The 60,948-nt window shown below is 39.1% G+C and overlaps 2 protein-coding genes across 2 annotated transcripts; both read right to left on the bottom strand.

The window, feature by feature from the left end:
* Positions 1–3,549: 3,549 nt before the first annotated feature.
* Positions 3,550–25,103, bottom strand: LOC114241540 (facilitated trehalose transporter Tret1). Its single transcript, XM_089738799.1, has 10 exons — positions 24,989–25,103; positions 20,248–20,403; positions 17,341–17,543; positions 16,386–16,572; positions 15,825–15,946; positions 11,865–12,041; positions 11,171–11,263; positions 10,648–10,874; positions 9,574–9,726; positions 3,550–5,470 (listed from the first exon to the last, which is right to left on the bottom strand). Exons 1-10 carry the CDS (start codon positions 25,101–25,103, stop codon positions 5,440–5,442), a joined length of 1,464 nt encoding a protein of 487 aa, XP_089594925.1. The 3' UTR covers positions 3,550–5,439.
* An 8,189-nt stretch (positions 25,104–33,292) lies between these two features.
* On the bottom strand, positions 33,293–57,740 carry LOC114241535 (facilitated trehalose transporter Tret1-like). The gene is made up of 10 exons (XM_028172392.2): positions 57,592–57,740; positions 43,771–43,926; positions 43,306–43,508; positions 42,488–42,674; positions 39,941–40,062; positions 39,073–39,249; positions 37,968–38,060; positions 37,521–37,747; positions 36,997–37,149; positions 33,293–35,721 (listed from the first exon to the last, which is right to left on the bottom strand). Exons 1-10 carry the CDS (start codon positions 57,704–57,706, stop codon positions 35,691–35,693), a joined length of 1,464 nt encoding a protein of 487 aa, XP_028028193.2. The 5' UTR covers positions 57,707–57,740; the 3' UTR covers positions 33,293–35,690.
* Between the last annotated feature and the right edge of the window lie 3,208 nt (positions 57,741–60,948).

Genomic DNA, 60,948 nt, shown 5'->3' on the forward strand with positions numbered 1-60,948 from the left:
ATAAGAATTTTATTCGCGGATACGAAATCCCAGAGGCGTTTACGAAGGAGCCGTTCGTATAATTTGCCTATCGCCGGGAGGAGACTGATGGGGCGGTAACTCGCGGTTTCGTTATTCGGTTTGCCCGGCTTGTGTATGCCGATAACGTCCGCTTCTTTCCACGCCGCGGGAAAGATGCAGTTCGTCATAGCAGCATTTAATATCGTGGCCAACATCGTTATCAGTTGGGCTGGTAACAGTTTTAGCGCGCGGTTGCGGATGCCGTCGGAGCCGGGAGCTTTCCGTGGTTGTAGGCTATCGATCGCCTCCTTAACCTCGGAAGTGGTAATGGGGGGTAACGCGTCCGAGGGCGGCAGGGAAGCTCTGCGCTCGACCTCCCTGTCGACGAACTCGGTGTGTTCGGGGTCCGCGTGTTGAGTGCTGGTGGTGCACTGTTCTTGCAGTGCATCGGCCAGCAACTCTGCCTTGTCATCGTCATCGTAAGCCGGTGGTTGGCCTGAGGGGCGTACGAGAGGCGGCATAGTGACGATAGTTTCGGACTTGAGGGTCCTAGCTAGTCGCCAGTATGCTTGGTGAGTGGGCGCGAGTTCTTCTAAATAACTATCCCAGTTTTCGTTTCGGGCGTCGCTTAAGCGGGATTTGACCTCCCGCTGTAAGCGACGCATCCGAGTCCGGTTTGGATCCGTGGGATATCGATCGTAGGCCCGGATTGCCGCGTTTCTGATTCTAACGAGGTCCCTAAGATCGGGGGAAAGTCTGATGCGGTGGAAGCAGTCCTCCACATCGACTTGTTTCGAGGATCTTATGATTGCCGTCGAGACGTGATCAGTGAAGATGTTTATGGATTCGACGGTATCCTCGGGGGATGGAGTTGAATCCGGGCCGCAAGGGAGGATTGGTGGAGCGGTGTCAGCTAAGCACGTGCCCAGCTTCTTCCAATCCACCATGGTCCTCGTATCTGGTTCGCGGTTGAGTGGGCGACCGAGCTGCATGACGACAGGTCGGTGGTCTGAGTCGAGTTCTGACATTGCCTCGATGGAGCGTAAGCGCAGAGTTACGTTCCTCAGCAGTGCCAGATCTATTGTGCTCGGACGACGCGCGGCGTTGTACGGATAGCACGTGGGGGTCGGGGGGTTGAATATTTCGAATGTGAGGTCGTCTATGAACGCGTCGAGACGCCTACCGTTCACATTCGTGCGATGGCAGTTCCACCTAGTGTGGTGGCAATTTAAATCGCCTGCCAGGATGACCGCGTCCCCCATACCGAGCAGTGTCTCGAGGTCACTGCTCAGGAGGGGTTTGTCAGGGGGGAGATAGACGGATGCGATGACGATCGGCTGGTGTCCCGTCAGCGCGATGCGGCACACTGACGCCTCGATATGTAAGAGCGAGGGAGTATCGAGAGGGACGCAGTGCAGGGCCCTCCTATAGTAAATGACAGTCCCGCCCTTGCGGGTGGAGAGTCTGTCATTCCTAACCATGACGTAATTCGCGACTTTGGGGTCGCGACGCGAGGGCTTTAGGAAGGTCTCCTGCACCAGAAGGATGTCGATGAGATTGTCACGGAGAAACTCATATACTTGGTCGCGCTGACGCGCGAGTCCGTTAGCATTATAAAATGCTAACTTTAAGGAACGCGGTTTAACCCTACCGTTGTTGGCCATTGATTACCGGTAATCAAGCCAGCGTACGCTGGACGGACTCGATGACGTCCATATGGTCGAACGTCGCGTATAGGCGGTCATCGGCCGTGACCGCCCTGCGCATGGCGTCGGCGAACGAGCGCATGCGATCTATATTTATCGCGGCGATATAATCCCGCACGATTGAAAAATCGTTTACGGCAGGCCGCGCGGGGCCGGGGCGAGGCGCGGGACCGGGCGCGAGGGCGGGGCGCGGCGCAAGCAGGGGCTGGGGTGCCGGTGGTTTCCCTGCCAACGTGAGCGGCAGCGGTTTTGCCCACGCGGAGACGGTGGGCACCGGTGCCGGCACGAAGGCAGGTTTCGGCGCGCGGGGCGCCGAAGTCTTTGGGCCGACGGTTTTCAGTGGCGCGTTGGCCAGACGCTTCCGCGGGGCCTTGGGGCATCCGCGGTAGTTGGCCGTGTGACCCTGCTTTTGGCAGAGCACACAGCTCGGCGGTTCGGTCGCGGTCTCCTTGACCCGCGAGCAGTCGGCTGTCGCGTGGTCACCGAGGCACTTTACGCACCGCGGACGCGCGTGGCAATTGCGCGCGGAGTGGCCATAAAGTTGGCACCTATGGCACTGCCCGGGAGTGCCTTTTTTGTGTGGGGCCTCGACGGTGACCCCTGATAAACCGCAAACGGTGCGGAGACTTGAGGCGATCCGTTTGCCTTCCGGAGTAGGTTCTAGCGCGACTAGAACCATGTTATACGGGAACTTGTCCCGACCGCTGTGCATACGGTGCACACTTACTATCGGGTACGCCTGCCCGATTAGGTTTTCCTTAATTAGCTCGACGTCGAGCTCCTTTGGTACTCCGCGTATTACTACGCGGAGCTCGCGGTCCTCCTGGAGTGCATAGGTGTGGTAACCTATGCTCTCTTTTCGGAGGTAAGATGTGAGGGCCCTATGGTCGCCCGGCGTTGCGACCTTAATTTGAATCCCGTGCGCGAGATTTCGCGCTTGGGAGTAATTTATTTTATTGGCCGTAAGGGCCTGGGATACCCGGTTCCACGCTGATTTTTCCCGTAGGATTACGGGCGGGGGCGCGGTAATTTTATTGACGGGCGCGGGTTTCGGCGACGGGGTTGCGCGGCGAGGGGAGTCGGGTGAGACCACGACTTTAGGTCGCGACGCGTTCGCGGCCTTGGGCTGTTTTGGCGCTGTGGACGGTTCCACGGCACGGGCGCGTTTTTTGCCGCGCGTGACGGTTTTGAACCCATCGGAGGTTCCGGGCTGCGGGCTCGTCGCGGACTCGAAGTCCATCTCCGATCCGGTATCGGAGTCTGAACCGGAGTTGGCGATTGACGACGCGACGGACGAGATCGGTGTAAACGTCGCGGGTGCGTTAGGCGCCTCGCTGGCGCTAGGCGCTTCATGAGTCGCTACGTGAATACGTGCGCTCGAAATGGATTTGGGGGCGGGGCATGTTTGTGCGGCTCTGAACGACGCGGCGAGGGACGCGGGCGGGGGGGAACTTGCGCGGGCGGCCCTGTAGGCCGCGAATTCGGCCGTGAGGTTAGATAGGGCCGGGTACTTCTCGGCAAGTAACCCGAGAAACCCTAATAACTCTTCTTCCATGGTTTCTTTTGCCCGGGGGGGGCGTCCCCGGGACTTAAGGCACACTCGCCGAAAGGCGAGTCCCCTGAGTAGGAGTTCACCCCCTGCGCTTTACCAGCTACAAGGGGGGGAGTGCCTATGCCGTGAGAACGGCAGTCAGCTGGGATTGGGGTGGAGAGTTGGGCAGGTGGGGCCCCACTGGGTTGTGAGTGCCACAACAAGCGGTGATCTCAGTGGGGGTTCAGTCTCAAGAGGTCGTACCACCAATAAAAAACAGGGTAGGGTAATAATGTCGAATAAAACAAGGTATTTGTAAAACAATATTTATTTTTTAAACAATAAACGTAATATACACAAATAAACGTGCAAAAACACTTTTAGTTACAATTAGCCTCGCCAAAAATACCAATCACATAATTTCATTCGTAAATTGCACTCTTCTCTGTTCTTATAACTTTGAGCTCAGACCTAAGAGAATGTACTGCCTTGGAGCTAATGTGTATTAAATTCTCTTTGGTCATTTATATCTACAAATCAAACTAAAACACAACCTATTTAAATCTACTAGTGGTCCCACAGTAGTCGAAATTCGACTATAATTAATTGGAATTGTAAGTTTGTACACTATTATGATTGTGTTTTATACTTTTATAATCACAAATTTCGCCAAGACTACACTATAAAAAAATATTAATAAAGATAAACAATGTTTAATCTATTCTCAATTTGACCACAGACGTCAAGAACAAAAGTTTGACAATAAATAGTATGCATGCGTGTGTGCGTCAAGTACATGGTATGTAGTGTGTGTAATGTTTTCTTTATTGATTTAATGTATCTTTTATGCATTATTTAAAAAAAAAATTAGCATTGTGCACCTCTTCTCTATATTCTCTAAAAGTGTGGAAAATTTCATACTCCTCCGTCCGCGCAATTTTCGTAAAAAGGGATATAAAGTTTTTGCTTCACGTATTAATATAAAGATAACTCAAATAAATAATTCAAAACAGTTTAAAAATAAGTTTTATCTATGTAAACTCTTTGAGCTCCCGCTTTTCTTAAATTGTCTTTTTTTTTTTTAAACAATGGAATGTTTCGACAGTTTTTTTTTTGTTTATAAAATTTTAAAACACATAACTAACATTAGTGTAAATCCTATTAAAAAATCACATCTCACTTATAACTATGGCTTGAGAATAAATAATGGGCACTTTTATAATGCTCTGGCTGCCATTATGTATTCAAACCATTTTTTTAAACGTCAGCCTCTCTGGTGCAGTCTGTATTAATTATTAATGAAGAACTGTCATGAATTATTACCTACTACTCGTAATTGCGCAGTCAAGAGGAACGAATTGAAATCGTGATTTTTCAACTTAAAATTAGAAAACAATATGCACATGTATAGAATTATTATTATTATTATTTTATTGCATATATGGGTGTACGAGCTCACAGCCCACCTGGTGTTAAGTGGTTACCGGAACCCATAGACATCTACAACGTAAATGCCGCCATCCACCTTGAGATATGAGTTCTAAAGCCTCAGTATAGTTACAACGGCTGCCCCGCCCTTCAAACCGAAACGCATTACTGCTTCACGAGAGAAATAGGCAGGGTGGTGGTACCTACCCGTGCGGACTCATAAGAGGTCCTACCACCAGTAAAGTTATAAAGTGATTTACGATTAATGTTTAATGATACATTCAAATGATAATTTTAATTAAACTAAATTACATATAACTTACTTATAATTACTAAAATTAATTAAATATTTCGCTTTGGTTTTGGGTGCTGGCAGCCCCACGTTTTTTTGTCGTGGGTTTTTTCGTTATGATATTTTTCAAGCTAAAGCATCAGTTATTTTTTTTAAAGGATTTTTAGTTTCTTCATAATCAGCGTTATAAATACTATCTTCATTAAGTATTAAAGAAAACTAATCAAAACTAAAAATCTTTGTCAGAACCCGTCAAATAATAGTTTTTATAAGGTTTTCTTCATGAAAGTTTTTAACAAATAAATTTTGGAAGACATTTTTTAATTGCAACTAGATATCAATAAAATTAGAGTGTAATGATAATTATTACACTATATCTGAGTTTTGATTACAAATATTTACTAAATTTTTGATCGAAACTTGGATAGATAGCATTGTCCCTGTGGAGTTTGAGGTAGATTTTAAAATACATATATTTCCGTTTACATTTTCTCCGATTTCGACGGCGGGGTTCTGTGAACAGAAATCATTGTTTTAAATTCTGTAAGCGACGCAACTTAGAGTAGTTAGTCCTAATCGCCTATGGCCAAAGGCAAAACTAGTTAGGTCGATAGTACCTTGGGCCTACCGGTCTACCGGGCTACCGGTGGGCCAAGCCAGAATCAGGCAATCAGTAATTTTTCTTAAGTTGAGATTTTCGTTCGAAAATTTATAAAATGCGTTAATTTGTACGGAAGATAAAAAATTGCGACTTTTACCGTCTAGTTTAAAAACTATTTTTTCAAGATTATAGCTTTTTAAAATATATTTTAAGATATAAAAACTACAACTTTCTATTGGATTTGAAAACCAAGGTGTTCGGTTCGGCTAAATGGCCACTCTTGAGATATGGAGTTTATAGTACTACGGCTTACCTAACAACCCTTCAAACCGAAACGTATAACTGCTTCACGGCAGAAAGAGGCAGAGTGACAGTACCTACCCGTGCGGACTCACGAGAAGTCAATTCTACCAGTAAAGCCTATGTTACCGACGAGGTATTTGAGCACAATACAATTTGTCCGCACTGATAGGTATCACCACCCTGCTCGTTTCTGCCGTGAAGCAGTAATGCGTTTCGGTTTGAAGGGTGGGGCAGCCGTAGTTAAAAGTGAGACCTTAGAACTCATGTTTCAAGGTGGCTGACGGTATTTACGTTGTACCCCCGTTGTATCTCGTTACGTTGTATCTCCCACCTTGAGATATAAGTTCTAAGGTCTCAAGTATAGTTACAACGGCTACCCCGCCCTTCAAACCGAAACGCATTACTGCTTCACGGCAGAAATAGGCGGGGTGGTGGTACCTACCCGTGCGGACTCACAAGAGGTCCTACCACCAGTAAACTACCACCTAAAAACCTACCACCAGTGTCTATGGGCTTCGGTAACGACTAAACATCAGGTGGGCCGCCAGCTCGTCCACCAGTCCAGTAATAAAAAAAGAACTCGCTCGCTATATTTTATTTTACTTTCACCAGATCGTCTTTGATTTGTGACACAAAATATTACGTAACGTCAAATTATTATCTACAACAAAAACATATGTAAGTACATAATTAGATATGTTTCTGAGATGATAATGTTATCAGTTACAAGTAAATGTTTATCGGTAGTTTTGATCCGTATCGCTCACGATCACAATGTTAAATTCATGTTACTTAATGTATTGTTATTATCTTTGACAATGATAATATCGTTTGATAGATGTTTCCTACTGTTTTTGTAGTAGGCACGTACCATCCGGCTATGGGCCACGTACCATCCGGCTATTGCCACGTACCATCCGACTATGGAATGAGCTCTCCTCCACGGTGTTTCCCGAGCGCTATGACACGTCCTTCTTCAAACGAGGCTTGTGGAGAGTATTAAGCGGTAGGCAGCGGCTTGGCTCTGTCCCTGGCATTGCTGAAGTCCATGGGCGACGGTAACCACTCACCATCAGGTGGGCCGTATGCACGTCTGCCTACAAAGGCAATAAATAAAAAAATAAAAATAAAAAAAGGCACTGTAGGTCGTTATTGGGAATTAATTTTCATAGTTTAGAAAGATTTTTCTCAATTTGTTTGTTCGTTTTTGATTTGAAATAAGAAATTGTTATTTTGAATGCGTCATCACCCAGTAATTGTAACAGTCGGCTAGTGTTAGCAATTTTTCTCAGGTTGAGCCCGTGAGCTCACTTACCAGTCCGGGCGTAGCTTGAATAGCTCTTAGGCTACCAGCGAATGGGTATGAAAAAAAAGGAACAGTCGCTGGTAAAGACTGGCAGAACATCGTCAAAGATAGCTCCTGGAAGATAGATCGCTCCTGACCTTTTCATTTTTCATTATTATTATTTTTTTAATTGTATTTTTTGACTTGTTTTTTCGTTTATTGTAAATGTTTTTATTTATTGAAAAAAAAATTGAGAAATAACAAAAAAAAACCCGCTGTGTTTGTTTCGGCGGTTCTTCTCAGGACTGTGACTTTTTTTGGAACCGGTGGTAGAGTTAACATTGTTATTTATATTTTGACATTCAACAAGTGTGTTATACTCACATCTAAGTTGAAATAAATGATTTTGAATTTGAATTTGAATAGAAAGAAGTGGTGTACCTCAGAGGAGGCTTTACCCGAAGGTGTTTCATACAGAAATAATGTTAATAATAATCAATAATAAATTAATATAAGAAATTAATTTTTAATCAATTAATGTATGTTCAAATTATGTTTATTGCATGTTAAATTCTAATTAAGTTGTCAATTAAGCTATATCTCTATTTATTTGTATAAGAAGATATTGTAATTAAGTGTTAATTATTTTTGTATGGAATAAAGAGAGCTTTATTATTATTATTATTATCAGCCTTTAATGAGATATGGATGCAATATTTATTTTATACTAGCTGACCCGGCAGACTTCGTAGTGCCTCAATCGATTAATAAACGACCTAAACTTTTGTAGAAAATAAACTTAAAACAAAAAAAAGACGGGGGACACATCAAAGGAAAAACAAAATTGGTCTTTTTATTTAATTCTGAGCATTTTCATATTTATCTACCTTTTAAACCTTCTCTGGACTTCCACAAATAATTCAAGACCAAAATTAGCCAAATCGGTCCAGCCGTTCTCGAGTTTTAACGAGACTAACGAACAGCAATTCATTTTTATATAACTAGTCAGGTGATAAGTATTGTCACACAGTAAAAACTTTTCTTTTAGAATGCTGGCCACAAAAAAGTTTATTGAATTCGAATTTCGAATTGTTCATGAAAATAAAAATGTTATACTTTTAGAATTTTACTCGTTTTTAAATATGGAGTGGACGCCTAAAGAAGACCGTGTTGCAGTTATTGCGTTGCATCGTTGCGGTTACGCGCCAATTAAAATTTTTAACATGCTGAAAAAAATTAATATAACCAAAAGATTCGTTTATCGTACCATCAAACGATATAATGAAGACTCTAGTGTAGATGACAGGTCAAGAAGTGGTCGCCCTCGGTCTGTTAGGACTCCAGCAGTGATAAAAGCTGTGAAGGCGCGAATTCAAAGAAATCCCAAACGTAAGCAGAAACTGTTGGCCCTTCAGATGGGGTTAAGCAGAACCACGGTGAAAAGGGTGTTAAATGAAGACTTAGGGCTTCGGACATATCGAAGAAAAACAGGACATCGTTTGAATGCTCGTCTAATGGACCTGAGACTGAAGAGATGCCGCGCTTTGTTGAAGCGGTACGCGGGAAAAAAATATCGGGAAATTCCTTTTCGGATGAAAAAATTTTTACCGTAGAAGAGAGCTACAACAAACAAAATGATAAGGTGTACGCACACAGTAGTGAAGAAGCGAGCAACCGTATTCCGCGTGTCCAACGAGGTCATTTTCCATCCTCGCTCATGGTATGGTTGGGAGTTTCTTATTGGGGCTTAACAGAGGTACATTTTTGTGAGAAAGGTGTAAAAACGAATGCAGTTGTGTATCAAAATACAGTCCTGACGAACCTTGTGGAACCTGTTTCTCATACCATGTTCAATAACAGGCACTGGGTATTCCAACAAGATTCGGCGCCAACTCATAGAGTGAAGAGCACACAAGACTGGCTGGCGGCGCGTGAAATCGACTTCATCCGGCACGAAGACTGGCCCTCCTCCAGTCCAGATTTGAATCCGTTAGATTACAAGATATGGCAACACTTGGAGGAAAAAGCGTGCTCAAAGCCTCATCCCAATTTGGAGTCACTCAAGACATCCTTGATTAAGGCAGCCGCCGATATTGACATGGACCTCGTTCGTGCTGCGATAGACGACTGGCCGCGCAGATTGAAGGCCTGTATTCAAAATCACGGAGGTTATTTTGAATAAACTTTAGCGTCATAAGAATCTATGTTTTGTTAAGTTCATTTTGGTATATAAATGGTTACATAATGAATAAACTTGTTTCAATTATTTTACATTAAACATGTGACAGAATTTATGACCTGACTAGGTATATAGATTGTCTTACGGTTGTCCTACGTCACTGCTTCGTGGCAGTAGTAGAGATAGCATCGGTTCCCAGCCAGATAAACTGACAGGCCTCCTAGTGATTAGGTTAACGATCTACTCACTTTCCCGCCAGCATTTCCTGGATCTCCTGGAAGCTCTTGCCCTTCGTCTCCGGCACCACGAAGAATGTGAAGAAGAACGCTATTATACAGCAAACTCCGAAGATGAGGAACGCCACGCCCATACCGACTGCATCAGCTATCGGGTTGAAATATCTGCGCAAAGAAACCATATCACACTGACAATGACACTGAGAATACCAAGTGTAGGTAGGAAGGACATGTCGAAACCTCCACTCCCTGCCTATTTCGGCCGCGAAGCAGTAATGCGTTTCGGTTTGAAGGGTAGAGCAGTTGTAACTATACTGATATCTTAGAACTTATATCTCAATGTGGGTGGCGCATTTACGTTGTAGACGTCTATGGGCTCCAGTAACCACTTAACACCAGGTGGTCTGTGAGCTCGTCCACCCATCTAAGCAATAAAAAAAATAAAAAAAAACAAGAAACAACGTGGAATCGAGCTTCTAACGGAGCCGGAGAAATCATCTCTGATAATACACTGCGATGTCTGATCACGGGCGAGGTGAGGTTGACTCTTTGTATGGTGCAGCGGCGGTCCTACCCTCCCGGCTCGAAACATGAATGCTTCGGAGCAGGAGTAGGCAGGTAGTGGGACTCACAAATACCCCCTGCCATGCGACTGATATTCTTACTCTGGTGTTTCGACACGCGCCCCCCTAACATGAACGTAATATAACGATAAGTATTTATGATTAGGTATCAATTGACTATTATTTTCCGTCGCCCATAGGGCGTTGATCCCATACGTCAGCTGATCCATAATTGTAATACGTATAATGCATTGCCAAAACATTTGTGTAATAATGTTTTTTGGCATCGAGAATTGCCATTTATGACTTCGTTCTCGAGAACGATTCAAATACAACGCTTAGGAATATCTGAATCTAATATTATGTATAGTTAGTAACTATACTTGAGACCTTAGAACTTATTTCTCAAGGTGCATTTACGTTGTGGATGTCTATGGGCTCCAGTAACCACTTAGCACCAGGTGGGCTGTGAGCTCGTCCACCCACCTAAGCAATAAAAAATAAAAAAAAGTTTGAAGCTCACCTAGTGACCAAGAAAGACACCATCCAGCAGAAGGCAGTAGCTATCGGAGAAGCCAACGCCTTCACCTCAATCGGCAAGAGTTCTCCCATGATAGCCCACGGCAGAGGACCTAGACCCACGCAGTACGTCACGATGAACAGCACTAGGGCTAGGATAGGCAAGAACCTCATGTTGTCGACTACTGGGCTGCCATTAGTGTCCAATATGAAGTAGACGCCAAGGAGTCCCTGAGAACAAAAATACCCATGCCAGACTAAGGGACCGTGCTGCGGACCTCGGGCCGAACTGTGTCATTAACCACCCGACCAATCGTTATTAAAACATATACGATTAATTACTGAAATTTAAGAGGAACTATCCCTCTGTTGAAGATCCAAATTATGGCAAATCTGAAATGGAAGATTCGCAGCGGATGACGTTAACGGCTTTCCCTGCAGCAACGAGCCTTATCGCCTCATCACCAGTACCATTAGTCGAGAGCTGTTACGATATATTTGACACAATACAGTCGTCCGATACTTACGAGTCCAACAGTTGTTCCGGTGCAGGAGATAAGGAGCAGCATCCTGCGGCCGAGTCGGTCCACCACCAGGGGTGTGATGGCTGAAGCACCGACCTGTGACATTTCTCGATTTAATCCACTTTAATCCAATTGAATCCACACCACAGATGGACCATCATTCAAAAGACTTCCTAGCCAGGTACACTGAAATCGCCACCGAGAATTATATCGCCAAATGCAAATTTGTATTGCTATCTGCTCATGCGTTTTGATAATGGTGGAAATATAACAGATTTTTTTTGAACCGATTTTTTCCCCTACCTAAACGCTGATAGCCTCGAGAAGATATTCCAGCTTCAGCGCACTGGTGCTACCAAACTGCTAACATCTGCCTTATGAAGGTCAGGGGCTTTACTAAGTTTACTACCTTATGGGAATCGCGACCCATTGAAGACAACCAGCGAGAAACTCAGTAGGTTGTGGGCTTTTACCTATGTTTAAAATATGGATTCGATGATTGTTTGTTTTCCAAATAAATTAATAAATACACTTGACCACTGATGCGGAATGTAATTTCGCGCACGAAAAGCAACGACACTTTTTTTTTTTTGACTCAGATTGTTGGTCGCGCTCAGCCCACCTTGTCTATAGTACAGTATCGTAATCGTATCGTAGCGTAATAAAATAAAATCTAACATCGTAATAGTTTACAGACCTGCACTGCGCCGATAATGATTGTCGCGATGGCGGAGTCCAGACTGGCCCCGGCTGCTTCAAAAATGGTCGCCATGTAGAACAGCACGACGTTGATGCCGGAGAACTGCTGCACGGCCACGAGGATGCACACGATGTAGAAGGCTTTGAAGTTGGCGCCGCGGAACACGTCCGATAACTGGACAATTGTAATCACACTATACTGGTGTCCCGAAGGACTTTCCAGTTTCACCAGGACAGGTGGGCGAGCAAAGGCTCAGCCAGGAGGGGTGGGATTTGCTAACAATTGCCCGAGAGCCTCCGAAGGAGACCTAACAACTCAAGAGCAATTGCTTCGCGAATGAATCTACTACCGGATCGGAATCGCGACCCGTTGAGATGATCCGGCGAGAAACTCAGTGGGCTGATGCATGGGTTAGGTTGCACGGCGAACTCTTTGTCGAGTTCGACGAGTACGGTTACCGGGGTCCCTAAGCCTGCTCCTAGTGTGTTGTAGGTAAACAGGTATGTGTTGTTTTAAGATCTGAAATTGATGTTTCGATTGGAAAATGAGCTTGTGAGACACAAAAAAGAAACTCAACATATACATTTAATTTTAATCGATCGACTTGTAGCTTCAGTATTGGCTTAATTTTCTTTATAGCACTCCTAAACTATGACGTCACTATACCAAATAGTGCCCTTTATCTAACATGGGATTTGAATGACTACCTTTCTGGTAAGCTAAGTAATTTTCATTCGGTTTTCGGTTGACCGAATTTACTACGCTACGCTTTAATTATGTTTATGTATTATCGCATAGCTTTTCATCAGAAACAAGCAGGTATAAATAAGTGCCTAGCCGCGTGGTCTTCCAGAGTGTCATCAGGTGCGCGAGCTTTAATGTGTACCGCATTAACTTTATCTATCTATCTTCTATCTTCTATACCTAGTCAGGTCATAAATTCTGTCACATGTTTAATGTAAAATAATTGAAACAAGTTTATTCATTATGTAACCATTCATATACCAAAATGAACTTACAAAACATAGATTCTTATGACACTAATAGTCTAGTCAACAAGTTCAAAAACGTGTTAAATAGACATAAAGCTCCTAAAAATATGTACGATAGCTCATTGGATGCGGAATGATGTCTACAAAAATGTTTTTTAAGGGCTTATTAGCACATAAAAAATTGCGATTGTTATAAACAAAATAAGATTTTAAAAAAAAGGAATTTGGTTTTTCCTTAATAATTTCTAAAATAATGATATTTAAGGAATTTTGAAAAAAGATCCTGAAAGAGGAGGAAATTTCCAATAAAAAAGTCCCAACTCCCGGAATTCTATCTCTATTATTTATAAAAAAAAAATAACGCTGAAAATAGCGCTCCGCGCGGTCGCTACCACATAGGCGCGCAGTCTAAAAAGCCGGTATATCGCCTAAAATAATTTTTTTATAGTATTAAATAACAATTTAAAAATTTGAATAATTTATGATGTAATCTAAACACTTGAAGGAAAAAAACCTCGGTGAAAAAAAAAGTTTACATCGATTTTTCAAAAATTTACACCATTGTTAATTAACTAACTTTTTTCCAATCTCTGTTTTTATAAATTACGGTATAAAAGTTACAATAATTCATCTATAAATTTTTCCCTTCGTGGAGCTCTTATCATTTAAGTACTTAATAAAGTTAAGCAAAAAAATTTTTTTAATCTTTATTATTTTGATAATTATAATTTTTTTTAATTAACAAAAAATTTAATTTCTAAAAAATGTTATGAAAAAAAATTTTTTCTCGTAATATCTTAATATTGCTGTTTTTGCATCTACCATAGGTTTTAATTAACATTAAAAAAAAAAAATTTACGCTATTTGTTAAGAAATTGTTTATAAATAAATAGACTATTTTGGGATTTAAAAAAAAAAAGAATTACCGTCTTATTGTATAGGTGAAATAAAGATTTAGAAAAAAAAAAAATTCTTAAATAAATGTTTTAATTGTTTAAAATCGTTTTTTTCATATTTCAATTGTTTAAATAATTAGTTAAGAAATTATTTTTTTCTTAAAAATCATCATTGACTCTTTTCAGCGGATTAACAAAGAAATACATTTTTTTATAAATAATTTCATTGTTTATTAACTTAACAATTTGTTATAAAAAATTAATATTAATCGTTATATTTTTTTTCGAAAACTACAAAAAATTATAAAAACAACCATATATATAAAATATAGAAAAAAAAATTGTATTTTTTACAGCATTTTTAGATATTATATGATAATGAAATTACAGCCGTTACATAATTTGTCAAGCTATAAATTGTTATAACTTTTAAACTATAAGAGATACGGTAAAGGACACTCAGGTCATTTTTATAAAGGATTTATTTATCTTTAAAATAAATTCAAAATCGATCCTGTAACTATTGTTTATCAGTTGTTATAAGCATAAATAAATGAAAACTGATCGATAGCAGAATGTAAATGAGGTAAGTATAAATTAAAACTAGTATATTATTTAAACAAAATTATATATTTCTATGATTTATACGTAATTAGAAAGATACTTTATCATAGAATATACTTTATCATAGAATAAATTTATAGAGAATTATTGTAACTTTTATACCGTAATTTATAAAAACAGAGATTGGAAAAAAGTTAGTTAATTAACAATGGTGTAAATTTTTGAAAAATCGATGTAAACTTTTTTTTTCACCGAGGTTTTTTTCCTTCAAGTGTTTAGATTACACCATAAATTATTCAAATTTTTAAATTGTTATTTAATACTATAAAAAAATTATTTTAGGCGATATACCGGCTTTTTAGACTGCGCGCCTATGCGGTAGCGACCGCGCGGAGCGCTATTTTCAGCGTTATTTTTTTTTTATAAATAATAGAGATAGAATTCCGGGAGTTGGGACTTTTTTATTGGAAATTTCCTCCTCTTTCAGGATCTTTTTTCAAAATTCCTTAAATATCATTATTTTAGAAATTATTAAGGAAAAACCAAATTCCTTTTTTTTAAAATCTTATTTTGTTTATAACAATCGCAATTTTTTATGTGCTAATAAGCCCTTAAAAAACATTTTTGTAGACATCATTCCGCATCCAATGAGCTATCGTACATATTTTTAGGAGCTTTATGTCTATTTAACACGTTTTTGAACTTGTTGACTAGACTATAAAGTTTATTCAAAATGACCTCCGTAATTATCACCGTGGTTCTGCTTAACCCCATCTGAAGGGCCAACAGTTTCTGCTTACGTTTGGGATTTCTTTGAATTCGCGCCTTCACAGCTTTTATCACTGCTGGATTCCTAACAGACCGAGGGCGACCACTTCTTGACCTGTCATCTACACTAGAGTCTTCATTGTATCGTTTGATGGTACGATAAACGAATCTTTTGGTTATATTCAAAATTTTCAGTATGTTAAAAATTTGAATTGGCGCGTAATCGCAACGATGCAACGCAATAACTGCAACACGGTCTTCTTTAAGCGTCCACTCCATATTTAAAAATGAGTAAAATTCTAAAAGTATACATTTTTATTTTCATGAACAATTCGAAATTCGAATTCAATAAACTTTTTTGTGGCCAGCATTCTAAAAGAAAAGTTTTTACTGTGTGACAATACTTATGACCTGACTATGTATATATAAAAATGAATTGCTGTTCGCTAGTCTCGCTAAAACTCGAGAACGGCTGGACCGATTTGGCTAATTTTGGTCTCGAATTATTCGTGGAAGTCTAGAGAAGGTTTTAAAGGTAGATAAATATGAAAATGCTCAGAATTGAATAAAAATAGCAATTTTGTTTTTCCTTTGATGTGTCTCCCGTCGGACGGATTCCTTTTATTTGTTTTAAGTTTATTTTATACAAAACTTTAGGTCTTTTCTTTATCGATTGAGGCACTACGAAGTCTGCCGGGTCAGCTAGTAATTATATAGAAAATTGTACAGAATCTTACGTTAGCGGTTTTCTCGTTCGCAGTAGTTACTTCGGCGGCCATCTTGTCTAGCTCAGCCTGCACTCCGGCTCGAGATTTTCCTCTGATGAACTGCAGACTTTTAGCAGCAGAGTCTATGTCATCTGAACAGAAAAAGTGTGCGACCTTTCCTTTATTGCTCGCGCCGAAAAGAAGTATGAATGCGGCCTATCTCAGAAAATGGAGTCATGCACACGCTGCATATCGTAGAATTCCATACTGGGATCCATTATCCATATCTATGGATATTTAGAAGATTTTATGAATATTCAACGGCTGCCCCACCCTTCAAACCGAAACGCATCACTGCTTCACGGCAGAAATAGGCGGGGTGGTGGTACCTACCCGTGCGGACTCACAAGAGGTCCTACCACCAGCAAAGTACCTACTTTGAGTCACGAGGTCTGGATCTTAGTTGTAAGGTATAACCGCTGTCCTTCGGTTTACAAGACGCCCTTCCAAGAGTAAACAAGATTTCGTGTGATCTCGAATCAATCATATTTTGTTTCGTTTTCGATTGGCGTTTTGAGGGGTTAAACTTACCTTTGTTCAAATAATACATCGGGGTTTCGGGCATGAAGAAGAACAGCACGCAGAAGACAGCGACTACAGCTATCCCGACATACTGCAGCGCGAAATAGGAGACGAATGGTCCCACTGCGTACACCAGCAGTAAGCCAAAAACCACGAACAGCTGAAGGAATGACCCCAGGGCGCCCCGCTTATCGTCCTATAAACATCATCATCAGTCTTTACGAGTTTCGAAGACATTGGTTTTTAATACGCTTTTCTTTATTCTTTATTGTACAGACAGTTAATAAAATACAATAATTGCGAAAAGTTATAAAATGGCGAGCTTAACTCAACAACTGAGCTATCTACCAGCTAACCCTTTTTTAAAGAGGGGGAGCTTTACGTAAGTGGGTAGAAGAGTACAATCATTGGGTAGAAGAGTACAATTATTAGTTTCAGATGTATGTATGTTAGTATGTATGTTTGTAACGGAATCTTTAAACATGATTTTGACCCCCTTCAAAACGTCAGATTAACTCGAAATTTGGTATATTTATTAAGGACCGATGACATTTAAAAAAAAATATTAAAAAAATATATTGAAAAAATTGTAATTCAACTAAAAAATGAAAAAGAAATTATAATACTTTAAAAAAACTAACAAAATACGCTTTTACCTATATAGAATATCCAACTAAAAAATAGCAAATAAATTTTAATAGATTTTAATCAAAAATAGTGTAAGAAAAAATGATTTTATTGTAAAAAAAAGCGTGGGGTGCATGATATCAGTAGTTATAAATATTTTATGAACAGATTTATTTTGATAATATCCTGAAAAGCACCCCACGCTTTTTTACAATAAAATATTTTTTTCTTACAATATTTTTAATTCAAATTTATTAAAATAAAAATATTGCTAAGATGGGTCAATCTTTCTTGGTGTATATTTTTTATGTATTTTTATTGCTTAGATTGAACATACCGTGGCGATCTCAGCGCAATACATCGGCGAGACCGTGTAAAGTATCCCGACTGCCAGACCCCAGAAAACTCTGCCAGCGTAAATCATTCCAACATTTTGAACGGCTATCATCAAAATAAAACCGACTATGAGTGGAACCGATGACAGAAGAATACCCCATCGACGACCGACTTTTGATGCCAGGAAACCTCCGATGAACGGACCTGAAAAAGGGATCTATGTTATCTGGTACGTATAGATTCAAAGGACACTGTACCAGGGTCTTTTAGAAGGGAGCTTTTGTTTCTAACGCTATGATAAAGACAGTTTTTTTTTTTTTTTATTGCTTGGATGGTTGGACGAGCTCACAGCCCACCTAGTGTTAAGTGGTTACTGGAGCCCATAGATATCCACAACGTAAATGCGCCACCCACATTGAGGTCCTACCACCAGTAATTACGCAAATTATAATTTTGCGGGCTTAATTTTTATTACACGATGTTATTCCTTCAACGTGGAAGTCAGTCGTGAACATTTGTTAAGTACGTATTTCATTAGAAAAATTGGTAGTAGTTAATGAGTTGGGAAATCCAAGTTTTGACGCTAGGAAACCTTCGATGAACCTGACGTTAAAAAGGAATTTCTGCGAGTTTTCTAGATGCTGCTACAAGCATGCCATCACGGCTTTTCAATGGCTTCAAAACCAGGAGCTCTCAAAAAGGAGCGTCTGTTTTTGCCACTTTAATGTAGCTGGTATTTGAAGACTCAGCAGTTTATGACTTTTTTTATTGCCCTTGTAAACAGAGGACCACACGGACCACCTGATGGTGACTGGTTACCATCGCTCATGGACTTCAACAATATCAGGGGCAAGCCGCTGCCTATCGTTTAATACTCCACCCACAAACCTCGTTTAAAGAATATAGCGTCATACATACGTCAACATGTCATAGTGCGATATAATATAACATGGCCTATATATTGCGCATCCCCCGTGCTGTCATTTGTATAGCAATATACGCCATTGTCGCGGTAGCTACAACACAAATTATTTGACAGATGCATGAATCTCGCTTACGCCATTTTCCATGCCATGCTTGTAGAGAAGTTCCGAATAACATTTGGACCGTCGGTCTATCAAACAATATCACTCGCTCGTGATATTACAGAGCACCACACTGCACCACTTGCAGAGTCCTTCGGGGTGGTAACTTCGACAGAAGTGCCCTATGCTAGACCCTATCGAAGGCTTTCTCGATATCCAGGCTTACAGCGAGAGCCTCGCCCTTGCTCTCCAAGACTTCAGCCCACCTGTGAGTGAGGTATCCAAGAAGATCGCTAGCTGAGCGACCAGTATACAAAAAGATCGCCAGCAGAGAAACCGTACTGTCGGTCACTGATCAGCTGATCCTCAAAATACTTCAGGAGCTCCGTATTTATCATTCGCTCCATTACGCAAAGCAAGGAATTTATCACGACAGGCCTATAGCTCGATGGGTTCGACCGCTCACCCTTCTTGGGGATAGCGTGGACAGTCTTCCATGAAGACGGAATCCTGTAGGTACTTTATGAAAGGCGATAAAAACGCATTAGCGCAGTTGTCAACTCAGGGTATGTTGTCAAAATCACTGTAGGGATGCATTCTGGCCCATTTGACCTATGGACGTCCAGGATCTGGAGATCTCGCCTGACTGCACACTGTGTGAAGCAGATCTCCGGCAAAGAGCTATCACACCGGGGGATGTTCGGTGGTGTGGAACCCCCGTCGTCCATAGTCGAGTTCGAGGCGAAGAGTTTGACCAGAAGGTCACCCTTTTTTTTCGCACTATGGGCCAGACTGTCTTGCATAGTGGTGGGAGACTAGACCGGGAAAAGTTTCCTTCTACAGCTTTGGCGAGCGACCAAGTAGCACGGCTCCCGGAGGGATAGCTCTTTAGTTGCTCGCCAAATCTGGAAACATGCTCCGACTTCGCTTTGGCAATAGCCTTCTAGTAGGACCTGGAAGCGGCGTTATATATAACGTATAATATATGAAGCAGTCAGCGCAAAAGCGTCCTATGCTTATCATAGTTAGTATGGTGATAATAAGGCTGGAATTTACTTGTACATTACTTCGTAGGCAAAAACAACACGCGCAAAAATAATCTTTACAAAGCCATCTGTTTGTCTATGGGTAAGACTAGGGATAGGCCGGTTTTGCATCAAAATTTATTATGTTTTAAATAAATTGCAATATATAAGCGCGAATGTGAAAATTTGTGGGTTAGGCCACTTTTGCACTGACGGTCTCATCTATATATATAGAAATGAATTGCTGTTCGTTAGTCTCGCTAAAACTCGAGAACGGCTGGACCGATTTGGCTAATTTTGGTCTTGAATTATTTGTGGAAGTTCAGAGAAGGTTTACAAGGTAGATAAATATGAAAATGCTCGGAATTAAATAAAAATAACAATTTGGTTTTCCCTTTGATGCATCTGACGGATTTATTTTGTTTCTTTTAAGTTTATTTTATACAAAAGCTTAGGTCTTTTATTTATCGGTTGAGGCACTACGAAGTAATACGAAGTCTGCCGGGTCAACTAGTATGTAAATAAATATTATCTATATTATCTCTCAGGCTTCTTCAAACGAGGCTTGCGGAGAGTATTTAGTGGTAGGCAGCGGCTTGGCTCTGCCCTTGGCATTGCTGATGTCCATGAGCGACGGTGACCACTCACCATCAGGTGGGCCGCATGTTCGTCTGCCCAAAAAGGCAATTAAAAAAAAAGTCTAAATCCTTATATACATCCATTAACGACAGAAAATACATATCTTTATGTATATGGCTTAAGCATCCATCGAGCGGAATCAGCAGCTCGTTGCGAGACCTATAAATGTCGTTTTCTATATCTACTCTCTGTTTCTAATATCCTTAAATGTATCCTCACCGAACATAGCTCCGATGGATATAAGGGATCCGATCCATGATATTTCGTCGTTGGTGACGGGTCGCGACAAGGGCGTGTCGTCAGGATGCAAGAGCTTTAAGTTCACCGGCGAAGTCCACCCCAAAGCGAAACCAGTAGCCGTAATACCGATGTTTGCTGTGAAATTGATTTCTGAATTAGTTCTCTCTGTGGAAGTACTGACAATAATAAGGGAAACGAAAGCCCTGTATTATAAATTAACTGCGCAAAGTCTGAAAGTCGTCGTGGCCTAAAGGATAAGACGTCGAGTCCTGCATGAGTTCCACGGTGAAGGAATAAATAACATCGTGCAATAAAAATCAAACCCGTAAAATTATAATTTGCGTAATTAAGTACTGGTGGTAAGACGTCTTGTGAGTCTGCACGGGTAGGTACCGCCGCCCTGCCTGTTAATGCCGTGATGCAGCAATGCGTTTCGGTTTGAAGGGTGGGGCACCCGTTGTACTGTACTGAGACCTTAGAACTCATACCTTAAGGTGGGAGGTCGCATTTACGTTGTAGATGGGCTCCGCTAACCACTTAACACCAGGTGGGACATGCTTTAACAAAAACCGACTTCAAATAGAAAAAAATAATTCCAAAACAAATTAATATACACTAAAAACAATAATCATCGAAATCGGTTGGCGTAATATTGAGTTATTGAGTTAATCATCTGTTTGTCGCGCACGAAGACTTATATGATTTTCTCATGGATACCATTATCAGAGCTGGACTAAATTGAAATACATACACGGGAAGCGTCAGCTGTCTAATAAAAAAATGTCTAATAATCATCAAAATCGATTCACCCAGTCAAAAGTTATGAGGTTTTATTAAAACAAAATTTTGACAAGCAAGAATTAAAAATTATAATCGTATAATCTATATATATAAAAATGAATTGCTGTTCGTTAGTCTCGCTAAAACTCGAGAACGGCTGGACCGTTTTGGCTAATTTTGGTCTTGAACTGTTTGTGGTAGTCCAGAGAAGGTTTAAAAGGTAAATAAATATGAAAATGCTCGGAATTGTTGTTTGTTTTAAGTTTAGTTTAGTATACAAAAGCTTAGGTCTTTTATTTATCGATTGAGGCACTACGAAGTCTGCCGGGTCAGCTAGTAAAAAATAAATAATAAAAATAATCGTATAATAATAGAAATCCTAATAATAGAAAATGAAAAACTCCACGTTTTATTTGAACGAGCTAATATTTAATCGGCGCGAATCTTCATATTTATATTTCACTGATAAAAAATGATCTTACGGAAACAAAATTTCTTAGATTTATATTGTCATGTAGTTTAAGGTATCAGCGTATCTTGTTTGTTTAAGGTCTTACGCTGAAGATGGATTAAACGGGGTTCGTATACGTGTATTTGACAGCTCTTTCATGCCGTAACTCAGCATGGGTGATGGCATTTGTATTTTTATACGTATAGATTCCGGATACCACACGTCCTTACGCAGGGCCGGATTTATAATTAAAGCCGCTCCTGAGCACCGGAAAAAAATCCGCCCCAATACTGGAACTTTACTTAAACTTACAGTTTATATATTTTCTTCTTCAACTTTACGAGAAACTTTATATATTCCAAATACATAAATAAATATATGTGTTTTTTTTAACAATTATAAATTTGGCACTAAGGCTGACTCATAATTATGCATGAAAAAAATTAAATTCCTTTAATTCCTAATAATAAAAAAATCGATTATTATTTTAAATCTCCAAGGAATTAAATTAATTTAATCTTTTTTTACTACAAATTTCACCAAAAGTGCGAAAATTATAATTCACAAATAATGGATGAATTGACTTTCTTGAATTATCAATTTTGTATAAATTCACCCCTGTCCTTACGGATCTATAAGATCCAATATCCCTTGCATTAGACGCCTTCCGCTGTAACATTAGGAGTAGGGACCCCGGTAACCGTACTCTTCGAACTCGGCAGAGTTCGACGTGCAACCTAACCTAAACATCAGCCTGTTGAGTTTCTCGCCGGATCGTCTCAGCGGGTCGCAATTCCGATCCGGTAGTAGATTCTTTCGCGAAGCAGCTACTCTATTATTATTTTTTATTGCTTAGATGGATGGACGAGCTCACAGCCCACCTGGTGTTAAGTGGTTACTGGAGCCCATAGACATCTACAACGTAAATGCGCCACACACCTTGAGATATAAGTTCTAAGGTCTCAGTATAGTCACAACGGCTGCCCCACCCTTCAAACCGAAACGCATTACTGCTTCACGGCAGAAATAAGCGGGGCGGTGGTACCTACCCGTGCGGACTCACAATAGGTCCTACCACCAGTAATTACGCAAATTATAATTTTGCGGGTGTAATTTTTATTACACGATGTTATTCCTTCACCGTGGAAGTCAATCGTGGACATTTGTTGAGTACGTATTTCATTAGAAAAATTGGTACCCGCCTGCGGGATTCGAACACCGGTGCATCGCTACATACGAATGCACCTCACGTTTTATCCTTTAGGCCACGACGACTTATACGAGATCGATGACCGGTGCTTGGGATACCTAAAAGCCCCGCTAGTGGATCGGGAGAATCCGAAATGACGTGTAATTCAATTTATCATCACTTTTCCACAGCGTAACATCCATCCGTCGCGAGCAATAAAAAAATCGTTTACGAAATATAGCGGACATTTCTATACACACACATAGCACATCCTTTAATACTCTTAATGAAGTAATTGTGATGAATCTCTTCCCGAGACTGACCTTACTCGTTCAAAGTTCGTAAACCTGTGCTGAGAGCCAAATAGTTATTTTCTGTATGCATGATGACTTGACTCGACTCTCATTTACGATTCATTAAAATGAGGATTTACGGACCAATCTATAATTACATATTATAACACGCTTCTATTGGCTTCACTTGCTATCTTGCTTATCTATGTATGTAACGGAATCATTCGATATAATTACCACCTTTTTTTTTCCTTTTTTTTTTTTTTTTCGGGCCTAAGCCGGACCTCCTACGAGGTCCCCGCGCCTAGGGGGCGCGCGGGGTATGTGAGACTCAACGATCTGCAGGTGTTGAGAGCAGACCGCGGGCCCAAGGAATTTTAAGGCCCACCCACTAAACGACTCCCCTGCACTCTTACACCCGACGTCCGATCTCCATCCGGGGTCAAAACCCGGTCAGAGTAGGGGGGTTCCCGCGGTCAACACTACAACCAGAGACGTGGCGCCACCCCGAGGACGCCCGACCGACGGGTCGTCGAGGCTATAGTCGACGACCAACGACGTCGGTCTCCGCGGTACGGCGGCCCTACCAGGCCGCCCGAGCGATACCGCTGGTGAACTGACCTAACCTAACTTAACTTAATGAGAAGATCCGGCGAGAAACTCAGTGGTTTGTCTCAATGAGGATCTATTCCAATTTATATATTCACTATTTGGGGAGATATAGGACAAAGGAGAGATCTTCCACCGAGCGGATGATATTGCTCGGTAGACCGACGGTCCGAATGTTGTTGTTCGGAACTTGTATATGTGCGAGCTTATCTTGAAAATGTCGTAAGAGAGATTCAGGCATCTGTCAAATATCTTGTGTTCTGTGATGGCTACCGCCACAGCGTGTGATATTATTTTTCGGTTTTCACGAATCTTAGCTTAAGTAATACTATTAGAGACATCGAAAATAATGTAATGTTAGCAAGAAAATACGACATTACATTGTAAAGGTTGAGACAATTAGGACTAACTACGTTATTGGAAAACGTGAATTGCTTGTATTTGAGTAATAAGATGTTTAATTTACTTTGTTTTATTGTTTACAAAAGCGACTGTGAACAGAAAGCAATGCATTACAATAAAATTTCTGGGAGTTTTTTTTTTTTTAAATTGCCTACACGGGTCGTCGTACTAACGTAAATGCCGACACCCACGTTGAGACATGCGTTCTAAGTCTCAGTTTCACAGTACGACGGCTGCCCCGTCCTTCGAACCGAAACGCATTACTGCTTCACGGCAGATATGAGTGATAATACCAATTAGTTAAATTTTTAATTAATTAAATTACACTAACGTTAATAGTTTACTATAATTTTTTGTTTATTAACAAAAAGTCAAATCAAAATAATTTAACATAACTAATACTTTACTTAGATGTTTATCTTGGTAAGATATATCAAATAATAATATGAAGACATAATAATAATCGAATCACCGCATCCTAAGAGTCTGCCTTCCGCAAACCACAGATAATGTTACATTTTACTTTTTTTCCCTGCCAATGCTGATGGCCTTTAGAGGCTATTTCAGCTTTTCAAACCGGAAGTGTTGCTAACACTGGTTCTAGCTAGAGCAGTGCTTCGCAGAATCCACCACCGGGTCGGAAACGCGACCCACTGAGAACAGTTGACTTCCACGGTGAAGGAATAACATCGTGTAATAAAAATCAAACCCGCAAAATTATAATTTGCGTAGTTACTGGTGGTGGGACCTCTTGTGAGTCCGCACGGGTGGATACCACCGCCCCGCCTATTTCTGCCGTGAAGCAGTAATGCGTTTCGGTTTGAAGGGTGGGGCAGCCCTTGTAACTATACTGAGACCTTAAAACTTATATCTCAAGGTGTGTGGCGCATTTACGTTGTAGATGTCTATGGGCTCCAGTAACCAGTTAACACCAGGTGGGCTGTGAGCTCGTCCACACACCTAAGCAGTAAAAAATAAAAAAAACAGTTTACTCACCCACGCCGGCTATGATGTACTGTCTCCATAATTGGCCCTGCTCCATGCTGTGCGCTTGCGTCTTAACTGGCGCTTCGATGGAGACCGGCTCGTACACGTAGCTTCTGTCAGCCATACGTCAGGCTACGTCACCAGTTGATCGTAGCAACTACGCGAGATTGTAGCGGAAGCGTAGATCTGTGGACGGAATTAACTTTTATTGGGCTGATTAAGGAAAAGGGTTAAGGTCGCTAGTGCCATGTGCTATTAATAGAATATTCGAGAAATTAAAAATTATTATATCTATTTAAACTCAATGCACAAGTTGCGTATGAAATTGATTTGTTATTGATTATTTACGCTTAATTTCTCGGCCATTTTGTTTCTTTAACAGAATATTGTTCCGTCATTTGCTTTTAGCGGATTTTAGGCACAGGCGGTAGGCTCCGTATACGTTAGCTGATGTATCAAGCTAGGCGACTATACCGGTGTTCTAATTCCGCAAGTTCTTTACACTTGTTCACTAGCATTTCACGTCGTGTGATATAAATCAAGTCCACGTAATTATGAGGCGTGTAAAGTGCATTTTCAGTCTGCGATTAGGTTCCAATCGTTTTTTTCATTTTGTGAAAATGGTGGATCACTCGTATTAAATTCGAGTTCTGATTTTATTTTTTCGCTTTTACGTAATTCGTTGAGACTTGTATCTATGTAGGTTTTATTTATCATAACAAGTATTCTTATTAATACTTTGTGATTAATGGCTTAATAAATATATATAATTTTATGTCGCGTTCAAGATTATTATCGTAAACTATTTTAGAGAGTGTATACCATAGACAGACTGGACATTGTATAGACAGGGCAAGCGAGGAACTTTTAAACTTCTTTTTTCAAATTCTGAAATTTCTTAAATTAGGACGCGGAAAAAAATTACTAAATTCACTGCTTACTTTAGATATTCGATGCTTATATACAAGTTCCGAACAACAACATTCGGAACCTCGGTCTACCGAGCAATTTCATCTGCTCAGTGGAAGAACTTCTCTTTGTATTTAACCCTCAAAAGCTCAACTTATATGGAGTGACTACCAGTGGATACTTAGCTAGTATTATCCCTTATATGATTGTCATATACCAATTTGTACCCTATTGTATTCTGAGCAGCCGGAACTACGGCAAAATATGACTTGAAAGAAACAAAAAAACGGGGTAAAGTTTATGTACGGATTTGTGATTTTTTTACTTTTTTTATTGCTTGGATAATTGGACGAGCTCACAGCCCACCTGGTGCTAAGTGGTTACTGGAGCCCATAGACATCTACAACGTAAATGTGCCACCCACCTTGAGATATAAGTTCTAAGGTCTCAGTATAGTTACAACGGCTGCCCCACCCTTCAAACCGGAACGCATTACAGCTTCAAGGCAGATATAGGTAGGGCGGTGGTGCCTACCCGTGCGGACTCACAAGACGTCCTACCACCAGTAAAAAGTGTGTGTAGTTTTGTCTTTAGTATTATATTTTAAATGGGTTTTATTACCTTGATCTGTTCCACGGAATATGTCAACGTTATTTCCACTAGCTTCCAGACGTCAGATTAACTTGAGCACAACACATTGATTTTATATATTTCTCATACAGTCCTGACCGATATCACCAGATTACGAAAATGATTATATGATTTTTTTTAATCGTGTTTTATTTTATCAAGATCAAGGCTGTTCCTTATGTTAATTACTATTTAAATTAAAAATATCAATATGTTGAATATAGAATTGTTAATGTTGAGAGCATAAATGTCTGGTTCTTATGTTTTTTATATGAAACTGTGCGTTATTCAACGGACTACTTTGTCAGGCGACGAAGGGCTCGACGAAATTAACCCATAGACACAGCCCACTGAGTTTCTCGCCGGATCTTCTCAGTGGGTCGCGTTTCCGATCCGGTGGTAGATTCTGCGAAGCACTGCTCTTGCTAGGGCCAGTGCCAGTAACATTCCGGTTTGAGCCCCGTGAGCTCACCTACACGTTAGGGTGAAACTGAAATAGCCTCTTAAGGCTATCAGCATAGATAGGAAAAAAAAAATCTCCAGGATTTTATTTCTAGTTTTGTCCGATGTGGATGTTCGTGGAGGATGAACGATTCATATTTAACCCATTAAGTTTCCCGCCGAATCTTCTCTAGCAGTCTGAAGTCTCCTGCGCGAGTCGTGCAGTCTATGGCGAGCCTTCAAGTTTGTTGAAGTAGAAATGATTACGGATATGATTATTGTATTAAGTCTATATGTGTGTGTATCACTGAATTTTGAAACTTAAAGAAAATAGGACTTATAAATAGAAAATAGGAAAAAAACCCATTAAAAAGCATGCATACGATTGCAAATGTAATATAGGTACATTTGCGATCGTATGGACTTTTTATTATTATTTATAACTAACACTACTTACACGATTTAACCACGCGTTTAATATTGTCATTACATTGTAATTTTTGTGTGTGGCCATGTGAGATCCGCAAGGGAGACTTTACTTAACAATCGTGCATGTCCACCAGAATGTATTTAGTTTTATTTATATTCGTATAGCTCTCAAAAACTGAAGTTTTTTTTTTATTGCATAGATGAGTGGAAGCTCACAGCCTATCTGTTGTTAAGTGGTTACTGGAGCCCATAGACATCTACAACGTAAATGCGCCATCCACCTTGAGATATAAGTTCTAAGATCTCAAGTATAGTTACAACGGCTGCCCCACCCTTCAAACCGAAACGCATTACTGCTTCACGGCAGAAATAGGCAGGGTGGTGGTACTTACCCGCGCAGACTCATAAGAAGTCCTACCTCCAATAATAATGTAAGTAATGTAATCTATACTAATATATAAAACAACAGTCGTTTTTACGGATGTTCCGTTATAACTACTGAACCGTGCATCCGATTGACTTGAAATTTGGTATCCATGTAGAGAATACTTAATGGATAGGCTATACTTAAAATAATGTACTTAATGGATAGGCTAATATTTATATGAGTGTTGGACTCTCTACACTAGTTGCGGGGCGTTAATGATGAGACTCTTTGTGGGGGTGAGAAATAATAATGTTAATTTTAAATGCTCAACGAAGCGAACGGGTACAGCTAGTTGTATATATGTAAGCTTATCTTGAAAATGTTGTAAGCGAGATTCAGGCATCTGTCAAATATCTTGGGTTCTGTGATGGCTTCTGCCACAAATTGTTTTAAATAAATTCGATGTATTTCTACTACAAGAGTGCGGGTATAATTTTAAATGCTCAGACAAAATTGGATCAAATTCAGCAAGAAACTGTAATGTTCCTAAAAAAATATGTACCATTACGAGGATCTCCGATTCGTTCTGAGTTTCCTCGAAATGGCAATCCTCTTATTGCTAGTGATGGTAGGACAATCATTACTGGTGGTAGGACCTCTTGTGAGTCCGCGCGGGTGGGTAACACCACCCTGCCTATTTCTGCCGTGAAGCAGTAATGCGTTTCGGTTTGAAGGGTGGGGCAGCCGTTGTAAGTATACTGAGACCTTAAAACTCATATTTCAAGGCGGGTGGCGGGTCTATGGGCTCCAGTAACCACTTAACACCAGGTGGGCTGTGAGCTCGTGCACCTATCTAAGCAATAAATAAAAAAACAATACAATAATAATTGAGAGTGCGATCTTGTGTGTTAAAGTATCAAAAAAAGTTTATGTTAATGTTTCCTACTCTGAGGGATGTTCTAATGAGCTATACAAGCTTCTGAGGCAAAATAATTTTAATAATGTACACATATGTCTGTATGGATGCATGTATGTATTTACTTTTTTAGTAACAACACTACAATAAGGAGTAAGTTTTTTTATTTTTTTTATTGCTTAGATAGGTGGACGAGGTCACAGCCCACCGGGTATTAAGTGGTTACTGGAGCCCATAGACATCCACAACATAAATGCGCCACCCACCTTGAGATATAAGTTCTAAGGTCTCAAGTATAGTTACAACGGCTGACCCATCCTTAGAAATAGGCGGGGTGGTGGTACCGACCCGCGCGGACTCACAAGAGGTCCTACCACCAGTAAAAAAACCAGTAAGGGACATTTTGTGAACTGTGCTTCAACCTGCTTCAAACATAAAATCAGTGCAGCGTCAACGCAAAAACTTCCACGTTGTCACAACAATATAATTAAAAGGGATTATGTATTTAGTGTATGCGCAATTAATTAGATTGTATTCCTTATGATAACTATTAATACCACGGAAACGTTTATTTGTTAATGTAATTAGGCTCGAAATATCTTCTGACGGTCAGCTGTTATGTATTGTTACATCTTAATTAAAGATAGGATTTTTTTGGCGTGATAACGTGTTATAAATCGAGGAACACTGGCTGCATGCACGAAAAAGTGTCACGTTCCATTTGAGCCTGAGCGTGCAAGCGAGAGCGCAGAACAAGCGATAGAGAGACACGATCGGCCCAAAAAAATTATCGAAAAGATTGTAATTTTCAATTTAATCTTTATATGTATATATGTGTACAATTACTAGACGATGACCGGTATTTTTTTTTATAAATTGTGTTTTTTAGAAATTATATTTAAACACGAATTACATATTGATAAAATGATGAAATATTCTAAGATCGTTTAGGCATTTTTAAGTGAACACGTGAGTTAAAAAGACACAAATAATATAAATAAACAATTCATTTTCTTGGTCTAACCTTAAACCAAACACTCATTGGCTTCGGGTGGCTTAACAACGCCATCTGCTGAAACAGCTTTACACCGGTCACTCACATGCGCACGAATACGCAAACCCGCAAGTGTAGGACGACATTTGCAAATGATTATGCAAAGTTTTCGCAGCATTCGTGGTTTTCCAAGCTGTGTCGGTTTTTTAACAGACATCAAAGCGCGCGAACCGCGAACCTTCGCGTAGTCTCCCACACATTCGTTTGCCCAGTTGCGCCGACGATTGCGAAGGTAACGGACGTATCGCCATTTTCATAGTTCGTGACGTCTACTGTGTAGCGTATCTTCATCAAAAGAAATCCTATAAAAACAGCATGGCTGTTAATGATGTCTGGGAAAGAATTCAAAACTATTTTTCTCTTCTATGTTCTATTGACGAATTAAAAAGGAGGAGAAATTCGTGAGACATTCGTGAACAAGTGTAGGAGGAAGCGCAAACGGGTTCGCAAATTGAGTATGCGAACCCATTTGCACAGCCGCTAGGTTTGCGAATGAATGTTTGACGGCCCTTCACATGCGCGCAAACATTCGTACAATGTACGAATATTTGCGCGCATGTCAGTGGCCGGCATTAGTGTTATTGTGTCTTTAAAGCAGTTAGTTGCTCTTAATTATGAAAAATAGTATTATTATTCGCCAATATATGTCGGGAAGTGTCATAAAGTTGATTATCGATAAAGTTGATTATTGAAAACACGAATAAAACAACATTTTCTGAAAATAAATCGTAGCTAGATCGATATATCGCCCCCGAAATCCTCTGTATACTAAATTTTATAAAAATCGTTGGAGCCGTTTCCGAGATTCAGATTATATGTATATATATAGAATATAGAATATATAGAATTGCCCGTTTAAAGGTATAAGATACAAAATAATTATGATTCAGTCATAACCATTCAATTCAATACATAAAAGTATTCATTTTTCCAAGAATGTTTCTTTATGACGTTATCACGTAAGACTATCGTCCGTAAACCAAGTTTACTGACGGCCATTGTTTCATATTTCAGACCCGTGAATTGGCCTCAAAGTTAATGCGGTTTCACGTCGCTAGACTATGTTCTGTGTGGGATATGTTAAGTCTCTAGTCTACGCCGATAAGCCCGAAACGATTGACCACTTGGAGGACAGCATTCGCCGCGTTATTGCCGAGAGGGCTCTGAAACTGCGATACTTTTTACTGGTAATAGGGCCTCTTGTGAGTCCGCACGGGTAGGTACCACCACCCGCCTATTTCTGCAGTGAAGCAGTAATGCGTTTCGGTTTGAATGGTGGGGTAGCCGTTGTAACTATACTGAGACCTTGGAACTTATATCTCAAGGTGGTTGGCGCATTTACGTTGTAGATGTCTATAGGCTCCAGTAACCACTTAACACCAGGTGGGCTGTGAGCTTGGGTGGACAAGCAATAAAAATTAAAATAAAATAAAAAACTTTAAGACAAATATTTTTTTGTATGGAAACTAGCGACATTTTGTAGTAGATGCCCCTAAACATATATGTTGTTAAAGTTAAGGCATTTAATTATTGTATAACTAAAAAGAGAAAATAAAAATAAAAAAAATCATACAAGTCTTTATTTGTTCTAGAAAATTTACAAAATGCGTTATTAAAAATAAAACATAGGATAGATAATATGTTATTGCCATCTACAGGACCAATGAGAAACTAATCGAAGCGAAGCCATCTAGTGGCCGACGCCCGTAACCACTTTTGTTAAATGCTTATGTGTATTATTCTATAATTGCCGATATGTATTATGTACGGTCACAAATGTTGGAAAAATCATCGAAAAATTTGACCTCCAGATTAGACTACGTCCGAGAGGTCGTGGCGGTGATACTTAAATTATAAGGACAAAAGATTATATTTCTAACAAAGTCAAAATCATCCAAGTCAATGTCATGAATAGACGTGATGTCAATTTAAAAAAAATCATCTTTGTTTTATTCCACTTTAAAGTTATATATCTCTACTAGCGGACCCGACAGACGTTCTCCTGTGAATGCATACACAAAAATTCAATCAAGTGGATGCAGCCGTTTAGTTGCAGTACAGATAAATAGCCTAGATACCGACTGCAGCGCCGTCTGCCGGGCTGATTTGTGAATCTAAACCATCTAGGTTGCCACCCAAACGCATACAAAAAAATTACTGGTGGTAGGACCTGTTGTGAGTCCGCACGGGTAGGTACGCCTATTTCTGCCGTGAAGCAGTAATGCGTTTCGGTTTTAAGGATGGGGCAGCCGTTGTAACTATAGTGAGATCTTAGAACTTATATCTCAAGGTGGTTAGCGCATTTACGTTGTAGATGTCTATGGGCTCCAGTAACCACTTAACATCAGGTGGGCTGTGAGATCGTCCACCAACATAAGCAATTAAAAAAATTCATTAAAATCGGTCCAGGCGTTTAGGAGGAGTTCAGTGACATACACACGTACAGTAGAATTTTATATATATCTCTATAAAAAACACCCTCTATTATCATATTACTTTCAGATATCGGTTTTTATATTATGATTTTGGGACATGAGTTCGAAGTCTCAATTGTATTGTGTAACGAATGTCCTAAATATATCTTATGGCCTTCGTAAGCTGACGGCCTATCTGATGCTGATTATTGTCGTTCATGGACGTCAGCATCGACAGAGGCAAAACTAAAGTTATTGGCTGAAGAATCTCCTACTTGTTTAAAGAAGAACACGTCTTCTTCACACATCACCGTCGTCACATCATCATTCTCCTGCCCTTCTCCCAGTCACCTGGGGTCGGCGCAACATATTTTCTCCTTTCATACTCCTCTGTCATATACCTACCATTTCTTCGCTCACACCCCTCTTACACATATCGTCTTTCACGCAATCCATCTATCTTATCTCAGGTCTACCTCTTCCTCTATCAGACATCAGATTTTTTTTCTATACTAATATTATAAAGAGGAAAGATTTGTTTGTTTGTTTGTTTCGAATAGGCTCCGAAACTACTGGACCGATTTGAAAAATTCTTTTTCCATTAGAAGCCGACATTGTCCCAGATGAACATAGGCAATTTTTTTTTTTTTTTTTTTGGTTTCATGTGTGTTTTAATGTTTCCGAAGCGAAGCGAGGGCGGGTCGCTAGTTTATTATATATCTATTAACTTTATTGTGTTAGTTACTGTTTAGTTTAGTTATCAATAAAACAGTTTTGAAGATAGACAGTCTTCTTTCAGTTTTACAAAAAAAAAACAAAAAAAAAAAAAAAAAAACGGTTTATTGCATAGATGGGTATACGAGCTCACAGCCCATCTGTTGTTAAGTGGTTACCGAAGCCCATAGACAACTACAACTTAAATGCCGCCACCCACCTTGAGATATGAGTTCTAAGGTCTCAATATAGTTACAACGGCTGCCCCACCCTTCAAACCGAAACGCATTACTGCTTCACAGCAGGAATAGGCAGGGCGATGGTATCCACCCGTGCGGACTCACAAGAGGTCCTACTACCCGTAAAATTTAAGATTTGGGTGCAGAGTATTCTATTTAAAAGGTAAGACATATAAACACGATGTAATTGAAAAATAACGTTTATTTCAACAAAATATATTACAAAATAAATAACATTCAAACACACTTATATTTATTACTAGCCTTACAGTTGTTAGGAATTATTTATTATATTAAATAAAAATCACATAATTTCATTCGTAAAGTGCACACTTCTATGTTCTTATAAAGTTGAGCTCACAACTATAAGGAAGTATGCTGTAAGGATGTATGCGGCTCGATGCTCTCTTTAGCTAAAAGCTAAAAGGTGTAACGCATTCTAATGAAAAACCTCACACATTTGAGGTTTGAAGTACTCTTGTTTTAATACTTAGTCTAAGCGAGCTATACCGCCAGATCGTAGGTCCTTTTTTTTACTGCCTAGATGGGTGGCCGAGATCGCGGCCCACCTGGTGTTAGTAGTTATCGGAGCCCATAGATATCTACAACGTAAATGCCGCCACCCACCTTGGGATATGAGTTATAATTTTTCAGTATAGTTACAACTGCTGCCCCACCCTTCAAACCGAAACGCATTACTGCTTCACGGCAGAAATAGGCAGTGTGGTGGTACCTACCCGAGCGGACTCACAAGAGGTCCTACTACCAGTAAAGAAAAGTCCCTAAAGACGCAAAGCCGACACTACCCGCTACTAAATTATTTTTGGTCGTGAATACTTCACCCTCAAACTAGAACACATAGCTGGTCTATATTTAAATTTATAACTAAAACAAATAATTCAAAAATCTACTAGTTTAAATAGAAAACTATCAAAAAGCACCTCTTTGTGTGATTCTTGCTTTTTAAGTGTCTTTTTTTTTTTAATAAATATACGAAGGAATGTTACACAACTTTTTGTAAAAAAATCGAAAATGTTAAATATTATTATATATCTAAATAATTGCCGAAAATTAAAATGATATCGCACTTGTAATCCTAGCTTGGGAAGATTGTGAAAAGTTTGTTTTTATTATAAATAAAGTTTCATTTTAAAATGTTCTTTCGCCTTACGTTATGGACGTTATGTTTGAAAAATATATTTTAAAACGCCAGCTTCACTGGTGGTGGTAAATTTTATAATATAAGTATCGACATTATTGACTATATTGTGCAGACAATAAATATGTATTAACTCATTTCTACAAAGATTTATTCAAGATCTACACAGCGTGAAACGATAGGCATATACTCATTTTTTATATCATCTGTGCATTTTTCAGTCACTCACGATTTTGGCGCCTTTTTTATAATTTTCAAATATTTATCAAATTATTATTGTCGGACTAAAAATAAAACATAAGCTTCACTTCCACGAGCCGACTTATTATTTGTCCCGAGCGTTGACAAAGGAGGACTAGATATCAGCGTGTTTTATAAAAATTATCAATTCATCTAACCGCTATCAAATAAGTCAGCCAATAACGAAAACCGATTAATACGATTTTCCAAACAATCAAAAACATTAATTAAAGTTATTTTTGATTGTTTACAATGAATTTTATGAGCTGGGAATGCCACGGATTTTTCGCGGGCTTTCTCTTACGACATTTTGTTTTTTGACGGACTGAAATGTATGTATAGAATGTAATTATTTTATTTTGGTATTTGTTTTTTTAAATTTTCAAAGTCCCAAAAATTTTTGTCACTAATAAATAACGGCAACCGTTTAAAACGAAAAGTCGCTGCATGAAGCCCTTAAATATTATAATATATAATATTATTTATTATTTTTATCTAAACTAAAGTTTTCAATAAACAAACTCGATAGTTAAATACGACTAAAACTGAAAGACATTTTCTTAAATTACAACTACATTTCAATAAAGTACAATATAAATAAAAATTGGTTTGGGTGCAACTTGGTGCACGTGAAAGAAGTGAAACTTCTTTTGCGGTCTGTAGTATTGTGGTTTTCTTCATTTTACATCCTTAAATCAAATTTCTCTTATAATATGGAATGCTGTGTATAAGAGAAACGATTCTCATCTCTCTTCATCATTTATATATATTTTAATTTATATATATTTTTAATACTTCTTTAAAAATAAAATGTAAGATAGTTAGTTGCCATCTACAGGAACAATGAAAAATTAATAACAAGCCATCTAGTGGTCGACGCCCGTGAACAGAATTTGCATAAAAGAAACGACCTACCTCGTTTTGTCCCTCTCTCTAAGGTCGAGTGGTTCGCGAGACGCTTTGTATATTTTCTCACTCTCGCTCTTCCTAAATTGTATCTTTTCTCTCTAGCCGTAACGAATCTGTCGCGAGTTAAAGTTTACCCTCAACGCGCCTAAAGAAGTTTCACTACAAAAAATTAGTATTTCACTAAATCAGAGTATCATTTAAAATACTAACTTAATTATTGATTAAGACACATTGAGCTAAGAAAGTTGCGCTTCCAAAATTTTAAGTAAGTTTCAGAAACTTCATCTGGTTTACATCTTCTCGGATTTCGATGGCGAAGTTCTGGGAACAAAAAAAAACGTGGTTTAAAGGAATTTTCTTATTGTATTTTATTTATTATTATCTCGATTTGAAAGAGGTCATAGTCATATAAGTGTCACGCTGCTACTTGACATTATTAAGTCTAGTTTGAAGAGGGACATGTCGTGGCTCTCTGGGAATACCCCAAAGGGAGCTTATTCCTGGGTTTCAACGTACGTCGAAGGACAAATCGCTCAAGACGCATTGTATCAACGCCATGACATGTCCTGCTTCAAAAGAGGTTTGCGGAGAATATTCAGCGGTAGGCAACGGTAGGCAGCGACGGTAACCACTCACCACCAGGTCTCCTTATCCTAAGAATTCAGAAGTGACAAAGACCTCGCTACTATGTCATCACACTTCGAATCATACGACAGGCGCCGATTTTTTAGAACGAAGTCCCTTAATGCCGCTTGTGGTAAAAATCGTCACGTAACGAAAATTAAAAACGTTACGCTAAACATGACTTTGTCTGTCTCTTTCGTGTTTATATGTCGTGCGTTTCCGTTCCGAGATTCCAGCGGGCATGTATGAATAATGGCGGTCGGCTATATGTTCTTAATATATTATTTGGCAGTGCATGATTTAATTAAACTGCATTATCATTAAGTATGAAGTTTTTGGTAAAGAAAACGAAGAATTTTCCGGAAATATTAATCACACGTTCTTTTGTTTTTTTTCTTTCTATTTGCATCGCGCAGAAACTAGTGGAATTATGATAAAAATACTCCCAAAATATGTCCACAACATTAAATTGTTATCAAATCGTAAAGTACATATATTTAGATAGTGTTAGCGATACTGGAGTATAATTTTATCAGCTATCTCAAGTATTAACTTGAGATCAAAACTACCGATAACAAATTGTATGTTTATCGGTAGTTTTTATGTGTATCGTTTCCAATCATGATGTTACATCTCTGTTACCAAATGTAATACATATGTTGTACATTAACAATGACAATTCGATATCGTATCGATTTGAGTTGTTATCTCCCAATGTTTTTTTACTTATTGTTGTTATGATTGATTTGATTTTGATAAGTTTAACAAGATATTCGTGGCTTTGTTTATTTGTTACATTTCATATTTGAATTAAGAAATTGTTTTTTATTGACCGCAACTCCGGAGCTTTTAAGCTCATACGAATATAAATATAGATGAATATAGATTGGCCTATTGGCTGTTCTGCATGAGTGCTTGGGGGTTATGACCCTTTTAGCAGTTGCATTAAGGTTGTATTTACGATCTACTCACTTTCCCGCTAGCATTTCCTGGATCTCCTGGAAGCTCTTGCCCTTTGTCTCCGGAACCATGAAGAATGTGAAGAAGAACGCCACTATACAGCAAACTCCGAAGATGAGGAACGCCACGCCCATACCGACTGCATCAGCTATTGGGTTGAAATATCTGCGCAAAGAAACCATATCACACTGACAATGACACTGAGAATACCAAGGGTTAGGTAGGAAAGACATGTCGTAACCTCCAAGAAGCAACGTGGAAGCGAGCTCCTAACAGAGCCGGAGAAATCATCTCTGATAACGCACTGCGATGTCTGATCACGGGCGAGGTGAGGTTGACTATATGGTACGCAATAAAAAAAATAAAGAAATAATTTTGCATTGGGAATTACGAATGACTACACAGTAACCTATGACTTCGTTTCCGAGAACGATTCTGATACAAACTTTAGAAACACCGGAATCCTTACACTATTTACTCTTTTTTTTCTTTAATCTTTATACTTTGTATATTCTTTATTTCTTTTTGAAGCTCACCTAGTGACTAAGAAGGACAGCATCCAGCAGAAGGCAGTGGCTATCGGAGAAGCCAACGCCTTCACCTCAATCGGGAAGAGTTCTCCCATGATAGCCCACGGCAGAGGACCCAGACCCACGCAGTACGTCACGATGAACAGCACTAGGGCTAGGATAGGCAAGAACCTCATGCTGTCGACTACTGCGTTGCCATTGGTGTCCAATATAAAGTACATGCCAAGGAGTCCCTGAGGATAAATATACACAGGTTTATAGCATTGGGCTACGCCAATATATCGTGCTAAGTCTTCGGGGGCAAGTGGTGGAGAGCTTTTTTTTCAATTGAGTTCTCTTAGGATATAATAATATGTCACTAGTATATATATTCAGATTACATAATGGCGGATCTCCTTTAGTAGAGAACTATCATGACATGTTTCACACAGAATACAGGCGTCCGATACTTACTAGTCCAATAGTTGTTCCGGTGCAGGAGATGAGGAGCAGCATCCTGCGGCCGAGTCGGTCCACCACCAGGGGCGTGACTGCTGAAGCACCGACCTGTGACATTTCTCGATAGAATGTAGTTAAATGACAAGAGAGCCAAGACGGCCATAAAAAGATCACTGGAAGTGCACTGCCGATAAACGCGGCGGCTTTAGATAGTACAGACGAAGACTACCCCGGTGGCGCGAGGTGTGGTGGTAAAAAGGAAATTTGAGTCCGCGCGGGTAGGTACCACCACCCCGCCTATTTCTGCCGTGAAGCAGTAATGCGTTTTGGTTTGAAGGGTGGGGCAACCGTTGTAACTATACTGAGACCTTAGAATATATTATATCTCAAGGTGGGTGGCGCATTTACGTTGCAGATGTCTATGGGGTCCAGTAACCACTTAACACCAGCTGTTGAGCTCGTCGAAGTCCCTCCGTAGACCCAGAAGTACCAAACGTTTTGTGAGAACGGGATTATCGACAATCCCAACTGCCCTCTTCTGATGAGGTCAAATGGAAGTAGCTGGTACTTGGGCCAATAAATAGGAGCATTGGATGGGACCTGTGCTTTGTAAAGCAGATATTTTTGTTCAGGCGTGAAGGCTGTTGAGGTCTACCAACATTTTAGAGGTCAATTTGGCTTTACCTTCCAATCGACTCCGATCCTGAACATCAAATTTTTTAATAACGGTTCATTATCAATCTGTTTTGTTAACGTAGAAACTGGTTTGATTTTTCTTGTACCTACCTATGTCTAACATTTGGTTATATGGTACCATTTGTTTTCGAAATAAGTAAATAAAATTATGACTTTAGCATAGTTTCGGTTTCACCACTGAGCGAAATCAGCAAGGAACCCAATTTACTCTTTTACAAAATAGCGGTACATCACTAGGTATACCTTAAGGCCATCATTGAAGGTTTACAGGAGTCCTAAGATCCCACAACTTGAATGCCATTACATGTGGTCGGAGTCTCGGACACACGATTGTGGTACTTATGTATTGACGAAAGCATCGTATATTGCCTACTATTAAAAACAGAACATATTAGATGAAATTGTGATCAACGATCTTACAGACCTGCACGGCACCGATAATGATTGTCGCGATGGCGGAGTCCAGACTGGCCCCAGCCGTTTCGAAGATGGTCGCCATGTAGAACAGCACTGCGTTGATGCCGCAGAGCTGCTGGGCGGCCACGAGGGCGCACGAGATGTAGAACGCCTTGAAGTTGGCGCCGCGGAACACGTCCGATAACTGGACAATTGTAATCACAGTGTCATGTTGCTGTACATGGACAGACAAACCACAATAGGTATATCCGCTGTGATAGGTTACCGGTCCCAGAGAAACATAAGCACCGTCATCCATTATGAGATATGAAATCGAAGTTTTGAAGTTTTAACTGGTTTTAATTATACAAAATTCAAAGTATTCTGTATCCATTTTGATGTATTTGATGCAATAGCTTGCAATATAAGTGTTGGCAAAAAATCTGGTATATGCTCCTAGGTAGTGGTGTCATTTTACAAAACGGTGGACTCTCTTTAAAACTACTCTAACTTTTTCAAAGACCAGAGACTTGCATCAGAAACAAGCAGAGCAGTGGCACCCATTCACGGGGTCTACCAGAATGTCATCAGATGCGTAAGCTTTGTTATATATCCTGTCAACTTTATAAGTATACTAGCTGTACCCGTCCGCTTCGCTGGGCATTTAAAATTAACATTATTATTTCTCACTCCCACAAAGATTCTCATCATTAACGGCCCCGCAACTGGTGTAGGTAGGACACTCATATAAATATCCGTTAAGTACATGTATTTTCTACATGGATACAAAGTTTCAAGTCAATCGGATGCATGGTTCAGTAGTTATAACGGAACATCCGTAAAAGCCACTGTAGATTTATATATTATTATAGATAGCTTAGAGTACATAATCTTACGTTAGCAGTTTTCTCGTTTGCAGCTTTGACTTCAGCGGCCATCTTGTCTAGCTCAGCTTGCACACCAGCGCGAGATTTTCCTCTGATGATCTGCAGACATTTAGCAGCCGAGTCTACGTCGTCTGCACGAACAAAACAAATCTATTGGTGACTTTTTGCTGTATTGCTCAATTTAAAAAGAAACTTACGACCTATCTGATAAAATGTGGTAATTTAGTTACCGATTATTCGCATCGGAAAATAGGCATAGTTATATTTTAATTCCTATCTTAAATTTACATTCCCAGGATTCTGTAGAAATTGCCGCTTTAGATGTTTCCGAAGATTTTTTAATTCATCGTGCGATATCATCGTAGCGAAATTTGGGCTGAGACTAGGATCCTAAGTTCTGAAGACCGCAAGCGAGTTCATGCCTTCGAGACATCGTGCTGAAGGAAGATGCGGCGTATCCCAAAGACTGTATTACGGAACAATGCACCAATCCTCGCATAGTTCCAAACCAAAACGAGGATTTCTAGCATCTTTTTTTTCCCTACCTATGCTGATAGCTTTGAGAGGCTATAATAGCTTCGCCCTAACGTGTAGGTGAGCTCACGGGGCTCAAACCGGAGTGGTGCTAGCATTGGCTCTAGCAAGAGCAGTGCTTCGCAGAATCTACCACCGAATCGGAAACGCGACCCACTGAGAAGATCGGGCGAGAAGCTCAGTGGGCTGTGTCTGTGGGTTAATTCGCTTGTCGAGCCTCGGTTCGACCAGGATGGTGACCGGTGCTTGTGGTCTAGAATCTGTCCTAAGCGTATGTTAGAGGAATTCGGACATATTGCCAGGAAAAACTGAGACAATCTTCACGGTGGATAATGCCAAATTGGAAAGAAAAAGATCCGTCGACTTTTGAATCTACCGTCTCATCATCAGAGCATCATCTCCGAGCAGTCTCCGAGCAAAGCATATCATGAGAATGAAAGTCCTGGGTGGAGATAGTCACTCTTAGAGGAGCACGACTGTATAAGGATCATCATATAATGAAGAATAGTGTCCTTTTTGTTCCAAAATAATCCCATGTTTGAAGTTAACCACCGTTATGTGTTAATATTTCCCTGTTACATTGATTCAAATGCACCTTATGGCGCCAAGTCCGCTAAGATGGTATCTCATTAGCGGTAACTTGAATAGATAGGTTGCATTTCAATCGTTTGCCTATGACCCTATTGCTTATGTCATAATATTGGCAACAAGCCAATGGAATACATTCAACAAATGATACAAAATTGAACGATGAATACAAATTATGACTTCTAATTACTTAGCCCATACATAAAGAGCGCAAACGACTTTCCCGTGGCGTTTAAATCATTCCAACAATGGTTGCAATACGGAAACAATGAGGTAACATGGCTGTTGTTCAGAGTGATTGTTAAATTGAATTAGCTTTAAATTAAACTGAGTGTAGTTTATACATCTCTCCAGGAACCTGTAGCTTGCGACGAAGGGCTCGACGAGCGAATTAACCCATAGACACAGCCCACTGAGTTTCTCGCCGGATCTTCTCAGTGGGTCGCGTTTCCGATCCGGTGGTAGATTCTGCGAAGCACTGCTCTTGCTAGGGCCAGTGCCAGTAACATTCCGGTTTGAGCCCCGTGAGCTCACCTACACGTTAGGGTGAAACTGAAATAGCATCTCAAGGCTATCAGCATAGATAGGAAAAAAAAATCTCCAGGATTTTATTTCTAGTTTTGTCCGATGTGGATGTTCGTGGAGGATGAACGATCCATATTTAACCCATTAAGTTTCCCGCCGAATCTTCTCTAGCAGTCTGAAGTCTCCTGCGCGAGTCGTGCAGTCTATGGCGAGCCTTAAAGTTTGTTGAAGTAGAAATGATTACGGATATGATTATTGTATTAAGTCTATATGTGTGTGTATCACTGAATTTTGAAACTTAAAGAAAATAGGACTTATAAATAGAAAATAGGAAAAAACCCATTAAAAAGCATGCATACGATTGCAAATGTAATATAGGTACATTTGCGATCGTATGGACTTTTTATTATTATTTATAACTAACACTACTTTCACGATTTAACCACGCGTTTAATATTGTCATTACATTGTAATTTTTGTGTGTGGCCATGTGAGATCCGCAAGGGAGACTTTACTTAACAATCGTGCATGTCCACCAGAATGTATTTAGTTTTATTTATATTCATATAGCTCTCAAAAACTGAAGTTTTTTTTTTATTGCTTAGATTGATAGACAAGCTCACAGCCCACCTAGTGTTAAGTGGTCACTGGAGCCCATAGACATCTACAACGTAAATGCGCCACCCACCTTGAGATATAAGTTCTAAGGTCTCAGTATTGTTACAACGGCTACCCCACCCTTCAAACCGAAAAGCATTACTGCTTCACGGCAGAAATAGGCAGGGCGGTGGTACCTACCCGCGTGGACTCAGAAGAGGTCCTACCACCAGTTATATTTATGTTTTTCGTTCGTCACAATTCTACGAATTGGCTGATATGATTTATGTCTTTTGAGCGGTTGAAACTTACCTTGGTTCAAATAATACATCGGAGTTTCAGGCATGAAGAAGAACAGCACGCAGAAGACCGCGACTACAGCTATCCCAACGTACTGCAGCGTGAAATAGGGGACGAACGGTCCCACTCCGTACACCAGCAGGAAGCCAAGCACTACGAACAGCTGAAGGAACGATCCCAGGGCACCGCGCGTGTCGTCCTAAAAACATCATCATCGGTCTTTGCGTGTTGCGAAAACATTGATTTTATTTGACATAAGGTCCAATTTGCAATTATATATATCCAAAAATATCCTGCCTTCAAACCAGATTGCAGAGCTGCCTCGCAGCCAAAATAGGCAGGATAGTGGGTACACGCGCGGGCTACGATCAGTGAATGTCAAGTGACGATCGCAGTACTGGTATAATGCTCAGAGAACGCTGCTGCCCAATCTTTGGTGACTCCATTATACCTTTCGTTACACCTTTCATTATCTCCATGGGATGTGGTGTTATTCTAGGTTACCGAGTCAAATTGTCTTAAAAACATCCTCAAAAGACGCATCCACGCCTGTGACCTAATGGGTAAAATGCCCGATGTAGGCATACCCAGTATTGCGACTATTCCGATGCTACTGGGTGTTAGCTTTTTGTAAACAAATAATTAAACCAGCGAGTGGAAACCGGCCAGATATTGTGTACAGTGTGTGCTACTAACACAGGGTGTGCTGCTCGTACGAAGCAATCGAGTTTGTGGAGAAATGAATTCATTGCTATTATATTTTTGGTGGAAGTGACATACATATTATTATGTCAACTTTACTTGATAAGCTACTGGTAACTGGTACATACCGTGGCGATCTCGGCGCAGTACATCGGCAAAACCGTATACAGCATACCGACTGCCAGACCCCAGAACACTCTGCCGGCGTAAATCATTCCAACATTTTGAACGGCCACCACCAAAACAAAACCGACTATGAGTGGAACAGATGACAGAAGAATACTCCATCGACGACCGATTTTTGAAGCCAGGAAACCTCCGATGAATGGACCTGAAAAAGGGATCTATGTTATCTGGTACATAATATGGATTTGCAAGACACTTGTACTCGAGTCTTTCAGAAGGGAGCTTTTGTTTCTACCGCTGTAATGGAGGTAGTATATGATGAGTTAGGAAATCGGTTTGAAATTTGAAATTAGTTATGCTACAACTTCTCCAAAATCTGTGGTAGTCTCTCTCCTTTCTCTTGCAGCTTTCATAGCATAGAATAGTAAATTATCGGCGGTTTCTAATGTCCATAAATTCACCCTCACCGAACATAGCTCCGACGGAGAGAAGGGATCCGATCCATGATATTTCGTCGTTGGTGACGGGTCGCGACAAGGGTGTGTCGTTAGGATCTAAGAGCTTCAAGTTCACCGGCGAAGTCCATCCCAAAGCAAAACCCAGAGCAATGGTGGCGATGTTCGCTGTAAAAACACTTCTCAATTAACAATCTAAGGCAATAAGGCAATAGAAAATACCGACAAAATAAAAGCCATTGAAAATTATCGTGCACATACAAATCATTTGAAACTAGTTTCATTACGTATGATGTCATTCATGGCTAATATAAGCGACGAACTAACTTTAGATTATACACAACAACTAGCCACATGTGATGTCATATACTGTGACTGGGCTTGACGTGAAACAATATAAAAAATCTTTTGAATATACTTAAGAGGCATTAAAGTCATATTTTGATTGGCTCATGTTTGATTAGAAATAAAAAAAAATGCTTCTTTCACAATCATTTTAATACAAACACATAATAAATACGCGGAGCTAATTTATTTGAACGAATTAATATTTAAAACCGGCACGAATCTTCATATTTCTTTGTCACTGATAAAATAATCTCACGTAAACAAAGTTATTCAAATGTATATCGTTATGTAAATAATATTAGATTTTCTGGTATTAACATGTGATTTATTGTATTTAAGCTGCCCCATTTTTCGTGAGAAATAAGTGGGATGTCTGAATACTCTATACTACTAATAGACCATTACTAGTGCTTGCGTTACTTACAGACATGAACTAGGGGCACAGTTAACATATTAAGGTCTTTTTCAAACTTCATTTGGTATCACAAGTCGCAAAACCATAGCGGTTTATAATCAAAGCAACGTCAAAGTGTTGATTCGACGATGCTCCATAGATATTAGACCATGCATTTGTTGGGTGAAAATTATGAGACGTTGGGAGTGTTTACTTTGGGTCAGAATATCGCCGGACTTTGGCTTAAGAGTTCAAAGCGGTAGACGGCGCGGGTCGTACAGAGTTATATCTCTTGTCGCTCACCAAACTTCATCTCAGATGAGTTTTTTTTTATTCCCCGTGTAGGCAAACGAGCACACCTGATGGTCAGCGCTTACCGTTGCTCATGGACTTCAGCAATGCCAAGGGCAGAGCCAAGCCGCTGCCTACCGCTTAATACTCTCCACAAGCCTCGTTTGAAGAAGGACATGTCATAGCGCTCGGGAAACACCGCGGAGGGGAGCTCATTCCAAAGCCGGATGGTGCGTGGCAAAAAAGATCTCCGGAAGCGCACTGTGAATGAACGCAGTGGCTCCAGGTAGTATGAATGAACTCTACTCCGGTGGCGGGCGGTGCGGTGGTAAAAAGGAGCTGATGGTATCTTCTCATACGATTCCTCAAAGCACGCAGACGAGGCAGAAATCTTCTGAGCTGGCCCGAGGGCTATCACGGGTTTACACGAAATAAATTAGATAATAGGAATAAATTAGACCCCAAAAAACAAATTTGAAATTACACAAGAGAGCGCTCATAAAAGTTATTTTTGGATATTTTTTTTTATCTAAGTATGCTTCTGTCAAGAAAAAATATTTATAAGTACATATTTTACGTTTACATTTATCATAATATTGTTTCATCATAAAGTTACTTTATCTTGTTCGGCGGATTTAAAGCAAGGACACAGGTGAAATTGCGTGGTACAAGAACTGTGTGGATTCTAAAAATTCGTTACTTTTTTTAAAGCTGTCGATATTTTTTATGCAACATATTTTTAGGTAGACCAAAGCTGCGTGCTAAATAGATTTTTTAAAGAAAACGGTAATTACTAACAATTTTAGTATTTTCTTCGGTTTTCACGATTCGTAGATACGATTTAAGCTGATTATACGGCTTAATCATCCATTTTCTTTTATTGTCATAATAATCATTGTTTACGTCATCCGTGACCACGAAAACTCTATAGTATTTGAAACTTCCAAACTAATATGACTATAATAACGTTATGCCATAGATAAATAGTAAAAAAAAACCTTCTATTTTTTTAGTTCGACCTGGAAACATTTGCAATTATTTGTATAATCTATGACCGGAGATTTTACGGCGCAATGTCGCATGCACGCGCCATTACGATTCACACAACAATATGGCAGCATTGTGTGGGCCGATGTCAAAGAAATTACTTCATCTCCGCTAACAACACAAGTGATGAAATCGTAAGTACCAAGTTTCATTCACGGGAGCGCGTTATTATTGTCGAAAATTCACGTATGTCAATTCAATGTCAAACGCACTAGCGACCGGAAATTACGTGATTATATGTATGTATGTAAAAAAGTTAATTTGATAGTGATTTAAATTTCTTTGTATATCATTCCGAGCGAAGGTTGCTATTGTAGATAGGCAAGAGTTTTAATACAACATATTTTGTTGTTATTGCTTAGATCGGTGTACCAGCTCACGGCCCACCTGGTGTTGAGTGGTTACCGGAGCCCATTGACATCTACAACGTAATACCGCCACCCACCTTGAGACATGAGTTCTTTTTATTTTTATTACACGATGTTATTCCTTCACCGTGGAAGTCAATCGTGAATATTTGTTGAGTACGTATTTCATTAGAAAAATTGGTACCCGCCTGAGATTCGAACACTTGTGCATCGCTAGATACGAATTGGAATCGCTGGGAAGTAGATTTTGAAAATAATAGACACTTTACAAATGATAAAAAAAATGTGAAGAAATTTATGAAAAAACAATTAATAAACATTTATTATGTGAATTTTGTAACACATTATATAAGACATTATATGCTGATATTTTTTATCGATATTTTATTACCACACAACGCGTCTAAGATAGCAAGATTATAGCACGATTACCTATGACAGTTTTATCAGATTAATTTATATGAATTCCACAATTCAATACCTATTTAGTTAATGCTATTGTTTTGACGATTTGATATGAAATTTTAATTGTTGAAGTGTTTGAAGGTAGCAGAAGACCATTGATTTGTATTTCTTTATGTATTTAAATCATCGAATGAAAATATATTTTTGGACGTAACAAAACATGGCGGATTTCGTTAAAACCGCCATGTTGGAATTTTGCTGAATTCGAATTTGGCGTCATAATTTTCTGCGTCAATAAAGATATTTAATTAGATCTGAAATCGTAACGTAGGTGGCGGTATTTATGTTCCTGTACGTATGGATTTAGGGATACCACTTAACTGCATCAAGTGGGACTGTGGGCCCACGCAAATGTCTACGCAATAAATAAATATCATTTCTCGAATCCGTTTTTTTCTTCTTGTCAGTAGTACGTACTTTTGGCAGAGTGGTCGTGGTCATCCCTTCGGATGGTGGTGCGCTTCACCAGACGTCGCCATTCCTCGCGTACCGCGGCCATTATCGGTGATCATGGTCTTTGAGACCAGGGGTGGGACGCATGATAAAATACCTCCCGTAATACTCAACGGAACGCCATTGACAAGAGTTTATAAATTTAAATATCTCGGCCATGTGTTGACCCCTGATCTCAAAGATGAGGAAGATATTGAACGAGAGCGGAGAGCGTTGTCGGTTAGAGCAAACATGATAGCTCGCAGGTTTGCACGGTGTTCACTTAAAGTCAAGGTCACCCTCTTTAGGGCCTACTGTACTAACTTTTACACGTGCAGCTTGTGGGCTGGATATACTCAAAGATCGTACAATGCTCTCCGTGTTCAATACAATAACGCGTTTAGGGTGCTGGTGGTGCTGCCCCGCTTTTGTAGCGCATCAGGGATGTTTGCAGACGCGCACATAGATTGTTTTTACGCTACCATGCGTAAGAGGTGTGCATCTCTGGTAAACAGAGTGAGGGCCAGCTCCAACAGTATCCTGAGCATGATCGCAAGCAGGCTGGACTGTATATACATGGGTCGCTGTGGTGCCATCTCCCATGGGATGTTACCACAGTAATTCATTGTGATCTAAATATAACTACTAACATAGGTCAAGTTTTATTAACAATTTATATGAGTCATGGATACTTGAAATAAAAACATTATTATTATTATTATTATTATTATAATAACCAAATCCACATCCTAGTTATCTATACTCTATACTAATATTATAAAGAGGAAAGATTTGTTTGTTTGTTTGTATTGAATAGGCTCCGATACTACTAAGCCGATTTGAAAATTTCTTTCACTGTTTGGAAGCTACACTATTCCCGAGTGACATAGGTTATAATTGAGGTATAGGTATATATATATATAGGTTATAATATATCTTTTTTGAAAAAAATTAGGGATCCTTACTAAAACTGCAATAATGTAACCCAAGGTGTAAAAAAATTACCTGAAATATTCTTTACATCGCGTGCCCTGCGAAAACTATTGATGATAGAATATAATAATGTACTACGACTTTGTACAACACATTATTATTTAAAAAAAATGTCGCGATAGCATATGTCTAACTATTATTCTTATGCCGCAATAAGTGCTTTTTAATTTAAAAAAATAAAACAACGTCAAAAATATCGTTGAAATTTTTGATAAAGACCCGAGCGAAGCCGGAGCGGGCCTCTTTGTTATATATAGTTGTAATACTTAAATTTAAAAAAATCATTGTGATTGTAAACTAAGCAAGCCACGGAAATAACAACAGGTAGAAGGCAGTTATGCGGACATGACGTTATGGATTAACAATTCATACACTTTGACCGGCGCGTTGTCAATCAAATTGATAATTAAACACTATCATTAGATCTTAAATATGGGAGAACAAGCTAGTTAAAGTGAATTAATCAACAAATCTCAAATGGTAATTATATATTCTGCATACATAGAACCGGTAATAATCAGAACGTTATCGATCCAGAATTTTGGTCAATCGATCACAACATCTAAATCATATAAGTAAAAAACTAAAGTAAAATTCAAGCCCTTAGATTTATATCGTCAACAAACTTATCTTAAAAGTTCTTACGTTAAAAGTTTCCGGTATAGTTGTAACGCGTAAATGTTGCCAGCCATCTTGGGAAATGTGTCGCCGTCTTAGTTACAATGTAAATAATACAGCTGTCGCGTTCTTGAAAGCGCCGAAACATGTGACTGCTTGGCGGCAGAATTAAGCAAAACGGTCATGGTACAATGGGATCCCAAATCTATACTAATACCTATATATAAATCTACAGTTGTTTTTACGGATTTTCCGTTATAACTACTGAACCATGCATCCGATTGACTTGAAACTTGGTATCCATGTAGAAAATACATGTACTTAATGGATATAATATTTATATGAGCGTTGGACTCCCTACACTAGTTGCGGGGGCGTTAATGATGAGAATCTTTGTGGGGGTGAGAAATAATAAATTTAATTTTAAATGCCCAGCGAAGCGGACAGTTACAGCTAGTATAGTATAAAACTGATTCGTACTACTTCAAGCTTACAAAAGGGGTTGGAGTAGACGAGTTAGGTTAACAGAAAAGGATATGTTTTTATATAAATAGTAGGTATCAGTGGAATGAAATATTTGAAATGTATTCAACTGATAACTACTTTTAATAAATGTATCTTTTTTATTTGATTGGCTTTGTTAATTTTAAGTATGTTTCAATGATACTATGTACACATATGGACTTATTGTTGTCTGAAATAAAATAAATCATTCATTATTGTGCACGTTTTATTAGGCAATATTATATATCGAGTGTTGAAAGGGTTAAGCGATATTTCGCTAAATAATTTATCTTTGTAATTAGTGGTGCGTTTTATTTGGTATTAGCATCAACAGTTCGATGTTTTTAATTGAACTTCAATTAACTTTACTCTATTCAAATACATAGCTGAACAAGCTTTTTTGTTGTGATATTTTTTTCAAATTTTAAACTTTAAATTTAATTCTTCTGTAAAGTTGCAAAAATGTCGCTTAAACCAAATAGCCTTTCAACCCTCGATATGTATTTTCGATTCTCTACAGAAGCACAAAAAAATCTGAAGACGTAAAATGTAGAGGCGACTCTAGATTAGATCTAGCGTATTTATTTAAACGGACACTAATTATATATGAGGCCGTCAGCGCAAAAGTGCCCTAAGCTTACCATAGATAATGAGTTTTGAATTTACTTATACACTGCTTCGTAGGTAAAAAGAATACGCGCAATAATAATGTTTTCCAAACGATTAAAGTTTATTATGTTTTAAATAAATTGCAATATATAAACACGAAAAATTGTGGGTTAGGCCACTTTTGCGATGACAAATGGTGCTTTTAGTTACCTCAAGCACCGGTCAGCGTTCTCGTCGAACCCGTCGCTTGCGACGAAGGGCTCTACGAGTAAATTAACCCTCAGACACAGCCCACTGAGTTTCTCGCCGGATCGTCTCAGTGGGTCGCGTTTCCGATCCGGTGGTAGATTCTGCGAAGCACGGCTCTTGCTAGGGTTCGTGTAAGCAACGTCGTCAGGTTTGAGCCCCGTGAGCTCACCTACTAGTTAAGGTTCCGCTGATATAGCCTCTCAAGGCTATCAGCTTAGGTAGGAAAAAAAAAAGCGATGACAGTCTCATAAGTAAATTTTTATCAAAAAATTTCCTAATTATCTTTTATTGGGCTCAGTTCAGAAAGTCACGACCATGTAAAGATTTTACTGACGTTTTTCTTTGCGTATGAATGGAAAATCGATTTGCCTCGCGTTTTTTCTCAGAAAACAATACTGAATTGAATAAGACAACGTGTTATCAAAATGACATAAAACTTTTATGGACGACCTCGTAAAAGGTAATATAATTTTTATCACAGACTAACTGAAGTTTCAACTGTTTTTAAATGTGACTGTTTTTGGACAATTATGCACGATTTCAGACTTATAAAATAGATAAGCGGTAGTTGTCGCAGAGCAGAGTACATTTCACTGATGCCTGAATTTCGCCAAAGACATTTTCTGATAACTTTGCATATATACAAGCTACGAACAAATTTCAACCGTCGGCTTACCGTGAAATTTCACCAGCTCGATGGATCATTTTTATCGATTCTTTAGGGGCAGCAATAACGTGGTTGCAACCCTGCCTATTTCTGCGGTGAAGCAGTAATGCGTTTCGGTTTGAAGGGTGGGGCAGCCGTTGTAACTATACTGAGACCTTAGAACTTATATCTCAAGGTGGGTGGCGCATTTACGTTGTAGATGTCTATGGGCTACAGTAACCACTGAACACCAGTCGGGCTGTGAGCTCGTCCACCAATCTAATTTAAAAAAAAGAAGGTAAACTTTATTAAGCTTGCAAGCTTCCGAGTGTACGGTAGGGTTGTGGAGATTTAAAAGTGCCTGTGATACCATATCTTTCTGGCCACACAGTATATCTTTCTGGTTCCGTCTGGCTCTGGCTCCGTTCGAGCGATAGTTCAGAGGAGTCATTTGCTGGGTGGTCTCAACTATATCTTAGATAATCTTAAGGGACCTTAAGGGACATCTATCCGTGCGAGCTCACCTGACGCCTTGCCACCAATAGCAATGAATTTACCATTAATTGGCCATAAGCACACTGAGCACATCCATTTGTCGCGAGCAATAAAAAATTCCTTTACCAAGTATAGCGGACATTTTTATACACACACATAGCACATCCTTTAATACATTTAATGAAGTAATTGTGATGAATCTCTTCCCGAGACTGACCTTACTCGTTCAAAGTTCGTAAACCTGTGCTGAGAGCCAAATAGTCATTTTCTGTATTATAACATGACTTGAGGCATTCTTGACTCTTTCGATTCGAACACCGGTGCATCTTATAAGTTGCTTACAGAAAAAGTATGGCCAGTTTATAGCAAACTTCTGACTATTACGTTTAACCAAAAATTAGACAGCACACTATTTGATATTTCATCTCATTATTACCTTAATAATCGTTTGGACATTAAGACGGAGAATTGAAACTTCAAGATTCCAAATGCTATTTAGAAAACCTTTCTAATTATAATGTTCACAAAAATCAAAATACTAGAGCGTCCAAAGTCCGTGGTTACAACGATAGCAACAGTTATCGCCGCCATAAAATGTTTATATACGAGTTTTATCGATTACGAATTTATGAGTCTTCTTTTAAATTTTTCATAACTTACATTGCACAGCTTGAAGATTCAATCAATTCACTTTTTTTTATCACGATGCGTCTTTACGTATGTACTTAATATCTACTGTAATGTTTATGAGCGAAAAAATATGAATTTTTCTCCTACCTACGCCGAAAGTTCGGTTTTCCTCCCGCTGTACAGGGAAGAAAGTCTAACTTTTCCTCCCGCTGTACAGGGTAGAAAGGGTAGCTTTTCCTCTCTGGGTACAAGTGCGCATGCGCGTTAGTGTCTGCGTCTGCTCTCACGCACCTAAAATTCTCCGCCATTGTTGTGCTCGGGTAATTTGCAATATTGTGTTTAGTGTAAAAGTGAAATAAACAAAATGCATAAAAATTTGATACTGAAGTATTAAACAAAGATGAGTTCATCAGACAGTTCTTATTCAATTAGTAGTAGTTTATTTAAAAATTAAAAAACAGATATATTGTTTTTTATGAGTATGGGGGGGCTCCGCTCCCCCCTAACCCCTGCCTGGGCTTCGCCCCTGGACCCCGGCTCAGTACTCCACGAACTTTCGGCCTGGTAGGAGAAAAAATAATATGTGCATCGCGGGAAAAGTAGGACATCTCATCCCGCGTGTTTTTTTAACGCGCGGGAGGAAGTCCTACTTTTCTCCTTGGTGCATAATGTACTATCGCTAAGTCAGGCATACTTGATACTTTTCGATTCATATTTGGTGAGCCCGATGTAAGGGAAGACAGCTGGCGAACACTGCGCTGTCTGGCAAGAAGCAACGGACATAGCAATATACATTACTCTTTTTATTGAACATTGCGTGCAGGGCAAAAGGTACAGAGTATAATTTTTCGATCGTTTTATAAATGTGTATCGTCTGAGAATACAAGTTCTACAAACGGATTAATTATCCAGTGTATTGGATCTTGAAGCTTTTAGTTCTCTTTAGCTATGAAAGCTGTTTTGATACTTAATGCTTAAAAAAATTGTTATGGTGGCCAAGGTAGAAGAGAAAAGACTAGGTAGAAGAGAAGTTGATCAGATCAGGTAACCGCGCTCACCGGACTCTTTGTTACAACCGCCCTGAGGGAAGCCGAAAACTGAACGAAGTGGAAAATTATTGTACAAAGAGTCAGGAAGGCTTATCAAGGACACGACCTTCAACAATGAAGTATGCGACTAAGAAGAAGCTACAGACGGTTTCATATATGGTTTGTATGGTTTTATATGTTTAACGATAGACAACAAACAATCCCGTGGCTCTGTTTGAATAAACAGTCTCTCGCACAAGGCTCTTGAAGTCTTCGTGGCCTAACGGATAAGACGTCCGGTGCATTCGTGTTGAGCGATGCACCGGTGTTCGAACCTCAGGCGGGTACCAATTTTTCAAATGAAATACGTACTCAACAAATGTTCACGATTGACTTCCACGGTGAAGGAATAACATCGTGTAATAAAAATAAAACCCGCAAAAATTATAATTTGCGTAATTACTGGTGGTAGGACCTCTTGTGAGTCCGCGCGGGTAGGTACACCACCCTGCCCATTTCAGCCGTGAAGCAGTAATGGGTTTCAGTTTGAAGGGTGGGGCAGCCGTTGTACTTGAGACTTTACAACTGATATCTCAAGGCGGATGGCGCATTTACGCCGTAGATGGCTATGGGCTCCAGTAACCACTTAAGACCAGGTAGGCTGTGAGCTCGTCCACCCATCTAAGCAATAAAAAAATTATGGTGAATGATTTTTATGGTTTTATATGTTTCACGATAGACAACAAACAATCCCGTGGCTCTGTTTATATAAACAGTCTCTCGCACAAGGCAGCTTAAAAATTACGAATTTCTCAGTATCTCTAAATTGTTTGTGACCGCATTCGCACTGCAACTGATAAAGTAAAAACATGTACAATTAAGCAGTTTATTTTATTTATAATTAAATAAAACGTGCAATTTACATAGATGTTGTGTACTCAGGTGCTTTAGACGAATCCAGCGCATATTGTTTCTTTTGAATTCATTTAACTATCTGTTAATAACTCATGTTACATGGTTTTGCTACATTTTATAAATTTGTATCTGTAACTAAGTATCGTACATACGTAATAGCAGAATTAATACTTTTTAGTTAGTTTCCGAAATGAGTATTTAGTAGGACCCGTGTATTCCTACCATGCTTGCCTGAGAAATAGTAAGTTTTTATGTCAAAAAATGTTTTTTTTTTTTATTGTTTAGATGAGTGGACGAGCTCACAGCCCACCTGGTGTTAAGTGGTTACTGGAGCCCATAGACATCTACAACGTAAATGCGCCACCGACCTTGAGATATAAGTTCTAAGGTCTCAGTATAGTAACAACGGCTACCCCACCCTTCGAACCGAAACGCATTACTGCTTCACGGCGGGAATAGGCGGGGTGGTGGTACCTACCCGTTCGGACTCCCAAGAGGTCCTACCACCAGTGACTTATACTTTTACTTATACTTTTAATGAGGGACGTCTGATCACTTTGAATTGAATTAAAAAAAGCACATACAGATGTGTATGATTCAAGTACGCTAATGTAGTAAATAGTAGATCAGACAAAAGTTCATTATTTTGAAGATTTAAGAATAAGAAGACTGTCAAAAAAACATTATTCATATAGTCAGCTATAAGTCTGGTTAGGTATTGTATAGCTACAGAACATTGGCGAATAAAATTGATAAGATTGCGTTGACATTTATCTTACAATGGACTTATAAAATTTTGTCAACCCGATATAAATAAGATCGTTAGTTTTTATTTAAAGCCATACTTCCGTTAAAATTAACAAGAATGCAATTAAGTACTTGTATGTAACCCAGCTACATGCATGAACAAACACACTGTGGTAGTTTTCCAATTACAGAGCATAATGCGACTCAGTGACGCACAATGCCGAATTATGCTGAAGCTTAATTGGAACGTGAATTAGTTTTCAAATGCATCAGCAGAGCGCGCTAAGTTAGCACAGTTTTAATTAACATTGATTATTTCTAAGAAACTACGACGAAACGAAAGCCTTACAATTTTTTTTAACATTAAATAATATTACTAACGATAATATAAACAAAATTTCGATCAATGCCAACTTAAAGAAAAAACACTTGTCAATTTTCTGTCACTGAGTCGGTACGATTGCGAGCATCACGCGAGAGCAGTACTTTTGAGAGTGCTCGATTGTGCGAAGCGTTGCTGTAGTTGGAACATTCAACGTTGAGCATTATGCCGCATATAATGCGCTCTTGTGATGTAATTGGAAAACTACCTATGACATGTTACATCAATTCTACAAACAACGGAAATATAAGTCAAATTGAAATGTTAAAAGTACGACATAAAATTTTTTTTGAAAAGAACATGAAAACAAGAGTTAACTACTTAACGTTCTCTCATCAATTATAAACAAAGGAACTTGGATACTATTTTGTTTTTGAGACCAGGACACGTGTCGTTAATAATGTCGATGCCGTCAGTTAATTCACATATTTGGTTATATTTACTACAAATCTTTGATAAAGGGGAATATTTAAGGAGGTTTGTTCTACTTGCGGGAATATGGAAAATTTATTATTATTATTATCTATATATTAATAAGTGAAGGTGAAACTTTGTACCCCTTTTTACGAAAAAGCCCACTGAGTTTCTCGCCGGATCTTCTCAGTGGGTCGCGTTTCCGATCCGGTGGTAGATTCTGCGAAGCACTGCTCTTGCTAGGGTCAGTGTTAGCAACTCTCCGGTTGAGCCCCGCGAGCTCACCTACAAACGTTAGGGTGAAGCTGAAATAGCCTCTCAAGGCTATCAGCATAGGTAGGAAAAAAAAAAAAAATACGAAAATTGCGCAGACGAAGTAGTATGAAATTTCTCAATCTTATAGAGAATATATAGAAGGAGTGCAGAATGTTAATATTTTTTTTTAATTATGCGTATAAAATTCATTAAATCAATAAAGAAAGTATTACACACACTACCATGTATTTGACACAGCACATATACACACATATACTCTGTGTTTATTGTCAGACTTTTGTTATTGTTGAAAGAGATCAAATTGAGAATAGATTAATATTGTTTCTCTTTAATATTATTTGTCTATGGTGTAGTCTGGGCGAAATCTTTGAATATAGAAGTTTAATAAGTCTTTGACAATATAACCTATTGTTTGACTAGCCGATGCCTACGCGCGCATTGCTGTTAGCGTGGACCTTTATGTTACGACGACGCTTGTAGCTGTAAGTAAGTATTGTATTTTTTGACGAAGCATGTTGCTGATAACTCTATTTCTGTAATCTGACGAAGCGTGTTGCGGATAATAATATGTACTTTTAGGTTAGAAATATTAAATAAAATTGGAGTGTCGGTTTGTAATATTGAATATAACCTATTAATGTCCAAACTTATAATTTTAATTAATTATAGTCGAATTTCGACTACAGACGGACCACTAGTTATTATTATTATATCTATCTATACTTGTATATTCCGTATCACACGTTGGAATCGCTTCAAGAATATTAAGCATCATATTATTTTAACATTCGTTGTTTTCATTTCCCGCGCAACATTTCCCCGTTCCGCTTAGTCACGGCATTCCCGCGCATTTTCCGCGTCTCGTTCCCGCCACTACAACTAATACTATCGTCGCTTTGTTTTCATTCAGTCAGTAGTATCAAAAACGAAAATACATTTCGTTGCCAAAACATTCGGATAACTAGGTTGTTGACGAAATTCATGTAATTCGTCCGCGAAATTCGCAAATTAAACAGTTTCGTACTAAAGTCGATATGACAAAATAGATTGAAATAAACATTTTGATGCCATCAAAACACACGTGCGTTGTTTTCGACTCGCTTCAGACATACTTTGTTATTGTAGCGTGTTGTTTTGCGAATTGCGTTTCAATAAAATATTATCATGTTGGTTTTATTTTAATTTTATTTATGACATTATAAATTAAGCATTTACAAATCGATGTACATTTACGATAAGTAAATATAGTGATATTTTTGAACAATACGGATTATCAGGTTATATCAACCTATGTCATCTAAATTTGTAATTCTTCTACCAATCAATGATAAATCGATTAACATAATTTGTTTTTCGAAACATCGCCAAATAGTTTGATAAAAATCGCGTACCTACCTACATATTTGTTTTTTTTTTAATGACTTTTTTTTCTTTGGACATTTTATCAAAGAAGGTTCCTTTAAGTCTTCATGACATGTGTAATTATTGAAAGTTGTTATCTGTGCCCTTTTTAATGGCTCTACAGTAAATGCAAAGATAATAAATTCTGTTGATTGGATACTAACTACACAATTTTTATGCAGCACTAGACTTCATTTAAAAAATAACATGTAGGTATCGATTTTTATATTTCCAATGCACGTATTCTTAAGTATTGTGTTGTGTTTTCAAATATAAATTTAATAATTATTGCTACACTCACTTCAAATATTATTTTATTGGAACATAGCAGCTGTGTGTAATTGAATAATAAAATATTTAAATTTTTTTCTTTTATTATTTTCAAAATTATTATTTACAAGGCAGTGCAATGAAATTCCTCGGTATTACTTTTTTTTTAAATTAATGGTCACATTGTAATTAATTTCAGTTTACGTTTATCATATTTAAAAAAAAAACATAGCACAAGGATATAAAAAACAATCACTGCATCCTAAGTCTCTGCCCTCCGCGAACCACAGATAATATCACATTTTACTCACCCACGCCGGCTATGATGTACTGTCTCCACAATTGGCCCTGCTCCATGCTGTGCGCTTGCGTCTTGACTGGCGCTTCGATGGAGACCGGCTCGTACACGTAGCTTCTGTCAGCCATACGTCAGGCTACGTCACCAGTCGATCGTAGCAACTACGCGAGATTGTAGCGGAAGCGTAGATCTGTGGACGAAATTAACTTTTGTTGTGCTGATTAAGGAAAAGGGTTAAGGTCGCTAGTGCCATGTGCTTTTAATAGAAAATTCCGCATATGAATGCGTATTAAATATATATATTTAGTGTCAATTCAGAAGTTGCATCTTCAGCTGCGTCAACGGAAATCGGCGTGATTACTTCAGGGCGCCGTGTAGGGCACCGGTGACCTACGTGGCAGTCAAAGGGTTAAAGTTATTGGCGTGTCTATTTCTATTATGAGGTTTGAAGGGCGGGACTGCCGTTATATGATACAATTGAGATTAAGACCTTATTATCTCAAAATCAGTGGCGACTTTTTATAATTTTATATAATATAATAATATAATTTAATATAATTAATATATAATAATATAATTTAATATAATTAATATATAATAATATAATTTAATAAATTTAATATAATATTTAAAGCTTTTTTTAATGACCTTTTAGGCAGACAAGCATACGGTCCATCTGATGGTGAGTGGATACCGTCGCCCTTGGACTACAGCAATGCCAGGGGCAGAGCCAAGCCGCTGCCTACCGTTAAGTACTCTCCACAAGCTTCTTATTATGAATAATTTCTTCGATTTTCTTGAGGCGTAGATTTAATTAAAACATTTATGAGCGACGGTAATCATTAACCATCAGGCGGGCCGTATGGCCGTCTCGGTACAAGGGCAATAAAGAAAAACAACAGCTTTTTTGGTTCATTGAGAAGGAATACACTAGTACGTTTAAAAAATCTCATTTACCTTATTTTTTTTCAACCTATGCTAATAGCCTCTAGAGGCTATATCAGCTTTACCCTAGCGTGTCAGCTCACGGGGCTCTAACCTGACGACGTTGCTAACACGAACCCTAGCAAGAGCAGTGCTTCGCAGAATCTACCACCGGATCGGAAACGCGACCCACTGAGAAGATCCGGCGAGAAACTCAGTGGGCTGTGTCTGTGGGTTAATTTACTCGCCAAGCCCTTCGTCACAAGCGACGGGTTCGGCGAGGACGGTGACCGGAGATCGTATTTACCTTGCGTCTCTTGTGCGATACTTAATCAGATGTAAATTCGAATTGACTTATGTGCGTGTCTTGTTGGCATATGAATTTTCCTTTTAACTAAAAACAAGACGTCCTTATTATGTTTGCAGGACGATTTATAAAATTAAACGGATTACGAATAATAATGTGGATAATTCAAAGTATTTATAAAGAAGATTGTTTTATTTTTGTTGTTTTGTTATTACATTTTAATAAATAAAACAATCTTCTATAAATACCTAACCTAGAAGACCTAGGGGATCTAAGAAAAACATGAGTGGATTGCGTGAAAGACGATGTGTTGGTAGAATACTGGTGGTAGGACCTCTTGACTCCGCACGGGTAGGTACCACCGCCCTGCCTATTTCTGCCGTGAAGCAGTAATGCGTTTTGGTTTGAAGGGCGGGGCAGCCGTTGTAACTATACTGAGATCTTAGAACTTATATCTCAAGGTGGTTGGTGCATTTACGCTGTAGATGTCTATAGGCTCCACTTAACACCAGGTGGGCTGTGAGCTCGTCCAGCCATCTAAACATTAAAAAAATAAAAAATAAAATAAAATGTGTAAGAGGGGAGTGAACGGAAAGATGGTATTTGAGGAGTATGGAAGGAGAAAACATGTTGCGCCGACCCCAGGAGATTGGGAGAAGGGCAGAAGAATGAAACATAGATATTTCTGTTGTACAGTTTTCGTCCAGAATAACGCCACAGCATTTCTTCACGTACGTATTTTAAAATAATGGAGAATGTGCGATCCTCTATATTTATTGGTGGTAGTGCGTATTGGAAGGTAAGGGCAGTTATCACCGTACTGCCCATGATGCCGCTTTCCTATTTCCGGAGGATATCCTTAGACACAACATCGACCTTAAAGTGGGTAACAGGCTGAATGTGGGTAACAAGGACTCCGGTGATAACTTTAAATAAATTGGTACTGTCAGGATATCGTTTGATTCGAGTACATCTCGAAGTAACATTCGAGTAAAACAAGGCTTGTGGAGAGTATTAAGCGGTATGCAGCGGCTTGGCTCTGTCCCGGGCATTGCTGAAGTCCATGGGCGACGGTAACCATTCACCATCAGGTGGGCCGTACGCTCGCCTGCCTACAAGGGCAATAAAAAAAAAAAAGATCGACTTATCCTTTAAGCCACGAGGACTATTCAGTACTATCTCGCAGATAAAAGTCGCTACTGCCCATACTGGTATTATAAATAAAACAGCAATCAATCTAAGCCAAAGATAATTATCAATTTATTATTCCAATCATGTATGTTTCGAGTTAATTTAATACCAGTTCATCCTGTTTCCCGACTCCTTAAGCTAAGGTTGCGTCTGCTATTAATGACAATACAACCTTGCATCTGAATTGTGTTATGAACAATTACTACACTATCATTACCAGTGATGGATTGAGACTTGATGCCGCCCTAAGCCCTATTTATCGCGCAACCTTTAGTTAACCTTAGAATAGATTTTGTTACTTATTTTATAATAGGTCTGTAAATTTTGTTACTAACTTTATAATAGGTAATACAATAGATCAAAATTATTTTTGATCCAAGATTTTTATTTTAAATTTAAAATAGTTTTATATTATTTTTTTTATAAACATTATGTAATCTGAACTCATTTTCAAAGGAGGAAGAGTCCCCCTTACAGGAGCGGTCTATTTCGTCTCTGAAAAATTTCGTCTTATGTATTTCAAAAAGTTGAAATCATTATCTCATATCTAGTCTTTGTTTCTTAAAATAATAATAAAAAATACTCTTTATTCGTTTTCCCGCTGTTGCTTCAAGACATTAATATGTTTTTTTTCTTTTTTAATTATTGTCTCAATAAACATTTCTTTTATTTTAGTAATTTTTATGTATCTGATTCATTACGAATTACCGTGCCTTAAAGATTTCTTTTAGTTTCATGCGGTAACATGGCGGTGAAATCGAAATATTAGCTACATCACTTTCCAAAGGGGCTCCGTGAGTTTTCGCGCATTATTGTATGTACCTTAAAGCATTTTATTGTTAATGATACTAATATAAGTACCATAAAGGTTTAGTTTAAATTATTAGTATATTTAATGTATAAAATGTTAATTTTAATCTTATTAGCGTTAGGTAACTAAGTAAAAAG

The sequence above is a fragment of the Bombyx mandarina genome, chromosome 26, assembly GCF_030267445.1.
Source record: "Bombyx mandarina strain Sakado chromosome 26, ASM3026744v2".
NCBI classification, from domain to species: domain Eukaryota; kingdom Metazoa; phylum Arthropoda; class Insecta; order Lepidoptera; family Bombycidae; genus Bombyx; species Bombyx mandarina.

Excerpts from the sequence above, each read along its gene's own strand:
- LOC114241540 (XM_089738799.1), bottom strand. The coding sequence starts at position 25,103 with ATGGCTGACAGAAGCTACGTGTACGAGCCGGTCTCCATCGAAGCGCCA. Across the intron at positions 15,947-16,385 it reads GATGTATTATTTGAACAAAG|ATGACATAGACTCTGCTGCT; the intron begins GTAAGTTTAACC and ends TTTTCTGTTCAG. Across the intron at positions 10,875-11,170 it reads CCGGAACAACTGTTGGACTC|GGACTCCTTGGCGTCTACTT; the intron begins GTAAGTATCGGA and ends TTTTGTTCTCAG.
- LOC114241535 (XM_028172392.2), bottom strand. The coding sequence starts at position 57,706 with ATGGCTGACAGAAGCTACGTGTACGAGCCGGTCTCCATCGAAGCGCCA. Across the intron at positions 43,509-43,770 it reads CTCCGTCGGAGCTATGTTCG|GTCCATTCATCGGAGGTTTC; the intron begins GTGAGGGTGAAT and ends TCCCTTTTTCAG. Across the intron at positions 37,150-37,520 it reads CTGTCCTTCTTAGTCACTAG|ATATTTCAACCCAATAGCTG; the intron begins GTGAGCTTCAAA and ends TTCTTTGCGCAG.